Here is a 72,089-nt window from a genome sequence, read left to right as displayed (position 1 = left end):
AAGTTTCCCTGGAGCGGGTGTCTGACATGAAATCCTCTGGGGGTTGGGTAGCCCATTTGGGGTTAATTAATTTTAGCAACTGTACTACTTTTGGCTCCCCTCCGGCCATTACAGTAGTGGTAAAAAGGGACCCATCCGCCCCATCTACCGCTTTCCAGAGGTTGTATACTCGGGTGCAAAAATCATAGAATTTTTCCTTCGGGGCTTGTTTTGTTTGGACCAGATCTTGCAGAGCTGTGACCCCTTTGTAAAGGGTGCTCCAATGTTGTCCTAGGGTTTTCCAGAAATCTGGCCAGCCCCCTTTTCCCTGGACATGGGCATTAAACAGGTCTTTTACCTTTGGGGGGTCGGGGCAGTCGGGGTCTAAAATATGTATTATACTCTCAAGATCAATCGGGTCCAGATTTGACCCGGCGCACTGGCGCAACAGGAAAGTGGCAGCTTCCCTAGGATGTTTTCTGGGGGATGGACAGAGTTCTTTGAGTTTTGTCAGTGTGCCTAGGGGCAGGGGTAGGTGAATTTCTGTGTTACCTATGGTCATAAGGGGGGCCTTAATATCGGGGGTGTCCTCATCATCCTCGTCAGTAACTACGGGGGTGGCCATAGGTGAGATAATGGGTCCTGGCGCTGGTATGGGTATGGGTAGTGGTTTCTCAGTAGCCAACTTGATTTTGACCTTACTCCTGGTGACCACCCCCATCTTAGAGAGTTTTTCCATGGCCCGATTGTCTTCGGGACTCAGGACTACAGCCTCTCCCTCAGTGGGATCACTGCTTTGGGAGGTTCCCGGGCTCTGGTCCGGGTCTCCCTCTGTTTCTCGTTTTGTTTGTTCTAGGGCGGCTCGGGCTTCCCTCAAAATTCTATGTCCCCGTTCTATTTTAGCTCTGGCTGCCTCTACTTCAAGGGCAAACCGTTCCTTCTCTTCCCTAAAGTCTTTTTGCTCAGGGGTCTCCCTCGCCCTCTCGTCAGCTTCCACTTGGTCCTGGTACTCCTGACCCTCCCTGTCTCTTTTGGCTTGGGATTCCCTGTCCCAGAGTTGTCTTTGGTGCGGGGTGGAGGCGTTGTACAGTGCAGCGGATATGGCAGCCATGTCTACCCCAAGGCTGGGGTAGATGGCCAAGGCCTGGGCAACCTCGCCCTCGTCAGTTTTGACAAGGACATAAGGAGGGGGTATTTCTGGGGCATTCAGGGGTGTAGTTATAGGGGCCGAGGGTATTGGTTTTCCTTCTGTGAGGGCATGATTTTTGGCATGTTTTTTTTTATAAATTTTTAGAGGGGCTTCCCATATCTTGCAAGATTTTTTCATGTAATCTACATCCCACTTCCCGGGGGGGTATGAGTGCTTATGTAACTGACAAATCTTTTTTACTACATGCCAATCTTCTGTGTTGCAGGGGCCCGCGGGACCTATATCATGGATCCCTAATTGCTGGCACCTTTCCCTAACCTGACTCCAAAATGGTTCTACATAGGGACCGGGCACTATAGTCTGCACATACTCATAGGGAGTAGGTTGTTCATAAGGGGTCCCGTCTTTGCCTACAATATTCCCCATTATGGGGGGGTGTTATGAGATGCTTGGTAAGGGGGCAGAGGTGATAGCAGCCAGTGGCACGAATCACCTGTTGTTGAACTTCTTCCAGGGAATGTAAAGCAAGGAGGTGGGATTCACTGACTGGGCTATGCAGGTTTATTCTGACTAGCGTGACAACGGGAGATGTTTCGTCCTGGGGGTACACGGGGCGTTCTCCTAGTCTAGTGGAATATCCCCCTGGGCGAGTGGCTATCAATATCAGGATATCAATTTGTTTAAGAAACAATAAACCAACAGTACAGTGAGGGCAAGGGTTAACAATTTCACAGCAATCTGGATCACAAGGTAAAGACATTGAAAGAACAGCAAAATACAAAAAAACTATTGAAAAGGCAAGTTTGAAATACTTACGTAACCTGGAAAGAAAAACATGAACAACTAAATCACATACAATCGTTTTACATGACCAGATAAAATGAAAAATATGAACAACTAAATCACATGCAATCGTTTTACATGACTAGATAAACTGTGCACTGTGTTTGATTTGATCAAATTACCCTTCGGGCGTCCCTTGAACATCCGACCTTATTTGGGGAGGGCGCAATCTATTGCTTCCCTTCCCTGTAATGTTCCTCTTTAATCTATTTTACTAAATAGTTTTAAGTCAGGCCAACCTAGCCGGACTCTCTTTTAATCTATTTTACTTAATAGTTTTAAGTCAGGCCAACCTAGCCGGACTCTCTTTTTTTAGGTACGAGCCCTCTACTTCTCCCGATGGGCCAGCCTAGCCCACCGCGGAGGCACAGCAGCAATACAGGTCCCGCACGTGGCGGTCACCGCGGCAGTATGAGTGACACCAAAAGATCCTCACCAATAAGGTAAATAAATCAGTAGTCACTCACCTGCCGAATCGATGACCCCACTTCTGGTACCAGCTGTAAAGGTAGGTCCTTGCTCTGTTAGGTGCTCGATTTCCCTCTTCCTATCTTTCCTAGGCCGTGGTCTGGATGTACTTGGGAGTCCCATTCACCGGTGAGATAACCAAAACTCATACACGAGATGTATGCGAATAATGATTACAATTTAATGTTTTGAATACAACAGGTTATATGCTGAAACAGTTGGGGTGGCGCCCTGTGGAGTAGCCAATCAGGGATCCGCTCGTAGGTATACACCAAACTTTTCCTAGTAACAGGTTTATTGACAGAACAAGCAAAATAAGCAGAAATTGTCTTCACGGCAAAGCACGTCATTAACCTTCACGAGATAAGAATAAGTCTACGATATTCAACAATATTGTGCTAATAGTCTGTGGTCCAGACGTTCTAGGTCAGAGACAATATAAGATAGTTGCATATCTTGGCTTTCTCTGTACAAACTCTCGCGGCCAAGGGCATTCAAGGAAAACAGCATGTTTTCCAAATAGCAAGCATTTATGTCAAAAGTAATTAGAATTCTAGCTTGGTCATACAAAGTTTTAAAATGGATGACAGTATAACAAAATGGAGACTTGTTAATCCTTATAATTACCAGCTGACCTCATTAGCACACACCTTGCATCATTCACCCTCCTCCCTACCCACCCCCTCCCTGGTGTGTGTTTTTTCTAATGAAATGCAATCAGGGATCACCCTTCTCACTAAATAAACAGGCATTGATTTTTTTTTTTTTCCTTAATTTTAATCTTGCATAGATCATTCTTTTGGCATTTTAAAGTATGCAGGGAATGAGAGATGAGATATTAGCTGAGCTGTTGATGTGGAGGAGAGATGTATTGAAAACAGGAGAAGTGTGTCCTGGGTTCTGTAAAGTTCACCATACACTATATTACCTGATTGTACAATCTCCTTTAGATCTGCCATCAGCAATGTAGTGCAAGGGTCTGTCTGATTGGATACAGTGAATGGATAGTTAGGAGGGTACTCCTAATCCATAGTTCTGGTAAATATAAACAAAATTGTACAGAGATTTTACGATCAGATTGCATAGTGTATGGTCACCTTTATACAAGTACATAGGAAGAAGTGGACAAAAACACTCAACTGTCAAGCCCACATCTCTGCATAGAGGGAAATTACATTTTTTGTGGGGGGGTTGTTTTGGAGCATTTTCACTTATCACGCATAGCGCAGCCATCCACCTGAATGGGCTACCCTACACACAAAAATCTCTCCAAAGAAGCTTCAGAACTTTTTTTAGAGCAGAGGTTTTTACTGTGATTTTTGGTGCAGCGCATTTCTGAAATACCAGGAAATGCACAGATGTGAATGGAGTCTGGTGTTAAAGCACCAATTTCACTTTCAGGCCCCATTCACAACTAGTATAGCGGCAGCGCACGTTTTGGGGTTCGTTTTTCCTGTGACACATATAGGGCAGCCTGTTGAATTCAACGGGCTGCTCTACATGTGGCTCATTTTGGCATGTGGTGGGTTGCGTGTATTTCGCAGCACTTGCCACTCGTTTTCTCCACATGGCCGGTTCAGCATCAATCTATCAATTTGGGTACAACCAGCCTGTCAGATTTTGCATGCGATTATTGCTAGTGGCTGGTACAGCTGCTAGCAATAATCAGGGTCTTCTTCCGGGAGGAGAATACAATGGGTTGGCAGGAGGGATTCCCGTATCAACACTGTCTGTTGATGGGGGAATCAAGCAAATTTATTTCCTGAAACCGTAGATGCGGTAAAGAAATTTTCACCATGTATGGCCGGCTTTAGTTGCTTTGTGAAAACAAGGCAGGTCCCAGAAGGGAGTGCATTCGAGCTGTCAGAGGCTGAAAACTACCATGTCAATTTTCATGTATTGCATTTAACCACTTAAGGACCGCCGCATGGAGATGTATGTCGGCACAATGGCACCGACAGGCACAAGCACATACCGGTACGTGCTTGCCTTCCAGTGGGTGGGGGGTCCGATCTGACCCCCTCCCGCTGGCTGCCGTGGTCCGTTTCGCTTCAGGAGGGATCCGGGATGAGGTGATGGCCGTTGGTTTCTGGCCATCCCCTCTCGATCGCTCCTGGCGAATGAGAAGCTTCCCCCGCCTATGTAGTGTAAACACAGGCAGGGAGGAAGTGATGTCATTCTCCTCGGGGCGGTCTTTTTGACCGGACTGCGAGGAGAACACATAGTAAGTGCACCAATCACTACACTGACACGTAGGTACACAAATCACCCCCCCCCCCCCCTCCTAGTCACAGTGTCACTGACTGCAGTGATCATTTATTTACTGATCACTGCATTTAGTGTCAGTTGTGACAGTAAAAACTGTCAGGGCAGTTAGTGTTAGGTCCAGGGTAGCCCCCTACCCCCCCAATAAAGGTTTAACCCCCTGATTGCCCCTAGAGTTAACCCTTTCACCCCCTTTTGCCAGTGTCACTAAGCGGTCGTTTTTCTGATCGCTGCATTAGTGCCGCTAGGTAGCTAGTTTTTTTTTTAGGTTCACCGCCAGGTTTTTATAGCATTAGGTACCCCCATATACTACCCAATAAAGGTTTTAACCCCCTGATTGCCCCTAGAGTTAACCCTTTCACCAGCGATCACCGTATAAGTATCACTGGTAATGCTGGATAGCCAGTTTTTTATTTCGTTATTTAGGTTCCCCGTCAGGTTTTTATATAGCGTCCGTGACCCCCATATACTACCTAATAAAGGTTTTAACCCCCTGATTGCCCCTAGTTAACCCTTTGACCCCCTTTTGCCAGTGTCACTAAGCGATCGTTTTTCTGATCGCTGCATTAGTGTCACTGGTGCCGCTAGGTAGCAAGTTATTTTTTATTTTCACCGCCAGGTTTTTATAGCATTAGGTACCCCCATATACTACCTAATAAAGATTTTAACCCCCTGATTGCCCCTAGAGTTAACCCTTTCACCAGCGATCACCGTATAAGTGTCACTGGTGACGCTGGTTAGCCAGTTAGTTATTTAGGTTCCCCGTCAGGTTTTTATATAGCGTCAGGGACCCCCATATACTACCTAATAAAGGTTTTAACCCCCTGATTGCCCCTAGTTAACCCTTTCACCAGTGATCACCGTATAAGTGTTACGGGTGACTCTGGTTAGTTCGTTTGCTTTTTATAGCATCAGGGCACCCACCATTTATTACCCAATAAAGGTTTAACCCCCTGATCACCCGGCGGGTGATATCAATTAGGTTTTAGGGTCAGGGTCTGCGTCACCCCAGGCAGCGCTAGGTTAGTGCCAGTGCCACCCACACGCAAAGCATACACCTCCCGTAGGCGTATAGTATCTGAACAGATCAATATCTGATCAGATCTATACTAGCGTCCACAGCAGTTTAGGGTTCCAAAAAAAACGCATTGTTAGCGGGATCAGCCCAGATACCTGCTAGCACCTGCGTTTTGCCCCTCCGCCCAGCCCACCCAAGTGCAGTATCGATCAATCACTGTCACTTACAAAACACTAAACACATAACTGCAGTGTTTGCAGAGTCAGGCCTGATCCCTGCGATCGCTAACAGTTTTTTTTGGTAGCGTTTTATATTTAAATCCTGAAGGTGGTGCTTGATTTTCAGGGTCCCGTACGCGGCTAGGCTCCCAAAAAGTCCCCCACATGTGGTATCCCCGTACTCAGGAGAAGCAGCAGAATTTATTTTGGGGTGTAATTTCACGTATGCCCATAGCATGTGTGAGCAATATATCATTTAGTGACAACTTTGTGCAAAAAAAAAAGTTTGTAATATTCCCGCAACTTGTGGCAAAATATAAAATATTCCATGGACTCAACATGCCTCTCAGTAAATAGCTTGGGGTGTCTACTTTCCAAAATGGGGTCATTTGGGGGGGGGGGGGATTGTGCTATTTTGGCATTTTATGGCCTTCGAAACGGATAGGTAGTGAGGAGTGAAATCAAAAATTTGCACCCTTAGTAACCCTGAAGGCAGTGATTGGTTTTCGGGGTCCCGTACGCGGCTAGGCTCCCAAAAAGTCCCATATATGTGGTATCCCCATACTCAGGAGAAGCAGCAGAATATATTTTGGGGTGCAATTCCACATATAACTATGGCATGTGTGAGCAATATCATTTAGAGACAACTTTTTGTAAACTTTTTTTTTGTGTCATTATTCAATCACTTGGGACAAAAAAAAAAAATATTCAATGGGCTCAACATGCCACTCAGCAATTTTCTTGGGGTGTCTACTTTCCAAAATGGGGTCATGGGGGGGGGTTGTACTGCCCTGTCATTTAAGCACCTCAAGAAATGCGATAGGCAGTCATAAATTAAAAGCTGTGTAAATTCCAGAAAATGTACTCTAGTTTGTAGACGCTATAACTTTTGCGCAAACCAATAAATATACGCTTATTGACATTTTTTTTTACTAAAGACATATGGCTGAATACATTTTGGCCTAAATGTATGACTAAAATTTAGTTTATTCAATTTTTCTTATAACAAAAAGTAGAAAATATCTTTTTTTTTCAAAATTTTCAGTCTTTCCTTTTATATCATAAAAAATAAAAATTGCAGAGGCAATCAAATACCATCAAAAGAAAACTCTATTTGTGGGAAGAAAAGGACGCAAATTTCGTTTGGGTACAACATTGCATGACTGCGCAATTATCAGTTAAAGCAGTGCAGTGCGAAATTGTAAAAAGACATCTGGTCCTTAGGCTGACAATTGGTCCAGGGCTTAAGGGGTTAATGTGACTCAGAAGTGACAGGCCCCCATTGTGGGGATGTTTTAGTAGTACTGCTAATTATCTTTTCGGTTTTGTAGTCTACCCTAAAGTATTATATATTGTTTTTGTTCAGGACAAATAGGGCTTTAATTTGGTAGTGAATTTTGATACATTTACTGTATTTTTATTTACTTAGTATTTATTAAGAATAAATAGTAAAAACATTGTGTACCCTCAAAAAAATGTGGCCCAAAATATAATCCAAAAAGTCCATTAATTAAAATGATATCACATTAATGCAACTTTTATGTAGCATAACAGAATAGCAAAGCTCAAAGTAAATTTATGTATTTTACATTAAAAGAGCTTTTTCCCTTTTTTTTGCTTTGAATCTTTTTATTAAAGAAAGCCAGGATAGAAAGTTTTTGAAAAAAAGATGTAGCTCCCCCTAAGTTTAGGTAGGTGCTTAATGGTGTTCGATAGTGTAGGATATAGAGACAGGTAAATTTAGCCAGGGTCCTATTCTTTTCTAGGCCTGGTTGTTTATTTGGGGATGGGAGTGTCAGAGTAGAGGAGGGTGTGGCCGCCTACACTTGGGCTCAGGGATACCTTCTCTGCTTGAGAGTAGATTTGCTGGACTGAGGCCTGAGTGGCAGGAAACCCATGTGAAAGAATTGACCAATGGTTAATTTTTATGGTCAATGGGAGGTCTCATAAAAAGGGGGGGGGGGGTCACATGCTCCAGGAGTCCAGTCCTGGAAGGAGTCCAAGGTCCAGAGGTTCAGGATGCGCCGGACAACGTGAAGGAGGAAGTAGGAACTATGTGGATGGAGAAAACTGGGAATCGACTTTCGTGATTAGAACATGGACTGTTGATTGGGAGAGAGCAAAGGGAGTGCAAGCCAGTAGGACAATCCGTAACGTAATACTGTGTATCCAAGGACCACATTATCAAGCATGAAAAGGTGAGAAGAGAGGATTGAAAGAGGATACCACATCCTGAAATTCTATAACAAACAAAAAGAGAGAGGGGGGGGGGGGGGGGCGCCCAAAGTGGGTTGGAGGCTACCAACCCTGGGATTTTTAACGGTATCAGATCAGCAAGAAATGCAATCAACTAGTAATTGCTAAAAAAAAAAAAAATATTTAACCAACATCCATCAATAGTATACAAAGGCTTCATTATACAATCATAAAATCAATAGTGAGGCCGGATCAGGTATAGAACATCTCCAGAATTACCCCACTCTGATACATAAAATCATAGATGCCAAGCTGCGATTATTCAACATGTTTCGCTCATAGCTCGAGCTTCATCAGGAATTGGCGCAGCAGCAGATCATGACTAATAAAGTAAGAAAAACAACATATGTTAAATTCATAAACAGTATATCCAAAATAACAATCTACATTTCAAAAACAAATAAATGTACATGGGGAGAGATTATAGAAATAATATACATAGGTGAGTATTGAGTATATCCAGTCACAGATTCCATATTCCAAAAGGAATTGCTAACAATCAGCATTTCTGAAACAACAACAGAGATTTGTAAATATATCATTTAATTTTCCTTACCAATTGCGTCAGAGTCCCACAGGTTTATTGGTATGTTTGCCGTTATTGGTGAAAGAGTAAAAAGTAGAAAAGGAAGGTGCAATCAATGCACCAGCTGGCCAATGAATGCACAGACTGGAAAGTGACGCGTCAACCAGAAATCTAGTCTGTAGAGAAAAATACTATATTTTGTATACTGAGGCATAATGAATTAATCCTAGTGATGTTTGTAGTGAAGAAAATTTCATGTATATAAAGAAATCTCAACATCATATTACCTGGGTAGTTGAATCAATCTTAGTGCAGACTGGTTTTAAATGGCCAGTATAGAAAAAAGAAAACCAATAATGTTGCCAGATGAGTGACTTAGGTAAAGGCTGTAATAAACAGATAGGGTAAACTCTGTTAGATGAGAAAAGTGAGCTCAATCTATTGAGTTAAATGAATACAGCGGGGGAAAGAAGGTAGTGAGAAATCCATCTTAAGTAGTCAAAGACAGACACAGTATATAAGTAGAGCATGCATACCTGTCGTCATGTGTGCAGAGACACCGGTTACAGGAGAGCCTGTCCAACAGGCAACTGACTGGAGGATGAGATTATAAATTCTCTCCAGCCCGGTGGCGTCTGACGTCACCGCCAGGCTGTGGGCGGATTCAGAAAGGGAAGTATCTCACTTATTGTCAAATCAAGCATCATGGATGTAGTGCGCATGCGCGGACGACGCTAGTCACGTCAGCGGCCGCGCCACGGCCATCTTTGATTTTGTCAATGCCCATACTGTCAGTAATAAGCAAAGGAAATGCCTAGAGACCAATCCACAAAGTGTCACATGATAGCAAACGGCGTCAGCAACATCAGCAGGACATCCTCTTTAGATCAAACATGGATGTAAACATAGGGATAATTAGAAATGAAACGAAAACAACGTTAGGGCACATAGACTATAGTTTGATATAAGGGTAATGATTGGAATGTAAATAGGGTAAAATGAATGGTCCAAGGCGTCGACAACACCAACGGGATCCCATCCATGAACTAAATTCAATTAAGTCCCTGGAGGGATGGTAAAAAGAAACATTGCATGGTATGGGGATATTTGTTGGAATAAGTGTTGTGCAAACAAAAGTGAGCTTGTATTCCGAATGAAAAGGGGACACACTGGTTGTGTACCTGATTGATTAGCAGGGAAGACTAGTGATGTCCCCCGGGCACCCATACAGACCAGTTAATTAATCAATTCATGCAAAAAAGGCCAAACATAAGTAGAATGATAAGGCATGTACGAAATATATATCAAATTTTACCGATCGGGGAGACTCTGACACTCATGACGAGGAAAGAAAAAAAAAAAAGGGAACAAACACATAACCAGATTATTTAATTACACCAATTTAGAGAAATGGCTTAATACTGAATGCCTCATTCAGGCCCGGCAATTCAGTTGCATTGAGGTCAAAAATCCAGCGAGCCTCTCGCTGTAGTAAGATTTGATTAAAGTCACCCCCTCTGTCCCCTGGGGCTATATGTTCCAATGCAAAAAAGTGCATCAAGCTGTCATCAAAGTTGTGGAAAAGTCCAAAGTGACGACTAATAGGGGTTTCCATCTTCTTGGACCGGACCAGGGACACATGGTCCCTGATGCGGTGAAAAAATGGGTGTTTGGTTTTCCCCACATAGAAGGCGTCACACTAACAGATCATAATGTAGACAATTCCTACCGATTTGCAGTTTACCGAGAATTTGGGTTTATAGACGCGCTTGTTCGGTAGTAAAACTGAGTTAGAAGAAAGAATGTGTCTGCAAAAATTGCACTTATGACATGGTCTTGATCCTCTCTGTTGTTTGATAGTTAACTGGGTTTGAGAGGTGTAATGGCTTCTGACTAAGGTGTCCTTAAGAGAACGTGATCTTCTGAAGGTGATCTCAGGGTATTCTTTAATATGTTTAGATACCTTTGGATCTCCTCTGAGGAGGTACCAGTATCTACTTAAAATGTTACGTACTTGAGAGTACTGACCGCAAAAGCGTGTGATTAACCTTACGCCCTCATTGGTCTTAGGGGGTCTCTGACTGTGTATCAGGGTAGATCTATTCTGTTTCTTCACCCTTAGGTAGGATTTTTTTTCTTTTACAAAGGTTTTTATTGCAAATGAAGTATAACAAAAGTGTACAAAAAAAAAAATTACTGGTTACAGTAGACATCAGACAGCATCATTGATATAAAAAATAACAAAACAACAAAAAAGACCCGACATCAAAACGTTGGCTATAGTAAGCTGTGTACATAACGCTCATGAAGAGGAAATTAAAATCCTAAACGATTCTGAAGGACTTAATCATCGACAAAAAATAGTCACTGTGGACAAAGCGTATGAAAACAAAAAGAAACAAAAAAAAAAAGAAAAAAGAAGTACACATCGTAAAATAAGATAATTAAGAAGTGCAATATAGCCCGTCGGGTTTGGATAGTTCAGTCTACCATAACCATCAGAATTAACTTGGCTCCGTCTCGGCCAAAGTCTTCTAGAGAAAAAAAAAAGACTAAGGCAGAAAAGAAGAGGTAAATGAAAGTAGGAAACAGAAAGAGAACAGAAAGAGTAAAAAGAAAAGAACAGAGGAGGGGAGGAGGAGTCCATTCCACTAAAGGGAGCGGGGGTGCACACGGAGACCCTAGATAGACAAAAGTTGGTTGTTGAATCTGGAAGGTTGGACAGAGGATATCCAGGGCCCCCAGGTTCTGAGAAACTGGTCATGGGTATCGAAAGCCAAGGAGGTAAGTTTTTCATTTATCATGATGTCGCTCATACGGTTTTTAACTGCCTCGAAGCTGAGTGTAGGCGTTTTCCAAGACTTAGCAATGATCAATTTTGTTGCATTAAAAAGGTGTTGGGCTAGTTGACGCTCTGGGCGGAGAAGTTCCGGGATAGGTTTACATAACAGAGCTGCATAAGGGTCTCTTCTCAGGTTGGTATGGAACATATTTCGTAACAGGGCGTATACCCGAACCCACAATCTGCAGGCTCTAGGGCAGGTCCACCAAATGTGGGCCATGGACCCTGGTACCGGGCAGCCCCTAAAACAATTAGGGGAATGTGAAGGAATGAATCTTGCCACCCTCTCAGGCGTGTAGTACCACCTATAAAAGACCTTATATGCATTTTCTAATATGAGAACATTCCTGGAACTTTTCATGAGATTTGTGGTCATAATCTGGCAATCTGCCGGGTCCAACCGCGTCCCTAATTCTTTTTCCCATTGGAGATGATATTTGGTTGTTGGGGGTTTGCTGGTAGAAATAATAGAGGAATATATCAATGATATTGTCCCCGGGGAATGAGGAGTAGCCCTACAGACCTTTTCGAAGGGAGTTAGAGAATACGGGGTTGGCTGAGCCCGAAGGAGCTGTTGTATGAAATGTTTGAATTGTAGGTAACTGTAATGTTCCCGTAGGGGAATGTCGTGAGAAGAGCGAAGCATAGCAAACGTAACTACTCTCATGGGAGTGAGCAAAGAATGGACATCCGTGAATCCATTAGTAGCCCACCAAGAAAACTGACCAGGATTGTCTCTACTAGGGGGGAATAATGGGCAATAGGAGAGGCGTAGCAAAGGCAGGTGAGGGGATATGAGACCAGCCGAATATTTTATCGAGTCCCAGATGTGAAGCAAGTGGGCCATACACGGCCCTGCGCCTTTCGGCCGCTGCGAGGGAGGGAGCCATGGCACTGAGGAAATGGGAATAGGGTGCGCATCCACCAAATCAATAGTGGCCCAGAGCGGCATTTGATAGTTGTCATGAAAACGAGTGATTTGGGCAAGATTGGCCGCCATATAGTACGCTCGGAGATTGGGGACCGAGAGACCCCCTTCAGACCGCCTCGCGTACATTATCTGCTTATTAATTCGGGGGCGAGAAGCAGCCCAAATAAATTTCAAAAGTTTACGCTGATGGATTCGCAATATATGGGGGGGAACTGGAACGGGCAAAACTCTAAAAAAATATAACAACTTTGGGAGATAAGTCGTACGGATTGCAGTGATTCTACCGAACCAGGAGATCGGGTAATGAGACCAAGAAGATAACAGGGTGTCTAGCTTACGAAAGAGGGGGGGGGGAAATTAGCCTGGTACAAACCATCATATTTGGGGGTGATACGAATTCCCAGGTAGGGTAGTGAGGGAGGCCATTGAAAGGGGAAACTTTCTTTTATGGTTGACAATTCTGATGGGGAAAGGTTTACTGACATAGCTTTAGACTTTGAGGGGTTAACACGTAAACCGGACAGGGACGCAAATGTCTCCAGGAGAGAAAACAAATTGGGAAGCGAAATTCTAGGTGACGTCATGGTCAATAATATATCATCCGCAAAAAGCGAAATTTTATGCGGAAAACCTGCCACTTCCACGCCTTTGATATCTGGATGTGAACGGATCGACTCCGCCAGCGGTTCCATGGCCAATACAAATAAAAGAGGCGAAAGCAGGCAGCCCTGACGGGTGCCCCGTCGTATAGGAAACACATGGGATTCAAACCCATAGTATCTAACTTTAGCTTGGGGGACATCGTACAGGGCCGCCAACCAACGCAGGAATGAGGCTCCGAAACCGTAACGGCGGAGAATGGTCATAAGACATGGCCAAGACAACGTATCGAAAGCCTTGTTCACATCCAGCGACAAAAGCATGGTTTCGAGGGATCGACTATGGGCAATATGCTGTAATTGGATAATTCTACGAATGGCATCTCCAGCCTGCCTCATCGGAACGAATCCTACTTGGTCCTTTTTAATGAGCCGAGGGAGAAACGAATTTAAACGGTTGGCCAAAATTTTCGTAAGGATTTTCATATCAATATTAATTAAAGATATAGGACGGAAATTCGCCCAGGAAGTATGGTCGCGGTCAGGCTTCGGCAGCATCACTATATTAGCTGTCAGGAGGTCAGATGAAAGGCTCTGCCCTTGCTTGACGGAGTTATACATGGCCGCCAAGGGAGCTGCAACTACATCCACCATTTTTCGATAATATAGTGCCGTGAAGCCATCCGGGCCTGGCCGCTTCCCGACCCTGAGGTCCTTAATACTTTCTCTGACCTCAGTCTCCTGGATATCACGGTCCATAAGAGTCATCTGGGCCTCTGTTAAAGTGGGCAGGGCTATTCGCTGGAGAAACTCCGTCCTATCCTGTTCTGTCTTAGAATCTTGGGCCGAGTATAGGGAGGAGAGTCTATACCGAAATTCGTCCAGTATGTGTGCCGGGTTACTGGTGAGCTTATTATGTCTGGTACGCAGAGTTATAGGGGACAGTTTAGGGTTAAACGTTCGCAACCTCCTAGCCAGGGCCGCAGTGGGTTTATTCGACCTAATATACCAGCGTTGGCGAGACCAGCGCAAAGTGCGTTCTGCTTGTTCGGTAAGACTTAAGTCTAGTTCCATGCGGGCCTGGTCTAGGAGCTTACGATTAGCAAGAGAAGGAGTTTGCTTAAAAAGCGCAGAAATGGAGTCCAAACGGGACTCCAACTTTCGCTGCACCTCCTGCCTCTCCCTCTTGCGTTTAGACGCTATTTGAATGATACGACCCCTGAGTACCGCTTTATATGCCTCCCATAGCGTCACTGGGGAGGAAACTGAAGTTAAATTAAAACGGAAATATTCAGATGACGCCTCTAATAAGGTATCGTGGATGTCTCGTATAGATAACAATGAGTCATTCATAACCCAAGGGGAGGGTTGAGAATTACGCATTAAGGACCGACAAACCACTAGAATGGGATCATGGTCTGTCCAGGGAGCTGCCAAAATAGAAACAGATTCCACTAGGGGGAGGTGTTTTCTATGCATGATAACATGGTCTATTCGGGAATGCAAATGATGCGGGTGGGAATAATGTGTGTAATCTTTGGTTGTCGGGTGTAACTCACGCCAGAGGTCGACCAAATCATGGGTGCGTAACGAACAGGAAAACATTTTAGCTGCGGGGGAAATGGCCTTCTTATCGGATGGATACTTGTCTAATATGGGATTAAGGGCCACATTGGAGTCCCCCGCCAGCAATAGGGTCCCCCTCTGATGCGACGCTAAGAGGGAGCAGATATGTGACAAGAAGGGACCTGGATTAGAATTGGGAGCATAGTAGGTCAAGATAGTAACTTCCGTATCTTGAATGCTGCCCAAAAGCAAAAGATATCTGCCTGCAGGATCCGCTATCTGTTTGTCGCACTGAAAGAGGACCGTCTTGCGAAAGGCAATTAAAACTCCCCTCTGTTTGGTCGGACCATTGGCCTGAAACACCTGTGGATATTGGGAGTCGAAATAGTTTGTGTGTGAAGCAGAGGAAAAATGGGTTTCTTGGAGACACGCGATATCAACGCGTTGCCTTCTGAGATATTTAAACGCTTTTACTCTCTTGGGTGGTGAATTCATACCTTGGACGTTCAGTGACAGCCAACGCAGGGTCATAACGAGTAAGCAGAGAACCGCTTATCAGAGGCTCCGCGTGCATCCCCTATGGACTCAGGAATAAGAAGAAGAAGGGTTAGAGTAGAATAGGAAGTATTAGCATAAGAAGAGATATTAAGAGAGCCAGAAAAAGTAAGCACAGAAGAATCAAAAAAAGCTCGGAAGAGAAATAATAAGAACCACAACTGTGCATGTAAGCGTAGGCCTAGTGGTCTACCAAAAAGTCGGAAGTTGAGAGGGACCATAATCCCACGCAAATACCGACTCTAGGGGGGCGCAGTAGTCCACCTGGCCCACTCGGTCTATCTTTAAAAAAAAATTATAATAAGACAAACATTGAACTTGAGCACTAACTTGCATAACTATTGACTGTAAGTAGAACAGAATACTTATGGTAATGTCAGACACGGAGTGCTGGTACTAAAACAACACCAGCGGGTCGAGACAAGCTCGATAACTAGTAAGTCACACAAAGTAAAACCCCCTAAACTGCAGGGGCACATGAGCTTAAAATTAACAAAACAGTACAATTGACTGAAGGACCCCCCCCCAGCCACCCCTCCAGAAATCACGGAGGGGAGCCGGGGGAGGCCCGCCACAGACATCTAGAAAAGTCCAAAAATCAAAAATAAAAAAGGAAAAAATCACACACGTACACATATATATATGCACATGTCGATACCGATATCAGGTCCCCTCAGAACAGCTACTAGAGCTCGGGACAGGACCGGTACCTCACCCACTCCAGGTAAAGTGGGGCGAAACAAAAAAAAAAAAAAAACACAAAAAAAAAAAAAAAAACTAGAAAAAACCCCGTGCAGACCGTTCACAAGGATAATAACCCGCACTCGGACGGGGGGAATGTCAGCCTGTGGGGACATCTTGGTAGCGCTGGGCTTGCAGCGATCGCAGGGCCTGAGAGCCATGCAGGGAGGCTTGAGATGACTTTCGGGAAGGCTGTGTTTGCCGGACATGGGTGGATGGAGCAGCTGGGTCCCCTTGAGATGGTGGAAGGTCTAGCTGTAACTCTTGAAAGTGACGTCTCAGGTCAGAGGCAGAGGAGGCTTGGACTTGATGTCCCCTATAAGTGAAGGACAATCTAAAGGGGAACCCCCACCTGTATTTTATGCCCAGGTTCTGCAAGATCAATAGGTAGGGTTTTAAAAGTCGTCTTTTAGCAATCGTTACAGGAGATAGATCCGTGAACAGCTGTAGGGGATAATTTTGGAAAGTGAGGTCTTGGCGATCCCTCGCTGCCTGTAGGAGTCTTTCCTTAGTGCGATAATAATGCAGCTTTATAATAACATCTCTGGGGGGGCCTTCCGAGGGCTTTGGAGCCAGGGATCTGTGTATACGATCAAACTCTAATCGCTCCAGGGGGATTTCAGGGGCAAGTTCTTGAAAAAAGGCCGTAGCTGTACCCTGGATATCTGTAACAGCCTCAGGGATACCGCGGATTCTCAGATTGTCCCTGCGGGCCCTGTTCTCAGAATCCTCTAACTTGTCCTTCAATCCCTCCAGCTCCACGTGCAACTTTTCAAGTTCATCCTCATGGCCCTCTAGCACTGTGGTGGATAAGTCCATCCTTTGCTCTAGTTGGTTTGTGCGGTGGCCTAGCTCCTTAAGGCCTCGCATGAGATCAGAGGAAAGCTTGCGTGAGGCTGCTGAGATCTCATCCCTGACTATAGAACGGAATCTGGCTAGCATATCCTCAGAAGCAGGTTGTGCAGGGCTTACCAGATCCGAGGGAAACTGCTGCAGACTGTCAGGGGGAGAGGCTGCCCCCATCCCGGAGAGCCTCGTGGTGTCGTCTGGCTCCGGAGGCTCAGGCGCCATCTTGCCTGTCCCTGCTGCTTGCTGCATCTTGCGCTGTTTGGGAGACCTCCGCTTTCCCCCGTGCGACCGATGCATTCCCGCGGGTCCCCGCCGGCGTCCGCAATCTGGGGCTGCCGGTCCGGCGTGTCTGAGTAGCCTGTGTGCTCTGAGGACCGAGTATTTAGCGGCCGGTGGCGCGGAGCGCGGAGACTAAGCGGCCATCTTCCGCGATCGCGCGCATGCGCCCTCAGGTAGGATTTTTTTAAACATTTATTGCTATAACCACGGAACCGCAAGCGTGTTTGTAGTTTTTTAGCCTCAAGCTCAAAATCCATATTGTTGCTGCAATTTCTCCTAAGGCGGAGATATTGCCCATAGGGAATGCTAGCAATTAAGAGTGGAGGGTGCGAGCTAGAGGCATGCAATACCAGAAATTTGGATATCAAGAAAGGTCAAAGAAGTTCGACTTTTTTCCATGGTAAATTTCAAATTAAATGTGTTAACACTTAATATATCAATGAAGGCATGCAGTTTCTCCTCAGTCCCAGTCCAAATGAAAAAAATATAATCGATATACCTCTTCCACACCGGGATGAGGTCAAAAAATTAAGACAAATCATCATGATGAAAAATGTGACGCTCCCATCCCCCCAGGTAAAGGTTGGCATATGAGGGGGCACATTTGGTCCCCATAGCCAGAGGAAATGGGAGCGCCCAAACATAAAGATGTTGTTAGTCAGAATGAAAGGAAGTAATTGTAAAATGAATTGATTATAACCAACTTGAGCTTCATCTGCCTCGGAAGGAAGCCCTCCACAACTCGAACACCGAAATTATGGCGTATGGAGTTGTAGAGGGCTTCCACATCGAGGGTAACAAGCCAGGCATTTTCAGGAATGCAAGTTCCATGAAGCGCACGCAAGAGGTCTCTAGTGTCTTGTAGGTAAGAGGTAAGGCCCTCAACATGAGGGCGAAGGAAATCATCCACCAGGGCACTTGCCTGTTCAGTGAGGCAACCTTTGCCAGATACTATTGGGCGGCCGGGGGGATCAAACGCATGTTTGTGGATTTTTAGCAGCGCATAAAGGGTGGGAGTTTTGGGATTTTAAACATTGAGATACTGCCAAGTTTGTTTATTGATTAGTCCCCGATGGTAGGCAGAATTAATGAATGAATTAATTCTGGGCGTGGCTATGGGGACCAAATGTGCCCCCTCATATGCCAAACTTTACCTGGGGGGATGGGAGCATCACATTTTTCATCATGATGATTTGTCTTAATTTTTTGACCTCATCCCGGTGTGGAAGAGGTATATAAATTATATTTTTGATATATTGGATGTTAACACATTTAATTTGAAATTCATCATGGAAAACAGTCGAACTTCTTTGACCTTTCTTGATATCCAAATTTCTGTTAACCCTGATGGGGAAATTGGAACCACCTTATTTAGAAAACCTTTAGCTGCTCACACGGTATTGCATGCCTCTAGCTTGCACCCTCCACTCTTAATTGCTAGCATTCCCTATGGGCAATATCTCCGCCTTAGGAGAAATTGCAGCAACAATATGGATTTTGAGCTTGAGGCTAAAAAACTACAAACACGCTTGCGGTACCATGGTTATAGCAATAAATGTTTAAAAAAATCCTACCTAAGGGCGAAGAAACAGAATAGATCTACCCTGATACACAGTCAGAGACCCCCTAAGACCAATGAGGGCATAAGGTTAATCACACGCTTTTGTGGTCAGTACTCTCAAGTACGTAACATTTTAAGTGGATACCGGTACCTCCTCAGAGGAGATCCAAAAGTATCTAAACATATTAAAGAATACCCTGAGATCCCCTTCAGAAGATCACGTTCTCTTAAGGACACCTTAGTCAGAAGCCATTACACCTCTCAAACCCAGTTAACTATCAAACAACAGAGAGGATCAAGATCATGTCATAAGTGCAATTTTTGCAGACATATTCTTTCTTCTAACTCAGTTTTACTACCGAACAAGCGCGTCTATAAACCCAAATTCTCGGTAAACTGCCAATCGGTAGGAATTGTCTACATTATGATCTGTCAGTGTGACGCCTTCTATGTGGGGAAAACCAAACGCCCATTTTCTCACCGCATCAGGGTCCCTGGTCCGGTCCAAGAAGATGGAAACCCCTATTAGTCGTCACTTCGGACTTTTCCACAACTTTGATGACAGCTTGATGCACTTTTTTGCATTGGAACATATAGCCCCAGGGGACAGAGGGGGTGACTTTAATCAAATCTTACTACAGCGAGAGGCTCGCTGGATTTTTGACCTCAATGCAACTGAATTGCCGGGCCTGAATGAGGCGTTCAGTATTAAGCCATTTCTCTAAATTTGTGTAATTAAATAATCTGGTTATGTGTTTGTTCCCTTTTTTTCTTTTTTTTTTCTTTCCTCGTCATAAGTGCCAGAGTCTCCCCGATCGGTAACATTTGATATATATTTCGTACATGTCTTATCATTCTACTTATGTTTGGCCTTTTTTGCATGAATTGATTAATTAACTGATCTGTATGGGCGCCCGGGTGACATCACTAGTCTTCCCTGCTAATCAATCAGGTACACAACCAGTGTGTCCCCTTTTCATTCGGAATACAAGCTCACTTTTGTTTGCACAACACTTATTCCAACAAATATCCCCATACCATGCAATATTTCTTTTTACCATCCCTCCAGGGACTTAATTGAATTTAGTTCATGGATGGGATCCCGTTGGTGTTGTCGACGCCTTGGACCATTCATTTTACCCTATTTACATTCCAATCATTACCCTTATACCAAACTATAGTCTATGTGCCCTAACGTTGTTTTCGTTTCATTTCTAATTATCCCTATGTTTACATCCATGTTTGATCTAAAGAGGATGTCCTGCTGATGTTGTTGACGCCGTTTGCTGTCATGTGACACTTTGTGAATTGGTCTCTAGGCATTTCCTTTGCATATTACTGACAGTATGGGCATTGACAAAATCAAAGATGGCCGCGGCGCGGCCGCTGACGTGACTAGTGTCGTCCGCGCATGCGCACTACATCCATGATGCTTGATTTGACAATAAGTGAGATACTTCCCTTTCTGAATCCGCCCACAGCCCGGCGGTGATGTCAGACGCCGCCGGGCTGGAGAGAATTTATAATCTCACCCTCCAGTCAGTTGCCTGTTGGCAATTGACGGAGGCTGAACTGCTGCACAGGCTCTCCTGTAACCGGTGTCTCTGCACACATGACGACAGGTATGCATGCTCTACTTATATACTGTGTCTGTCTTTGACTACTTAAGATGGATTTCTCACTACCTTCTTTCCCCCGCTGTATTCATTTAACTCAATAGATTGAGCTCACTTTTCTCAGCTAACAGAGTTTACCCTATCTGTTTATTACAGCCTTTACCTAAGTCACTCATCTGGCAACATTATTGGTTTTCTTTTTTCTATACTGGCCATTTAAAACCAGTCTGCACTAAGATTGATTCAACTACCCAGGTGATATGATGTTGAGATTTCTTTATATACATGAAATTTTCTTCACTACAAACATCACTAGGATTAATTCATTATGCCTCAGTATACAAAATATAGTATTTTTCTCTACAGACTAGAGTTCTGGTTGATGTGTCACTTTCCAATCTGTGCATTCATTGGCCAGCTGGTGCATTGATTGCACCTTCCTTTTCTACTTTTTACTCTTTCACCAATAACGGCAAACATACCTATAAACCTGTGGGACTCTGATGCAATTGGTAAGGAAAATTAAATGATATATTTACAAATCTCTGTTGTTGTTTCAGAAATGCTGATTGTTAGCAATTCCTTTTGGAATATGGAATCTGTGACTGGATATACTCAATACTCACCTATGTATATTATTTCTATAATCTCTCCCCATGTACATTTATTTGTTTTTGAAATGTAGATTGTTATTTTGGATATACTGTTTATGAATTTAACATATGTTGTTTTTCTTACTTTATTAGTCATGATCTGCTGCTGCGCCAATTCCTGATGAAGCTCGAGCTATGAGCGAAACATGTTGAATAATCGCAGCTTAGCATCTATGATTTTATGTATCAGAGTGGGGTAATTCTGGAGATGTTCTATACCTGATCTGGCCTCACTATTGATTTTATGATTGTATAATGTAGCCTTTGTATACTATTGATGGATGTTGGTTAAATATTTTTTTTTTTTTTTTAGCAATTACTAGTTGATTGCATATCTTGCTGATCTGATACCGTTAAAAATCCCAGGGTTGGTAGCCTCCAACCCACTCCCCCCCCCCCCCCCTCTCTTTTTGTTTCACATTATCAAGCACTTTTCCAGGACTGAGGGAGGTTTGATAACACAAATCATGGAAATGGGCAGTGTGGCCTGTGATTTCAGAGTCAACATCCACAGCATTATGCAGATGCTTGTCTGTCCATATTGGAAGTGCTAAAGCCTGAGATAGGAATTGGAACCAAGAAAGAATCGCTAGAAGGGTTTTAACTAACAAATGCTACGGCAACAAATCAGTACACTTTTTGGATTCAAAGCTGGGGTAAGATGGGGCATCTCATTCAACAGCCCACCGATTTATGCCCAGAATAAAGTCTTATAAAATCCAGAGTTGATTTAGTGTCCTGATATTGCATAGGGCAGTGATGGCGAACCTTGGCACTCCTGATGTTTTGAAACTACATTTCCCATGATGCTCCACTACACTGCAGAATGTATGAGCATCATGGGAAATGTAGTTCCAAAACATCTGGGGTGCCAAGGTTTGCCATCACTGGCATAGGGGATCGAAAGCAGGGCCATTTGACAAAAGGTAATGAACAAACTTGGCAGCCCCCAAGGGGTTGGTGCGCTACAGAAACATAACGGCTGAGCCCCTACCAAAGTACAGCAATGGAGTGGTGTCAGCATCAGCAAAACCATAATGGGTGAGATAACGGGCACATACCCATCCAAACAGCACATATACACCAAAACTTTCTGAGTGTCCATAAAGCCCATCAGAGCCTGCTGGCTGGGTTTCACATATTCGGAATAAAACCGGGTCTAGCTCCAACCATTAGAAAATCAAACAAACAAAAAATGGAAGAATTATAAAGTAAAAGAAAAAAGGACCTAGCTAGAAAACAGGAAAGTAGGTCCTAAAAGGGGAGAGAGAAGAAAAGAGAGAGACAGTACAGGGAGGAGGAAACCCAGAGAGTGAGCCTGCAAAGGCATCAAGATCGAGGGAGTCCTGAGCAGGATAGGAAGAATCCATAAAGTTCTATTTTGACATTGCTATTCCATGGTTCCCATACCTTCCTGAACCACAGTATGGAATCATTAAGCTGGCTTGCAAGATGCTCATTGAGCATAATCCAGGAAACCTTGCACCTGAACATAGTGAACAATGTGAACTGAGGGGTTCTTCTAGGATGGAGCTATGTTAAGTTTGGCAGCTAGAAACATAAAATGAATTAACCTTTTTTTTTGATTAAGATATATTGTCAATCTGTTCATTCAGGCAATATGGGGTAATTGTGGAACAGGCGTTTCCGTAACCTTCTGTATTAAAACAAAAATCCTGTTCCAGAAACCCTGGATTCTGGAGGCATACCCATCAAATATAAAAAATGGTGCCAAAAGAGTGACAGCCCCGAAAGCAGAAAGGCGAGGAGGTGAAGAATAGCTTCGCAAGAAGTGCTGGAACCATATACCATCTGGTGAGGACCTTAACACTCACCTCCACCAAGGAGACATTCAATAATCCTTTGTATGCAGAATGGAGGATTTTCTAGTGGTCCAGGTCTTTCTCAAAAGCTAAATCTAAGTCCCACACTTGCATATAAATTAGTTGTATTGTGGAATCAAGCAAGATTGGTATGTATATAAATGTGGTAATTTGAACAATTTCCAGTAACAAACACTGTCTCACAATCCCTGCTAAGTATTAAAAAGAAGGAAAGAGGAAAGAAATAAACTCTTTCAAGTATAATGGGATATTGATAGAGACAATAATTCAATAAGAAAATACATAAATATAAGAATAACATAATAACAGCGGTAAAAACAGCCATAGTACAAATTTTCGATTATAGACCATAAGATGATACTTGAAAATTGATATCAGATGCGTAGATATGTATGAAGAACCAACATGTCTCGCAAGATACTTTGTCAGGGTATTGCATATAGCATATCAATGATTTCATCTAATTACATAAGACATAAGTCATTAGTATTGTATCAAACATACATAAACCATTTTTTACATATTGAGTGTTAACAACCTCACTTTTAATTAATTTTAACGGTTTCATGCTCACCTGGTCTTCTAGGAGGTCAGACACCCCATTACACCTCTACCTATTAGTACCCCATTTTGCAATACAAATTTGCGGCTAATTCCCGATGGGTGTCAGCTCCAAATGGGATAGCCAGTGGGGAGATTGGATCATGCCTTTTGCCACTTTGTGTAACCAGAGTAATCTAAAAAGTGAATTAGAGAAATAGTGATAATAGTAGAGAAATAAAATAGGGTTGTAGTCCACAAAGATGGATATATATATATATATATATATTAGTAATAAGATAAATTTAGAAATGATAGTCAAAGCGACCAAGCGCTTGTCACAAATTCTCTATAAAATAAGTCTATGCAAAAAGGATTTAAAACATAATCATAAGAATTTGTTTGGCAAGGCTATATATGGAAGATCATGCATTTAGATAGTATGAGAGGGACCAGTAGATGAAGGGAATAAGCTTGCACAAAGACATATAAAACATTATAGTCAGTAGGGATGAGCCGAACACCCCCGGTTCGGTTCGCACCCAAACCTTCCAACGGACTGAAAATTCGTACGAACTTTAGAACCCTATTAAAGTCTATGGGACTCGAACGTTCAAAATCAAAAGTGCTAATTTTAAAGGTTATTATTCAAGATATGCAACAGACAACACCAGCAATAAGGGTATCTTCAGGTGTATACTGTGCTGGAGGCACACAACATCCACTTTAAAGTGGTTGTAAACCCTTACAAACCACTTTGATCTACAGGTAAGCCTAGATTAAGGCTTACCTGTAGGTCCAAGCAATATCTCCTAAACCTATATGGTTTAGGAGATATTTGCCCGAAAACGGGCACCGCTGTCTACGGCGCATGCGCCGTAGACAGCGGCGCGTGGCATTCTCAGCGACGGAGCTGCCGCGCGTGTCGGCTCCCATGTGCATGCGTGGGAGTGACGTCATCGCGGCTTCGCCAAATGACAGCAGCGGGGCTGCGAGACCCCACCAACAAGATGGATGCGGCGGACTACAGGGTACAGCGGCGACTTCGCTGGCTCCTGTGTCAGGTAAGTGACACATAATGGGCTACTATGCGATGCAGTGCCATCTGTTATCAGTGTCACGTGTCCTCAATGCCACGTATTAGTGCCATCTGTCATCAGTGCCACGTGTCATCAGTGCTGCGTATCAGTGCCATCTGTCATAGGTGCCACGTCAGTGTCACTGTCCTGGTGCTCCAGGGCCTTCAAAAGTGTAATAGGTAGTCAACAAGTTAGATGTGTAATTTATGCTCCTAGAACATGTAACGGCGCTCCCTGCATGTTTGGCCTCTCTATGTGGCCAGGCTGTGGAAAAGTCCCACACATGTGGTATCGTAATACTCAGGAGGAGTAGCAGAATTTATTTTCGGGCATTATTTGTGGTATACACATGCCATGTGAGAGAAATAACCTATTAAAATGACAATTTTGTGAAAAAAAAAAAAAAAATCTTCATTTTGCAAAGAATTGTGGAAAAAACACCAAAAACCTGACCATGCCTCTTACTAAATGCCTTAGAATGTCTACTTTCCAAAAAGGGGTCATTTGGGGGGTATTTGTACTTTCCTGGCTTGTTCAGGTCGCAAGAAATTAGATCGGCCACCAGTATATCAGATGTGATAAATTTTGTATGATTCGACCACAGCTTGTAGACTCTCTATCTTTCACAAAGACCAAATAATATCCACTAATTTGGGTTATTTTTACCAAAGATATGTAGCAGTATAAATTGTGGCCAAAATTCATGAAAAAAAAATAATTTGTTTTTTTTCAAAATTTTTGGTCTTTTTTCATTTATAGCGCAAAAAATAAAAAACCCAGAGGTGATCAAATACCACCAAAAGAAAGCTCTATTTGTGAGGAAAAAAAAGGACAAAAAATTCATTTGGGTACAGTGTTACATGACTGAGTAATTGTCATTCAAAGTGTGAGAGCACCGAAAGCTGAAAATTGGTCTGGTCACGAGGGGTGTTTAAGTGCCCAGTTGTCAAGTGGTTAAAGACAAAGAACAAAAACAAAAATGGGGATTAAACAAGAGTTTTTCTTGATAATAGCAATTATCACAGAAAACAGTAACAAATTCATTATAGAGGACCATACCCAAGGACAGATAGACATGTAGATATACTGAACATAGCCAGCAGGTCTTTACAGGACCAACTATTACCATTACAGCCATGGTGTAGACACAATGTAACATATTTTAGAGAAAGGGTTTGAATGATGGGGTGAGTGGCTCTCTGCTCAAAAATCTATCTTGCCTCTTTCTGGAGGATTTTCTTATCAAAATCCCCTTCCCTTTCCATCTCTGGGATGACTTCCAATGCTGAGAAAGAGATATATGAGAGATTATAACTATGGTTGAGCCCCACATGCTTACATATGGGGGTATTTAATAGCCACTGTCATAGTAGTATAGATGGTCCTGTATTTGTTTAGCAAAGGACCGCTTGGTTTTCCCAAAATAAAATGCACCCCACCTGCACATCACCAAATAGACTATGTGTCAGAAACCATGAATCAGACCGATGGCAGAAGTACAGTTAAAACACACTGGTTTATTAATAAAAAATAAAAAAGGTAAATAGAGTTTAGATCGAGTAGTCAGCCAGGCCAGAGTTCAATAACCAAATCGGGTAATCAACCAGGCCAGAAGTCAGGGATCCAAGTAGAGGAAAAGGAAGCAGGATAAGGAGCCAGAAGGGATGTCAGTAAGCCAGTCTTTAAACAGGAATGATGTGATGTGACCAAGGTGAAGGCAGAGATGAAGTGAGCTGGACAGGTCAGACGAGCAAGATCAGGAACAGCTGGGTAACTGTGGAGATAGATGAGAGCTGACAATTAGCCGACAGCTGAGCAGCCAGCCCAGAGAAGGAAGGGCTAAGCAAGCCCAGACAGTACCCCCTCCCCAATGACCCCTCTCCCTCGGAGGAGCACCAGGCTTGAGGGGAAAATGTCTATGGAAATCGTGGAGGAGGGCAGAGGCATGTACGTCCGAGGATGAAACCCAGGAGCGTTCCTCCGGACCATACCCCTTCCAATGCACCAGGTACTGTATGTGCCCACGGAACCTACGGCGGTCAACAATGGATTGTACCTCATACTCCTCGTGGTTCTCAACTTGTATAGGGTGAGGACATGGCACTGAGGTGGTAAATCGGTTGCAGACCAACAGGTTCAATAAGGAGACATGAAACCCATTTGAGATGCACATACTAGGAGGAAGGTCCAACATGTTAGCCACTGGGTTAATCCTGAGAAGGATACGGAAAGGCCCAATAAACCGAGGTGCAAACTTCAGTGGGGGAACACAAAGTTGGAGGTTGCGAGATGACAGCCAGACCCTGTCCCCAACCTGGTAGGAAGCTGCAGGCAGGCGTCTGTGGTCAGCATGGAGTCTGTACCTATCATTAGAATGACACAAAGCCTCCTGGACTTGTACCCAAGTTGAACGAAGACCACAGAGATGCTCCTCTAATGCAGGAATACTCTGCAGAACAAACGAGTCAGGCAACATGGAAGGTTGGAAACCATAATTCGCCATAAATAGGTCTGACCAGTTGTTATGGTGGTCAGAAATATAGCAATGTAGGAATTGCTCCAAGGACTGATTGGCTCGCTCTGCGGCCCCATTAGACTGTGGGTGATACACAGAAGAGAAAGCAAGCTGAATTCCCAACTGTGCACAAAAGGCTCGCCAGAACTGGGAGACAAACTGACTGCCCCTGTCCGAGACAATCACGTTGGGTAGCCCATGTAAGCGAAAGATCTCCCAAGCAAAAATGGAAGCCATAGAAGTAGGCAACTTTTTAAATGTCATACAATGACACATTTGAGAACCGGTCAACCACATAAGGATTGTTGCCTTGGGAGTTGGGCAACTCAACAATGAAATCCATAGACAGGTGAGTCCAGGACCTCTCTCCATTGGGTATGGATTGTAGGAGGCCCACTGGAAGGTGTCGTGGAGTCTTACTCTGAGCACACACGGAACAGGCTGCTACGAAGGCAGTTACATCAACTCGTAGACTAAGCCACCAGAATTGTTGGGAAATGGCTCAAATGAGTTAATTCCTCCCAGGATGGCCAGCTGCCTTGGGAGAATGGTAAGTCTGGAGCAGGGCAGTACGGAGACTCTCTGGGACAAAGCAGCGGTCACAAGGTTTCTCAGGAGCATGGATCTGAGCAGCAAGAATTTTGTCACCCAAAGGAGAAGTAAGACTGGTGCAAACCGTAACAAGGATTAGATCAGGAGGAATCACAGGAACCGGAACGGACTCCAACTTGGAAGTGGAGGAAAATTGTTGTGAAAAGGCATCAGCCCTTACATTCTTAGTACCGGGTAAGAATGAGACAATGTAATTAAAACTTGACAAGAAAAGAGCCTATCACACCCTTCTAGGAGAGAGGCACTTAGCCTCAGACAAGAATGTGAGATTCTTATGGTCAGTTATATTGAGAATCGGCACAGTGGTACCTTCAAGGAGATGTTTCCATTCTTTCAGGGCTAAAATGATCGCTAACGGCTCTCTGTCACCAATCTCATAATTGCACTCAGCAGGTGATAATTTCTTGGAAAAGTAGCCACATGGATTCATAGTGCTCTCAGAGTTAGAACGTTGAGACAGAAGAGCGCCAACTCCAGTCTCAGAAGCATCAACTTGTAGGATAAAAGGCAACATAGGATCAGGATGTGCCAACACACGAGCAGAAACAAAGGCAGCCTTGAGAGTCTCAAAGGCCTTAATGGACTCCGGAGACCAACTCTGTGGGTTACCGTCCTTTCTGGTCATATCAGTCAGAGGCTTGACCAGAGACGAGAAGTTACGAATAAACTTCTGATAATAGTTGGCAAAGCCAGGAAACGCTGCAGAGGACGTAAACCCACGTGTCGAGGCCACTGTAGGACTGCCGAAAGTTTCTCTGGGTCCATCGAAAAAACCAGCAGTGGAAATTACATAGCCCAGGAATATAACCTGTTCACGATGGAACTCCCACTTCTCCAGTTTACAATAGAGATTGTTCTCTCTTAGTTTCTGAAGCACACGACAGACATCAGTGTGGTGGCTCTCCAGGGACTTGGAAAATATGAGGATATCATCAAGATAAACCACTACACATAACTACAACAAATCTTGGAGGACATCGTTAATAAATTCCTGGAAAACTGCTGGGGTGTTACAAAGACCAAAAGGCATTACCAGGTACTCATAATGGTCTGTTCTGGCATTAAACGCAGTTGTCCACTAGTCACCCTTCTTAATCCACACCAGATTGTATGCCCCTCTCAAATCAAGCTTTGTGAAAACCGTTGCTCCCTTGAGGCGGTCAAATAACTCTGTAATCAACAGAATCGGGTAGGCATTCTTAATCGTGACACGGTTGAGACCCCTATAATCAATACAAGGTCTCAGTTCACCGCTCTTCTCCTTCACAAAGAAGAAACCAGCACCAGCAGGAGACGAGGATTTGCGGATGAAATCTCAAAGTGTATCTACCACATTCCTCCATGACCTTATCTTCCAAGACTGACAAAGGGTAAACCCGACCATGAGGCGGTATGGAACCAGGTTGAAGGTCAATTACGCAATCATAAGACCGGTGTGGAGTCAAACTACCGGCTTGACCTTTGTCAAAAACATCGCTAAAATCGTGGTATTCCTCCGGCAGGGAGGAGAGTGAAGAGGTGCACAGAACCTTGGACACCTTCAGGACGCATGTCTCACTGCATTGTGGTGACCAGGAGAGTACCTCAGCACAGAGCCAATCAAAAGAGGGGTTGTGCCTCTGTAATCAAGGATAACCAATAACCAGCGGAAACCTGGGTGAGGAAATAACTTGGAATTGGATTATCTCATGGTGAAGAGCCCCTACGGCCATGGACAACGGAACCGTCACATGGGCAGGCTGAAGAGTAGGGATGGCCTTGCGGTTTTCCCCGGTGGTCGTTTCGCAGCGAATTTTGCACGTTCGCCATTCGCCAAACTGGCGGACTTCTGGCGCTGTTTGTGCGGCGGACATATGTATTTACATCATGAATGAACTTTGACCCATGATAACACATCCATCATGGGGTACAGGACAGCCAATTAAGACATTTCAGCACATGGACAATTGGACATTCCCCCTACCTTATAAATAGACCTGATCTGGCGGCCATTTTACATTCTGTCTTTTGTCAGTGTAGGGAGAGGTTGCTGTGTGGAGCAGGGACAGACTGTAGTGACACAAATAACTAGCTATTAGGTCCACAAAAGTCCTTTTAAGGACTGGTTATAGGTGTACAGTATATAGGGTTCTGGTGCACTGCTGCTGACTGCTGTGCTGCTGATTGCTAAGTGCACTGCTGACCGATTCTGCAGCTGTCTTTTGTCAGTGTAGGGACTGGACGCTGTGTGAAGCAGGGACAGTCAGTTTAATCACTAGCTATTGCTATTAGGTCTACAAAGGTCCTTTTAGGGCTGGTATAGGTGTACAGTATATAGGGCTGTACACGTATAATATACTTTCTTTCAAATATAGAAAGCCTATTATACTTGACTGCTGAGCTGAGTGCTGACCGATTTTGCAGAGGGACAGTCTGCAAATCACTAGCTACTAGGTCCACAAGTTGCTGGTATCAGTGCTGGTGTCAGTGCTCTCTATCTCAGTGCTGGTGTCAGTGCTCAGTCTCTATCGTGGTGCTGGTTTCAGACAGTGAGGGAGATGGCAGCGGAGAAGCCAATCAGCAGGCAGTGCCAGCACCATGGCTGATGATCAGCACTGGACTGGCACCTCCGGACCACCGCAGTGGAGCCCTGCATAGGTGGGGGTATGGGCCGGGCAGAGGGAGGGGCTCAAGCATAGCTTGGCACACTGGGACACTGGCACAGGACTGCGCTGCCCTGACTGTGGCACTGATCATCTCCTGCACCCCCTTCATAGCCTGCCCTGACCTTGCCTCTCCTCAGTGGCCTTCATGTGCTCCTGAATTGTCTAAATTTCACAGATAAAAAAAGAATGCTTGTCGTTGTCGATCCCAGATTCACTTAATACTTTTTGTTATGTCAGTGTCCATGCTGTGGGACTATGTGTGCACAGCTAGTAAGTATTTTGTGGATGAAAATATGACCTGTAGGTTTTTTAAGGTTCGCCTGCCATTAAAGTCAATGGGGTCCACCGCAAACTTTGCGGTTTGCAAACTTTTGGCCGCATTTGCAGTTCGTGTTTGTGAAACGTCCCATCGGAAGTTCATCCATCACTACTGAAGAGGTCTCCCATCAAGAGCCTCAATGGCAAGTGGAGTTTCACGCAGCTGCAGCGGAATCGAATGCTGTGATACAAAGGCAGTATCAATGAACAGGCCTGCAGCCCCAGAGTGGATTAGAGCCTGTATCTCGATGGACGACTCAGCCCAAGAAAGGGTGACCGAAGCCAGGTGCTTATCCTTCTGGATAACTGGGGATGAAACAACGCCACCTAAGGTCTGTCTATGACAGGGCCTCAAGGCTCGGGCTCGGGCGTTCCCTGGATGGGTAAAATAAGACTTCAAAAAGTGTCCTGCCTAGTCACAATAAAGGCACAAACTCTCCCTTGTCCTAAAGACTCTCTCATCCGCAGAGAGACGCGTGAAGCCCAAGTGCGTTGGTTCATCTTCACTGTGACTCAGTACCACGAGGCATGGGTGGGACTGCAAAGCTAGGAGGCAAACGTACAGGAGGCATCCGCAAGCGCTCTTTCAAAGAAAGTCTTTCTCTGAGTCTGGGGTCAATGAGGATAGCAAATGAGATCAAGCTCTCCAGCTTAGTGGGTATATCTCGGGCTGCTATCTCATCCTTGATGGAATCCAAGAGACCTTGAGATAAAGCAGTCACGAGGACCTCATTGTTCCAAGCAACCTCTGCTGCCAGAGTACGGAATTCAATGGCGTAGTTGGCAACAGTTCTCGTACTCTGATGGAAATGAGGCACTTGGCAGCAGAAGCGGAGCATGGGAGAACGTCAAATACCCTTTTAAAAGAGGATACAAAGTGAGGGTAACTCAAGAAAACAGGTTTTTGCGTCTCCCATAGAGGGTTTGCCCAGGCCAAGGCTCTCTCAGAAAGTAAAGATATCATGAAACCTACTTTGCTTCTGTCCATGGGAAATGCCTGGGGCAGCATCTCAAAGTAAATCTCTAGAAACCCTCTGCATTGAACTGGATTGCCCCCAAATCGCTGGGGAAGCGGAGCGGAACCAGACATACCTCTTATAGAGGTACTCAAGGCGGGTGCCTGCACAGAGATTGGTGCAGCAGCAGGGATGGCCTGCAACTCGGGTTGTACCAGAGCAGCCACATTCGCAAATGGCTCCAGGTGAACCGTGCAAATCAGGAGCGTTTGTAATGCTATTGCAAACTGATCTATGTGATGATCTTGCTCACCCAATCTGGAAAAAATATTACCGACAAGTGGATTGTATCTCCTGAATTCATGGCCTTCGCCTACTATCAGAAACCATGAACCAGACCAGGACAGAAGTACAATTAAATCACACTTGTTTATTAATAAAAAATAAAAATTTAAATAGAGTAAGCGTAGCCAAAGTATATCCAGAGTCCAGTAACCGGATCGAGTAGTCAGCCAGGCCAGAGTTCAGTAACCAAATCGAGTAGTCAGCCAGGCCAGAAGTCAGGGATCCAAGTAGAGGAACAGCAAGCAGGATAAGGAGCCAGAATGTCAGCAAGCCAGTCTTTAAATAGAAATACAGGAGATGGTTTCTTGTGATGTAACCAAGGCGAAGGCAGAGATGAAGTGAGCTGGACAGCTTTAACCACTTTCAGACCGGACCATTTTGCTGGTAAATGACCAGAGGTCTTTTTACACTTTGGCACTGCGCTGCTTTAACTGGTAATTGCGCGGTCATGCAATGTTGTACCCAAACAAAATTTGCGTCCTTTTCTTCCCACAAATAGAGCTTTCTTTTGATGGTATTTGATTGCCTCTGCGATTTTTATTTTTTGCGATATAAACGTAAAAAGACCGCAAATTTTGAAAAAAAATGATATTTTCTACTTTTTGTTATTAGAAAAATCCAATAAACTCAATTTTAGTCATACATTTAGGACAAAATGTATTCAGCCACATGTCTTTGGTTAAAAAAAAAGTCAATAATTGTATATTTATTGGTTTGCGCAAAAGTTGTCACATCTACAAACTAAGGTACGTTTTCTGGAATTTACGCAGCTTTTAGTTTACGACTGCCTATCTCATTTCTTGAGGTGCTAAAATGACAGGGCAGTACAAAACCCCCCCAAATGACCCCATTTTGGAAAGTAGACCCCCTAAGGAAATTGATAAGAGGCATGTTGAGCCCATTGAATATTTTATTTTTTTGCCTCAAGCGATTGAATAATGACAAAAAAAAAATTTTTTTTTTTTTTTTTTTCACAAAGTTGTCACTAAATGATATATTGCTCACACATGCTATGGGCATATGTGAAATGACACCCCAAAATAAATTCTGCTGCTTCTCCTGAGTACGGGGATACCACATATGTGGGACTTTTTGGGAGCCTAGCCGCGTACGGGGCCCCGAAAACCAAGCACCGCCTTCAGGCTTTCTAAGGGCGTAATTTTTTGAGTTCACTTCTCACTACCTATTACAGTTTTGAAGGCCATAAAATGCCAAGATGGCACAAAACCCCCACAAATGACCCCATTTTAGAAAGTAGACACCCCAAGCTATTTGCTGAGAGGCATGTTGAGTCCATGGAATATTTTATATTTTGCCACAAGTTGCGGGAAAATTACAAACTTTTTTTTTTTTCACAAAGTTGTCACTAAATGATATATTGCTCACGCATGCCATGGGCATATGTGAAATGACACCCCAAAATAAATTCTGCTGCTTCTCCTGAGTACGGGGATACCACATATGTGGGACTTTTTGGGAGCCTAGCCGCGTACGGGGCCCCAAAAACCAAGCACCGCCTTCAGGCTTTCTAAGGGCGTTACAGTTTTGAAGGCCATAAAATGCCAAGATGGCACAAACCCCCCCCCCCCCAAATGACCCCATTTTAGAAAGTAGACACCCCTAAATTTAGGGGTACACTAGTGAGACTAGGTAATAAATGGCGGGTGCCCTGAAACTATAAAAAAATAACTAACCAACCAGCGTCACCTGTAACAGTTATATGGTGATCACTGGTGAAAGGGTTAACTAGGGGGCAATCAGGGGGCTTTATGCGGTAGTATATGGGGGTCCCTGGCGCTATAAAAAGCTGCGGCGAACCTAAATACCTACCTGCCTAACTAGCGTCACCTGTGACACTAATACAGCGATCAGAAAAACGATCGCTTATTAGGCTGGGTTCACACTGGAGCGATGCGGGAACGCCACGAATGCGCGGCGGGTTCCCGCATCGCATGCCTCCCGGCGGCAGTTCACACTGCCCTATGCGAACTGCTGGGAGTGTCAGTGAAATGTTAATGACACCCCCAGATCAGTTCGCATATCGCAGTGCGATCTGCAAACTTGGATCGCATGGTGTGAACACCCATGCGATCCGATTCTGCTGCGGACCAAAAAAAGGGTCCCGTGCGAGTTTGCGGCGGGTGCGACACGAATTCAGCCATACTATCTGTATAGCTGAACTCGAATCGCACAGAGATCGGATGTGATTTGCACTGCAGTGCGGTGCGAATCACATCCGTTCTCATAAACCGCTGCAATGTGAACCCAGCCTTAGTGACACTGGCGACGGGGGGTGATCACGGGGTTAAACCTTTATTGGGGGGGTTAGGGGGGTACCTTAGAACTAAAGGGGGCTAACCCTAACTGCCCTAACAGTTATTAGTCACAAATGACACCTGCCGGGTGATCAGGGGGTTAAACCTTTATTAGGTAATAAATGGCGGGTGCCCTGAAACTATAAAAAAATAACTAACCAACCAGCGTCACCTGTAACAGTTATATGGTGATCACTGGTGAAAGGGTTAACTAGGGGGCAATCAGGGGGCTTTATGCGGTAGTATATGGGGGTCCCTAGCGCTATAAAAAGCTGCGGCGAACCTAAATACCTACCTGCCTAACTAGCGTCACCTGTGACACTAATACGGCGATCAGAAAAATGATCGCTTATTAGGCTGGGTTCACACTGGAGCGATGCGGAAACGCCGCGAATCCGCGGCGGGTTCCCGCATCGCATGCCTCCCGGCGGCAGTTCACACTGCCCTATGCGAACTGCTGGGAGTGTCAGTGAAATGTTACTGACACCCCCAGATCAGTTCGCATATCGCAGTGCGATCTGCAAACTCGGATCGCATGGTGTGAACACCCATGCGATCCGATTCTGCTGCGGGCCAAAAAAAGGGTCCCGTGCGAATTTGCGGCGGGTGTGGCGGGTGCGGCGGGTGCGGCGAATGGCTGAACTCGAATCGCACAGAGATCGGATGTGATTTGCACTGCAGTGCGGTGCGAATCACATTCGTTCTCATAAACCGCTGCAATGTGAACCCAGCCTTAGTGACACTGGCGACGGGGGGTGATCACGGGGTTAAACCTTTATTGGGGGGGTTAGGGGGGTACATTAGAACTAAAGGGGGCTAACCCTAACTGCCCTAACAGTTATTACAGTCACAAATGACACCAATGCAAAAAAAAAAAAAAAAAAAAAAAAAAAAAATGACATTGGTGTCACTGTGACTGGGGGGCAGGGGTAATTGGGGGGGTAAAGGGGGGGTGTGAGTGTGCCTGGCATGTTCTACTGTGTGTGGGATGTGTTGGTGCAACTCACTGATCCGCTCTCCTCCGTGTCGGAACGAAAAATACCGACACGGAGGAGAGAATACATCACTTCCTCTCCTGTGTTTACATTACAGGAGAGGAAGTGATGTCACCGGGGATTTCCATTCGTCGGGAGCGATCGCGAGGGGGTGGCCATGAATGAATGGCCGTCCCCTCGTCCGGGATCGCTCCCGAACGAAAACCGACCGCCGCAGGCACCGGGCGGGGGCCCGATCGGGCCCCCGACCCGCGGGAGGCAAAGGACGTACATATATGTGCTTATGCCTGCCCGTGCCATTCTGATGACGTACATCGGCGTGAGGCGGTCGGCAAGTGGTTAAGTAGGCAGGTCAGACGAGCAGGATCAGGAACAGCTGGGTAACTGTGGAGACAGATGAGAGCTGGCAATTAGCCAACAGCTGAGCAGCCAGCCCAGAGAAGGAAGGGCTAAGCCAGCCCTGACACTATGCCAAAAGTACGACAGTCAGCATAGCCCTTTAAAGAGGAAGTAAACTCTCCCACTCTGATGCTTCTTTTCATTTAGTCCATTATAATAAGTCATTATCAGACTATAGCCACTGTAATCCAGCCCAAATTGCATATTACTTACTGTTAAAAGAAAATTTAAAAAACTTGTTTCCAGGGGTTAGGCAGCGCCATCTTAAGTATTGTTTTCTGAGTCCACAGTGGAGTGTATTTCCGCCCTTTACATTGAGCACTCCATGTACTGTTAAACAAGCCTCCTTCTCAATCCAATGTTTCTATGGCAACCCTGCTTCCCTGTTCATGGCATACTTGTTTATTTCATAGTATTTACTTGTGCCAATGTCTGTTTCCCTTTGTCAGACTTATCAGCTTCAGCTGATAAGACTGCAGTAATGGCTGCAGTTTAGACTGTATGTCATGTCACATGGTCACATGGTGTGTAGGAGGAAGCTCTGAGTGATTAGCAGAGTTCAGAGCTGTGCCATAGGAAGTCCTGATAACAGATAGATAAGCACATAGAGAGTGTGCCTTAAATCAGGGGAGATCTGGGCATGCTCAGTGACTTAATTCTACAGAACAACAAGGATTACAACAATACTAAGCAAGTAAGGAGATATCTACAAGCAGTGTTCATTTGGGTTTTTTATGCTGATTTACATGGGACAAAGTTGTGGGGGAGGGTTTACAACCCCTCTAACTTATGAAAACCTCCTCTTGGAAGTTGACATCCCACACCTTCCCTGATCCAGGGACATTGATCACATTGGCCACATTTAAACGTCCTCCTTCCCCCTGTCTGGGAGCGGCCGGGGAAAGGTGGTAGCAGCCGGGGAAAGGTGACTGTGGACCAGGCTGTCCCTAATGGATCGGGATCTCCTATATACAATTTGCGGGGTACCCGCCACATATTTTGAAATAATAGGGTCATCAGATAAAAAATGCCAGTTACTGCTAATCAATCTACGAAATACATCCTGATGATTTGTAAAGGTAGCGATAAATTTGGTTGAAGGATGAGTTTTATGGGATCTGGACTTAAATATGAGTGATTCCCATGTATTTAGTTTGGCCCTTTTATAGGCTTTCTTAAGAACTTTCTTGCTGTATCCTCTGATTTGCAGTCTCAAATATAAAGCCTTAGCCTCAAGCTCAAAATCCCCCTCTCTGGCACAGTTGCGATGCAACCTCAGATATTGGCTGTATGGTAGTGCACCAGGGAGCGAGGATGTGAGCTTGAGTAATGTAATAACATATTGCCAGTAGGGATGAGCTTCGTGTTCGAGTCGAACGTACGTTCGACTCGAACATTGGCTGTTCGTCCGTTCGGCGAAATCCGAACACTTTGGTCCGTTCGTGTCAAATTCGCGTGGCGCTCACGGCCCACAATGCACTGCGATGGCGCAGTGCATTGCTGGCTCATGATTGGCCAAGCATGCACTGTGACCCCGCATGCTTGGCCAATCGCAGCGCCAGCAGCGAGGAGAGCCATGATTGGCCACAGGCAGGATGCCTGTGGCCAATCATAGCTCAGGCTGTGTAGTGCATGCCCCACACTATATAAGGCCGCCATTGCGGTGGCCTCGTGTAGTGTGTTGGCGTCTGAAGCAGTGGGTGTTCTGTGTACCTTCAACACAGTACACACCGATTTGTTTTCGGCCGATTTTCTATCTTGCTGTTGTGTAGTGGTTATTGTCTGCGTGCCCTGACCGCAGTATACACCGCTATATTCACCTCACCTATATAGCTAGTGATCTATCTTTAATAATAGAGCTTGCAGTCAGTAGTGTTAGGAGACAGTGCGTGCTGTCTGCGTGCTCTGTACCCAGTACATACCGCTATATCCACCTACATAGCTCTTCTCTATTTGAGCCCACTTGCCATCTGCAGGAGTTATTGGAAGTTGTGTGTGCCTCCAGCACAGCACAGTATACATCTGTATATACCCCTTTATCTCTGGTGTTCTATAAAAAAGGCATCTGCAGGAGTTAGTGGGTGTTGTGTGCCTCCAGCACAATATAAACTACCCAACTGCTGTTTTACCCAACTCCCTTCAGGCCATTACCATGTCTGGAAGGCCAGCAAGGAGAGGCAGACAGGCGCGAGCCGATAAAAGAGGGCAAGCAGGCTCTGTGTCTAGAGACAACAGTGCTGGTCGTGGACGCGGTGCATTGTCATCAGCACGTGGCCATGGGACATGCTTGTCCTTCTTTTCGGCAGCTGGACATGTTGAACCGCAACCTGCCAACGACTTGGTAGAGTGGATGACCAAGCCCTCTTCATCCTCCTCATCCTCTCTCACCCAGTCTCAGGGTAGTAGCAAAGCAGCTGCCAACGCATCGTCTTCCCTCCTCTCAATGTCATCATCAGTGACTCCTTCCCTAGACCCACCACATCCTCCTGAGGAGTCTCCTGAACTCTTTGAGCACAGTGTTGGGTACATGCTCCAGGAGGATGCCCAGTGTTTTGTGGGCTCTGATGATGACACTCAGCTAGAGGAAGGCAGTAGCGTGAGCGCAGACAGAGGGGATGCTCAAGAAGGACAGCAATCTGGCAGTCATGTTCCACAAGCTGCAGCATACTGCCAGGTTTGCTACAGCGATGAAGAGGGAGGGGATGATGAGGGCACTGACTCCACGTGGGTGCCTGGAAGGAGGGAGGAGGAGGAGGCATATCCAACGAGGCAGGATGCCCTCTGGGTGCCAGCTTAGGGGCAGCACACCGACTGAATCACACCGCAGAGCTCCGCCTGTGCAGAGCGCTGCCTCTGCGCGTTATTCTAAAAGTTCTTTGGTGTGGGCCTTTTTTGAGACGAGTGCATCAGATCGTACCGCTGCTATTTGCAACATATGTCTCAAGCGTATCTCACGTGGCCAAAACATCAGTCGCTTGGGCACCACATGCTTGACCAGACATATGTTGACCTGCCATGCAGCTCGTTGGCAAGCGTACCTCAAAGACCCACACCAAAGAACAAAGCGGACCTCTCCTTGCTCCTCATCAGCTGGCATCTCCAACCCCACTAGACCTTCAGTCCTCTCTGAAACCTGCTCTGAGAGGAATGAAGGTGTAGAATTAGGTGTGTCACAGCCAAGTGCTTCCGGGAACTCTGCTAGCGGTACACCCATGTCCGATTATAGCAGGCAAATGTCCCTGCCCCAGCTGCTGGACCGGCCAGCAGCTGGGCCAGCCATCCACATGCCCAGCGGTTGAATGCTAGCTTGGCTAAATTGCTAGCACTTCAACTGCTGCCTTTTCAGTTGGTAGACTCGGCCCCCTTCCGTGAGTTTGTACAATGTGCGGTTCCTCAGTGGCAGGTCCCCAAACGCCACTTTTTCTCACGGAAGGCGATTCCGGCTCTCTACCGGCATGTGGAAGGCAATGTCCTTGCCTCGCTGGACAGGGCGGTAAGCGGTAAGGTGCATATTACCGCTGACTCATGGTCCAGCAGGCATGGACAGGGACGTTACCTGTCTTTCACGGCCCATTGGGTCACTCTTCTGGCTGCTGGGAAGGATGCAGGACAAGGTGCAGTAGTGTTGGAGGTTGTTCCGCTACCACGCCTCCAAAATGCTACTATTGGATGTGACACACATCTCTCCTCCACCCCCTCCTCTTCTTCTTCCTCCATGGCCTCTTCCAGTGCTCTGTCCTCAGAACCAGCGGTGCTCCGTAGGCGTTCCAGGGGCTACGCAAGTACGCAGGCAAAACTATGCCATGCCGTGCTTGTGCTGGTTTGTTTGGGGGACAGGAGCCACACTGGGGCGGATGTTTGGTCAGCTCTGCAGGGGCAGGCCGAGAGGTGGTTGACGCCACGCCAGCTTAAGCCAGGAATGGTGGTTTGCGACAATGGCACCAACCTCCTCTCCGCCCTCCGACAGGGACAACTGACCCATGTGCCCTGTGTAGCTCACGTCCTTAACCTGGTGGTGCAGCGGTTCTTGAGCAGGTACCCCAGTTTACAGGATGTCCTGAAGCAGGCCAGGAAAGTCTGTGTGCATTTCCGCCGATCATTTAATGCCTGTGCTTGGCTGGCTGAGCTCCAAAAGGAGTTGAACCTGCCCAAGAACCGCCTTATATGTGACATGCCCACCAGATGGAACTCAACATTGGCCATGCTGCAGCGGCTGCACACTGAGCAGAGGGCCATCAATGAGTACCTGTGCGACTACGGCACCAGGACAGGGTCAGGGGAGCTCGGTTTTTTTCTCACCACGCCAGTGGGGCATGATCAGGGATGCATGCACTGTCCTGTCACCGTTTGAGGAGGCCACAAGGATGGTGAGCAGTGACAGTGCATGCATCAGTGACACTGTACCTCTTGTCCACCTCTTGGAGCTTACGCTGCGTGGAATAATGGACAGGGCACTTGAGGCAGAACAGAGGCAGGAAGAGGAGGACTTCCTTGCCTCTCAAGGCCCCCTTTATCCAGACAGTGTTCCTGCTGTGCCACCCATCACACAGGAAGAGGAGGAGGAAGAGGAGGAGGATGATTGTGTCAGCATGGAGGTGGAGGCTGGCACTCAGCAGCAGCAGTCTTGTAGGGATGATTTACAGTCCCAATAAACACGTGGACTTGTACGTGGCTGGGAGGAGGTAGCTGTGGATCATGTTGCCCTTAGTGACCCAGAGGACTCCAGGCCGAATTCCTCAGCTAACCTACTCTGTATGGCCTCCCTGATCCTGCAAAGCCTGCGGAAGGATCCTCGTATTCTTCGGATCAAGGAGAGGGACCATTACTGGCTGGCCACTCTCCTTGATCCACGGTACAAGGGTAAGGTTGCCGACCTTATCTTGCCATCGCAGAGGGAGCAGAGGATGAGACATCTCCGGGAGGCCTTGCAGAAAGGTCTGTGCAACGCGTTCCCAGAGACTGGGAGGTTACAAACTCCTGGTCCTGGACAACGTGTTGCTGAGGCATTGGTCAGAAGGAGCGGTGGAGAAGGTGGCCGTCTGATGCTTTCAGACAATTTTTTAGTCCGCAGCCCCAAGGTATGATCGGTTCCAGCACCCATCGCCAGCGTCTGATTTACATGGTGCAGGAATACCTAGGGGCAAGGTCAGACTTGGACACCTTTCCCACCGAAAATCCTCTGGCTTACTGGGTCTTGAGGATGGATCACTGGCCAGAGCTTGCACAGTATGCAATTGAGCTACTGGCCTGTCCTGCATCCAGCGTTCTTTCGGAACGCACCTTCAGTGCTGCTGGTGGCTTTGTTACCCATCACAGGGTGCGCCTGTCCACCGAATCAGTTGATCGACTGACCTTCATCAAGATGAATCAGTCTTGGATCACCCACAGCTACCAAGCACCTGAAGCTGATGTAACAGAATAATTTTTTTTCAAATACCACATCCCTTCAAGACTGCCTATGCTGATGCTGAGTGACTGTCCTGTTGTTATGTTGATTGTCTATCCTCTTCCCCCTCCGCTGATATGTTGGAAGAACATTTCTGGTTGATGCCATCAGCCCAATTTTTCTGCCCCTGTTTAACAGGGGCGTTTAAGTACAATTTTTGATGCAATGCTTTGCAGCAGGGCTAATTCCTGCAATAAAACTAGAGTATATGGCAGAGGTTGCAGTGTGGTGGCACCAGCAGCAGTGCCTAAGGCCAAATGTTTCTGCCCCTGTTTAACAGGGACATGTAATTACAATTCTTGATATAATATTTCACAGGAGGGCCCCTTCCTGTGCCCACCCAGAGTAACGGTGAGGATTTATAGTGTTGTGGCACCAGCACCACAACCACCAAAGGTCAATTTTTCTACCACTGTTCAACAATGGTATGTAATTACAATTCTTGATATAATCGTTCACAGCAGGGCGCTCCAGCGCCCACCAAGAGTCACTTTGAGGGCTTACAATGTTGTGGCAAAACCAACACCTTGTTCCGCCATTTCTGCAGAGCATATAGGGCAGGCCCCTACTTTCAAACATCCAACTTACAAACATCTCCTACTTGCAAACGGAAGGAGACAACAGCAAGTGAGATGAAAAAAGATGGACGACAAAACAAATTATACAGGGGTGATAACCCTTCCCTATGTTTTCCAAAAAGCTTAAAAATAGTTTTTTTGACTGGAGCTACAATTTAAAAATGTACCAGTTGAAAATTACAAACAGATTCAACTTAACACAACAAACCTACACAGTCCCTGTCTTGTTTGCACCGCCTGTATACTGCTGTTCTGAGTATATAGGGCCTGGGGGCCACACGCATTTCCTTTTTTTAATATGGGTACAGGGTTCCCCTTAATATGCGTACAAGACCCAAATAGGCTGGTAATGGGCAGGGAGGGCTACCCATGCCATTTTTCTGAATGATTTTCAACCATATTGCAGGAACCAGATATAACATTAAAACCGCAAGCAGTTTTAAATGGTGTTATTTCATTAAATGTCATTTTGTGCAGGGACTGTTCTAAACACGGGAAACACGTGGCACTTCACAGGCATACTACAGACACCCCCCCCAGGCACCATATTTACAGGAATATTTCACTTTTTTTTTTCACTTTAATCGTCATTAACCACTTCCCACCCGGCCAATGCACATATACGGCCGGGTGGGAGCCGTCTACTCCTGATAGGACGTTCAGGAACGTCCATCAGGAGGATGCGCCCGTGTCACCCGGACATGGCGCATCTCAGATCGGCAGGAGGGCTCTGTGATTGGCCCTCCTGATCACATGACGGCCGTGTCCAATCACGGCCGTCATGTGATGTAAACAAACAGCCGGTTGCTAGGCAATCGGCTCCTCCTCTCCTCACACAGAAGTCATCGCTGAGGAGAGGAGAGCAGATTGCTGCAGCCGGCTGATGATCAGTGAGTATGAGCTGTTTTTTACAGCTTTTTACTCAATGATCTTCAGTCTAGTGTAAACACACAACACACCACACAGTGTAAACACAGTCCCCACATATGTCCCCATAACACACATGTCCCCAAAACATACATGTCCCCAAAAAATAAAAACACATGTCCCTAATAATAAAAACATGTCCCCCACATATGTCCCACTAAAATCACTTGTCCCAATGATTATGTGCACACATATGTACGTGATCACCTGCACACATATGTACATGATCATTTGCGTACATATGTCCGTGATCACACAAACCAATTATTATACACTTAACTGAATTTTTTTTACCAAAAACAAATTAGATTTTATTGGATTTCTTTTAAAATAGTAAAAAGAAAATAGTTTTTTTTCCAAATTTCCGCTTTTTTGCGCTTATATCGCAAAAAATTAAAAACGGAGTCGTGAATAAATACCACCAAAATAAAGCTCTATTTGTGCGAACAAAATGATAAAAATTTCATTTGGGTACAGTGTAGCATGACCGCGCAATTGTCACTGAAAGCGCTAGAGCGATGAAAGCAGAAAATTGGGCTGGGAAGGAAGGGGGCGAAAGTGCCCTGTATTGTAGTGGTTAAAATCAATGCTTCCACCAAAACTGCCATTTTTAAAAACATTTTAGGCATTGACCCATGTCCCCTGGGGCAGGAGCCAGGTCCCCAAACCCTTTTTAGGACAGTATCTTGCATATTAGCCATTAAAATTAGCACTTTTCATTTCGAACGTTCGAGTCCCATAGACTTCAATGTGGTTCTAACGTTCGTAACGAACGTGGGGTACGTTCGAAAGTTCTGGTACGAACCGAACCGGGGGTTGTTCGGCTCATCCCTAATTGCCAGATGTCTAATTTATTTTTATTTTTTTTTTACTTTTTCCCAAATTATTTTTATTTGAGTTTTACAGAGTACAGGTACAGCATCAAACATTACATTCTTTAGCATAAGCCGTACATGAAAACTAAACAGACAAAGCAGGCTAATTCCAGGTGACCTACACATGTGCACATAAAAAAGAAAAACTTCACACTTTTGTTGAACAGAACCATATCTGGCGACCTTATACCCCCCGGTGTTGGAACAGTTAAACCTTAGTCTATTGGACATAGTGGGGTAAGGGGGGGGGGGGCGGAGGAGCTATGCGTTTGGACTTTTAGATATATATCTCTCTAGCCTCCGGAAAGAGAAATTGCGGTCGTAAAAGAGTGTCATGTACTTTTGTGTTATGAGCTGGAAGGCAATTGGGGAAGTGCAATTCTCCAGGAAACCCGAGGTTCCCTCTATAGGTATCAATGATAACTAAAAAATGTTGCCTGGCTAGGAAAAACGTCTCAGGATAGTGTGATTGTCTGTCAAACTGAAGGGAAGGAAGGTGATTCTGAGGCAAGTGGAAGGAAGGGTAATGGGTGGGTGTGTTAGGTATCCCTTGTCTGCTCCGGCTCCCGAAGATGTCTCATTTCTATAGAGGCTGCTATAAATTGTACCATCTGGGTCAAGAAAGAGGTGTAAATACAAAAATTTAATACTCTTAGTTTCTGATTGGATTGTAAATGTTAAGTTGAACTCATTGTGAGATAAAAATAGCATGAATTCAGACAGTTCCCTAGGTGAGATGAGCAGAACGTCATCGATATACCTCCACCAAAGCAAAATGTGGCGGAGGTATATTGATGCACTGTCATCGGAGAACAAGGCTCTCTCCCATCCCCCCAGGTACAGGTTGGCATATGATGGGGCACACAAAGTCCCCATCGCTACCCCCTGTACCTGGAGGTAGGTGGAGCCATTGAACATGAAGATGTTGGTTGTGAGAATATGCTCCAGCAACGTGGATACAAACTGACAATGCTTCCAATTGTTAGTGTCTTGTTCTTTTAGAAATTTTTAGATAAATTCTATACCTTTTTATGGGGAATGCTGGAGTATAGCGCCTCAATGTCTATAGCTGCCATAATGGCCCCAGATGTTATAGTTAGTCCCTCCAATAACTATTCATAGTTCTAAGGTGTCCTTTTAGGTATGAGAGTAGAGACATGACATAAGGGCATAGCTTACTATCTACATATTTGCTGGCCGTCTCAGTGTGGCATCCTATTCCTGACACTATCGGGCGTTCGGGAGGATTAACCATACTCTTATGAACCTTCGGTAATGAATAAAATGTTGGTGTAACCGGCCATTAAGGCTGCTTTCACACTGGGGCGGGAGCAGCGTCGGCGGTAAAGCGCCGATATTTTTAGCGGCACTTTACCGTCGTTTTAGCGGCGGTGTGCGGGCGCTAGCGGGGTGGTTTTAACCCCCGCTAGCGGCCGAAAAGGGGTTAAACCCGCCCGCAAAGCGCCGCTGCAGCGGCGCTTTGCCGGCGGTATTGCCGCGGTGTCCCATTGATTTCAATGGGTACGAGCGGTATAGGAGCGGTGAATACACCGCTCCTTCACCGCTGCAAAGATGCGGCTAGCAGGACTTTTTTCACCGTCCTGCCAGCGCATCGCTCCAGTGTGAAAGCCCTCCGGCTTTCACACTGGAGTTAAAGGGGCCGGTTTTTTTCAGGCGTTACACAGGCGCTATTTCTAGCGCTGTAACGCCTGAATACCGCCCCAGTGTGAAAGCAGCCTTAATCTAAAGATATTCTAGCAAATCTTTAACAAAAAGAGTCTCTTGATATGCCTGATGGATTATAGAAAGATATTGGGATCTAACTTCGTTCAATGTTTTCATGTGGGACCAGTTGATACCATTCCTGATTTTTTTTTTTTTGGGATTTTTGTAGACATAGCGGTGTACTGGGTTTTATCTAACGCCCCTACATTTCCACCTTTATCAGATGGTTTCACTATGATGTTATCATTGTGCATAATATTATTAAGTGCTATCTGCTGTGCTTGTGACAAATTGTCCTTGGCATATCGTGGAAATGTAAGATCCTACATTTGTTTCATAGTTTGTTTTAAGAACGCCCAAACAGCTGGGCATATCTGTAAATTCGGAAACTTCTGTGATTTGGCTTTGAACTTAGATGGTTCTGGGGTTATCTCGATATCTGGCTCTTCCTCATCTGAGGTAGATTCATTTAGGTCTGCAGCGCTCTCATTTTCAACCAAAAGCTGGATGAGTATTTTGAGGGGCCTGAAGTCCTGAACTTTGAAGCCTTTATAGATGTCTTCCTCACCTCCTGCTACCTTACCCCTATTGCTACCAAAGATATAATTGTACGTAAGATTTCTTGTAAAAAGATGCAGATCTTTTATGAGGGTAAATTTGTCAATCATTTGTGATGCACAAAAACTTAAGCTGAGTTTTAGTGCCTCAATTTCAATTGGGGATAGATCGTACGAGGAGACGTTAATAATATCTAGCCCTGATTGGGTGTTATCTGTTTGACCTCGAACGGGTCTATCTTGCCAATCCGTGTGTACATTACAGGTGTGGCCGTGGGATTGAGAGCAGGACCTAAAGGGACTAAACTCTGGTTGGTATTTCTGGGTTGGCTGGTTTTAGGGTCGCACCAAGATCTCGTGGGGGTATTTGTTCACTCTTTTTTCATCTGAAAACATAAGTAAGGAGGCGGTTGCATCCATTGGGGGGGTCATCATATACTGCGTCCGCTAATTCTACATGTGAATTTGTGGACATATGTTTTTTTGGAGAGACAATACATTTTTTGTTTGTACCCCCCTGGGACTGATAATCACTGTTGTTACCACCTTTAGGTGCGCATACTTTTCCCGTCGGTCCTCGTGGGGCTTTGTTGGATGGTTTCTGGGAAGAGACAAAGGATGATGAAACAGAGACATCAGAGTCAGATTTATATGGTGTTTTGTCAGAGTAAAGATTTTGTCTATAGGATTTGCCCCTTTTATTAGAGAACTCTTTCTGCCATTTATATGCATATCCGCCTGAGAATGCCAGTTGGTCTTTGTAAAGTTTTTGCTCCTTTCTTAGTACATCATTTTTGTTATACTTTTCTAGGTGCTGTAGTAGATCTTGTTCCTTCTTTTTAAACTCCATATTTGTGGAGTATTGATTCCCACTGGCTCTTAGTGTCTCAATCTCCCTGTCTAGTGCTATCAGGTCCCTACTGTTTTTCTCTCAACATTAGCATCATATGTGCTGAACATTGATTGATATTCTGTTCTCATTCTTGTTTAAAGGGGACATCCGTCACCTCGAAGGATGGGAAAATCTGTATTCTAAGTCCCTGCAGACTTACTTTTTCTTTTTAAATAGCGATCAAAAAATCGGATCCATAAGTTAAAGGGCTATGCTGACTGTCGTACTATCGGCATTGTCCATTTGGCAATGTGCAGGTGTGGTGCATTTTATATTGGGAAAACCAATTTTGGTTTTGCTAAACGAATACAGGACAATCTATACTACTTAGATGCCGGGCTATTAACCACTTAAGCCCCAGACCATTTGTCTGGCCAAAGACCAGACCACTTTTTGCGATTCGGCACTGCGTCCCTTTAACTGACAATTGCGTGGCCGTGCGGCATGGCTCCCAACCAAAATTTACGTCCTTTTTTTCCCACAAATGGAGCTTTCTTTTGGTGGTATTTGATCACCTCTGCAGTTTTTATTTTTTGCGCTATAAACAAAAAAAGAGCGACAATTTTGAAAAAACACATTCTTTTTAACTTTTTGCTATAATAAATATCCCCAAAAAATATATAAAAAAAATGTTTCCCTCAGTTTAGGGCAATATGTATTCTTCTACTTATTTTTGGTAAAAGAAAATGCAATAAGCGTATATTGATAGGTTTGCGCAAAAGTTATAGCGTTTACAAAATAGGGTATAGTTTTATGGCATTTTTATTCATTTTTTTTTTTTTACTAGTAATGGTGGCAATAAGTGCTTTTTATTGTGACTGCGGCATTATGGCGGACATGTCGGACAATTTTGACACATTTTTGGGACCATTGGCATTAATACAGCGATCAGTGCGATTAAAATTGCTGTAAAAATGTCACTGGCAGTGAAGGGGTTAACACTAGGGGGCAGTGAAGGGGTTAATATGTATCCTAGGGAGTGTTCTAACTGAAGGGGGATGAGACTGTGCAGGAAAACTAACAGATTGCCGTTCATTCTCTATATGAACAGACGATCTGTTAGTTCACTGCTCAGAGAACTGGAAACTGTGTGTTTATACACACAGCTCACAGTTCTCCGTTTGCCCCGAATGATCGCGAGAGCCCGGCGATGATCGAGACTGCCGGGCACTCACATTGGCTTGGGGAGCAAGCGGGGGGCCCTAGTGGCCGTTTATGCTACGACATAGCATAACGGCGATTTGCGCAGCCGAGCCATGCTGCCGCAGTACGGTTAAATACTCCCATATGTAAGCATGTGGGGCTCAACCATAGTTATAATCCCTTGTATTAAATACGGCCCTATCATTCAAACTCTTTCTCTAAAATATGTTACATTGTGTCTACACCATGGCTGTAATGGTAATAGTTGGTCCTGTAAACACCAGCTTGGTCAAGTTTGGCCTTATATCCAGCATCACCAATATCTGTATGCCTTTTGGTGTTATTCATGCCTATATGTAAGGTTGTTTTCCTAATACAGTCATGATCACTTTAAGTTGGTATACATTTTAAAAGAAATGCATTATAATATGGACAAAACAAATGTTTTTATATGTGAGATTGTTTACTTTACAATTTTTTGTAAAATGGTTACATTTGGTCTTCTTTGGGGGTTGTGCACTTCATTCCCTTCTACAGTGCGCTGACAGGATTCTTTGCAGCTTTCAGCCATTAGTGGGGATTTTTGTGCGTCCCTGGGAATGAGGTGGGAAGATCTTTGTCCCTCCTCACTTCCCGTCCACGCTGTCCAGCGTGTGACTGTTGGCACTGATGCATCATCTCAATCAGTTGAGATTGCTGCTCATGTGCGCTTCCAGGGACGCCCGGACCAGAAGTGATGTCAGGGGTCAGCCGTGACCCTTTATTTCTGGTGGGATCGCAGATATAAACAATGGCGGTGCCGGTATCATACGATACAAGCATCTTGATGTCCGAGGTGCGGTGTACCATCATACACTGCAGCCGCTGACCTCCCACAAAAGGATCCATTATAACTCTTGTTACTAGGTAAGGACAGTCATTGAGAGGGATATAAGCAAGCCATATTCTCTATCTTTAGGCTTTTAGTATTGACACACGCTTCCAGCCTTGGTCGGCTATGATTGGTGGATGATGGTGCATTTGCACCCCACCATTGCTATGCCGGTTTATTATTATAGTAGCTACATACTGACTATAATGTTTTTATATGTCTTTGTGCAAGCTTATTCCCTTCATCTACCATATATAGCCTTGCCAAACAAATTCTTATGATTATGTTTTAAATCCTTTTTGCATAGGCTTATTTTATAGAGAATTTGTGACAAGTGCTTGGGCGCTTTGTCTATCATTTCTTAATTTATATTATTACTATATATATGAGTCCATCTTTGTGGACTACAACCCTATTTTATTTCTCTACTATAATCACTATTTGTCTAATTTGCTTTTTAGATTACTCTGGCTACACAAAGTGGCAATAAGCATGATCCAATCTCCCCACTGGCTATCCCATTTGGAGCTGACACCCATCAGGAATTAGCCGCAAATTTGTATTGCATGATGGGCAGACTAATAGGTAGAGGTGTAATGGGGTGTCTGACCTTCTAGAAGACCAGGTGAGCACGAAACTGTTAAAATTTATTAAAAGTGAGGTTGTTATACTAATGACGCACTTATATCTTATGTAATTAGATTAAATCATTGATATGTGCAGTACCCTGACGAAGCATCTTACGAAACATGTTGGTTCTTCATACATATCTACACATCTGATTTCAATTGTCAAATATAATCTTATGGTCTATAATCGAAAATTTGTACTATAGTTGTTTTTACCGCTGTTATTATGAATACATTTATATTTTCTTGAATTATCGTCTCTGGTGTTCACCTTATTAACAGACATAGTCTCTATCAAAATCCCATTATACTTGAAAGAGTTTCTCTTTCCTTCTTTTCAAGATTGGTATATAATAGAGACCCCCCCCCTCCCCAACCACCATCCTGCATACACCATCTCTCATAAGGGGTCACTTTAGGGTCCTTAAAGCAGAGCTCCACCCAAAAATGTTTTCTTCCTCCCCCCTCTGCTGCCACATTTGGAACATTTCATGGGGAGGGTATACCTGTCAAAACCAGGTACCCGCTCCCACTTCCCTTAGTAAATATGGCCGGCGCCTACACCCGGAGCTGATGGGCGGATTAGCTTAGGGTGCCAACATTGAGGGATCCCTGGACAGGTAAGTGTTTATACATTTAAAGTCAGCTGCTACAGTATTTGTAGCTGCAGACTTTTAATTTTTTTCCCTCAGGCTTGAACTCCTCTAAGTATCGCAGGCCTTAACGACCAAAAGAAAAGAGATTTGGAAAAATGGTCACACTCAGTGGCATCACTAGGAGGTGGCTACTGGGGCTATAGCCTTGAATCTGGAGGCCCATAGCACTGAGTCTCTAGGGCAGGCATGCGCTCCTGCGGTCGCACCATTTAGGAGCCTTCCTTCCAACCACCTGGCCCCCACCACTGTCATTTTCAAGGCAGCGTGGGGAACGGGCGGCAGGGGATAGCAGTGAGACAGCTGGGAGGCACAGCGGCACTGAATGAAGGGCAGGGGGCGGGGAGGGAGCTGGATGAATTTAACTTTTCCTATCAACTTGCAGGTGATAGAATGCTAGGAAACTAGCAACCAATCACCTGCTTGTTAATAGGAAAAGTTAACCTCAGAAGCCCCCGCCACTCCCCTTCCCTTCATCCAGTGCTGCTGTGCCTCCCGGCTGCTCTCCACTCTGTGTAAGATAGGCAAAAAAGACATGGCTATGGATGGAAAGGCAGGGTTGACATGAAGACAGCAGTGCTGTGTGTGTGTGTGTGTGTGTGTGTGTGTGTGTGTGTGTGTGTGTGTGGGGGGGGGGGGGGTGGTGATGATTTGAAGGTGGTGGCAGAGCACATTATTGTGATAGGAGGAGGATGTGAAAGGGGAGCGGTGCTATGGGGAAGAGGGGAGCAATACTGTTTTTTACTAAATTTAATATGTTTAATTTGTTTTTATATTGGCTGCTATATGAGATCTGGCCATGAACCGTTGCTCCTGAGGGAGTAATAGGGATCCAGGATACACATATTGAGACTCTGTGATCAGATAATCTTGTGAATCTTATACTGATCTAATGTGGGTCTGAGCACTATTTAGTGGTCATATATTTCTGGTAAGCCTCCAACTGCTGCACAAGGATGGTGTACTTTTTCTATCTGGGAAAATCTGACCCTGTGTACAGGGCCACAGTGGCAGCCCGTCCATAGGGGGTGCCTGGGCGCCGCCATCCCCTGCTGTAGTTGCAAAAAAAAAATTAATAAAAAAAAAAAAAATTTGAAACGGCCCCTTCAAGAAAAAACTAAATGTCCTTGAACTAAGTGCACCAGACGCAGTGCACTATGGAGAGGAGAAAAACAAACTAGAGAGCTGCACCAGCTAAAATTAAATATTAAAAATACCAATAAATATAAATACAATTGAAACTAAAAAAAATCATAAATAGTTAATCTATTCAGTCTTTACATGTACATCGACATTAGTAGATCACCAATTCCTGAAAATGGCTTTTCTATAAAAATCTCTAATTTGTGCAGATTGAGAAAGAGGCAAAAAAATTACAAAGTCCAATTCAATATCTCGCTTAAATCACCACGGTGACTCCACACATGTAAAATGAAGTGAAAGAAATGCCTGCCCCTCGAGATGATATTGCTCTTACCACATGCCAAAGTATAAGTAGCATTTAACTCTGTCACATAAGCAGCCTGAAGCATATACCGAAGGAGCTTATAACGTACTGGTATCAGACCTCATGCTGTAATCGTTATATATGTACTTCACAGGATGTTTCCCAATAATAGAAACAAACTTGTATCAATCGCATAAAAACAAAGCCGGCCGGCAATATTCGGGAGCCCATCCTCCCCTCGTGTAGCGTGATGGCGTCACTGCGTGTCTTCCCAGATGCGTTTCGTCATAGAGGACATTGTCAAAGGGGAACGCATGAGATTGCAGACGTGACGCTTCATTGACGGGGTTTACAGATGCTTTGTGGCACAATCAATCGTGCTGACCAGCATCCGCCTGGCTGCTTTCTTTGTCCTCAGGATGAGAACAAAGTCACTTCCGGCGGGCTACAAAAAGATGGCCGCCGTGAAGACTAATCCCTTTGTGTTCAGTGGAGAGGGGAGAAACCAGGAAGTAATAGACTGGCCGCCGCTGCTCAGTTGGTAAGATTATTCCTATCATCTTGTTGCGAAGATGAATTCAAAACTGCTGACAAAGTGGAGTGTATAGTATTTCTGTTAAGAGAAGCCAAGGGGGCTTTACTCAGCAGAGCCTAGTAATAGTTGTTCAATTTTATCAGATAACAGCTGCGATCTCATCAGCACTGAAAAATTTAATGAACTGTGACTCGGAATCAGGATCTCTACTTTTATCCAAGACAAAAATCATCAAATGGCAGTCGAGGATTTTATATTATTGTAGGTCATTCATTATTGGCCAGAAAAGAAGCTGAATTGCTATGAACAGAGCTGATTTTCCTGTTCCACCTCCGGGTTAACCTTGAGGGGGAGCTTGATAGGCTACCAATATGTTAAGGGGGTTATCCTATTACAAGCTAAAAGCTATATTGAAAGGTAACAATTCTCAAACGCTTGTTATGCTGCCTCTATTTTTCCCTTTATATTCATTTTTTTATAATCTTTAATTAACAAAACATTTTTTTAATAATTTTGCTCATCCAACATTTATAAATCCCTTTTCTATTTCACTATACTATCGGATTACATTCTATTTCCACTCAGATATTATTTACATTTCAATATCCATATGTAACCCTTCTAATTGTCTTTCACCCTCATCCTACCACCCTATCACACTCATTCATTCACACACCAAAAAAAAAAAAAAAGGGAAAAGCCCCCTTCCCCCTCCACCTTAAACCAAACCCCTTCTCCTCTATATTTCTCTCTCCTCTATCTTGACTTAGGTTATCATCCTATCTTACTGATGATAATGATGATCTTGCTTCATACTCTTCCCATTTTTGCCAAGTTATCATTATCTGCCTTTTCAGATCTTTTTCAATCACAATTCTTTCTTCCAGGAAACGCATCTCGTCCATCTCTATTATCCATTCTTCTATTGTGGGTACTATCTAATTTTTCAATTTTCTTGATATAACTGTTCTTGCTGCTGTTAAGAAGTGTTTTAATATACCTTTCTTTATTTTTTTTAATTGACTCCGGAATCATAGACAGTACAGAAACCAATACATCTGGTTGTAAATTGCTCCCCGTCATGTCTCGATATATTTTATATATTTTTTTCCAGAACTTCTGAATCTCTGGGCAGAAATACCAAATATGTGACATTGTAACTACAGTATCTCCCCTTGACACCTCCAACAGGTGTTTTTATTCTCTGGATTAATTCTATGCATATCCTTTGGACACCTGTACCATCTCACCAATAATTTATAATTTCTTTCTTGATGCTTACTAGAGATTGACATCTTATGTGTTAATGTAATTGCTTTGTCCCACTTGGCTCTGAGGATATCTATCCCTAATTCATGTTCCCATTTTTTAATATAACTTTAATATTCTTTACAGGTATTAAATATTTATATACATTAGATTTAGGTTATGTATTGGTTTCTGTATGAAAAATTCTAGCTCATAACCAGTGGCATGTAGTTGCCATCATCCCTTCTAATGAATACAAATTCATAGTTACACAGTCGGTAAGGTTGAATAACGACATCAGTCCATCCAGTTCAACCTGAGTGAGTGTCAATTGTCCCTATCCCTGTACATTGCACACTCACATTGGTCCCTACCCTCAAGGGGCCCACAATCCAAGGTCCCCATTCATATACTAGGGCCAATTTTGGACAGAAGCCAATTAACCCACCTGCATGTCTTTGGAGTGTGGGATGAAACTGGGGTACCCAGAGGAAACCCAAGCAGGCACAGGGAGAACATGCAAACTCCAGGCAGGTAGTGATGTGATTGGGATTTGAACCAGCGACCCTTTTTACTGCTAGGCAAGAGTGCTAACCCCTACACCGCTGTGCCGCCCTTAATTTGAAAAAACATCGATTGAGTGGAATTATAAAGGCAACAATATAAAGAAGAAGAAAATTATAAAAAAGATAAATTTATTCACATAATCACAAAATATACATAACACAGAAGAAAAAGCCAGATAACAGAACAGCACTACACATTATACATAATAATAAAAACCAATTCAAGGGTGAGAGAGTGACACTGTCTGCTTATGCGTTCCAAGACCTCCAGAAACTAGTGGCAATGGAATAACCGGATCATCCAACGTATTTCGATAATTCAACCACCACCAAAAGTAGAGAGCCAGAGCTGCACGTGACTATGACTGTGCAGCCATGAATCTCATATAGGGCTAATAACCACCAGCAAGAATATTCTGGTATTTCCCTCCATTGAAAAGGGGGGGCTTCCAGAAGATAGGGCTCCCTGCAAGTGGTAAATCTCCACCAGGGGGCCTCCCCTTTGCCGGACAGAGATGCTGAGCACAGGGGGGAAATACCTACATAACCCTCCTCCAATACGGAGGGGTGAGAAGGGGGAGATAAACTCTCCTCAAGCCTCCAAAAAAACTTCCCAGAGGGAAAGATGCTGATGTCTAGAATCAGTGAACCATACAAAATTAGTCCGCAGACAGACAATTCAATAAAGAATAAAACGGCAAAAAAAAACATACTGGGCTAACCTCTAATGTAATCAAAAAGACCCCCCCGGATTCATGAACAGGAAATTCCCAGTGGCCCAAGTCAAATGAATGATCCAGACCATGCTTCAATAAAGTTTCCCATAAAGGATCTATACATAATAGATTCAACTGATATAACATAGTAATAGAATTAATTATCATAATCCAAGTGGTAACTAACCGACTGAAGCCCTCTAACAATAGCCTAAAACTCTCTGCCTCATTGAGGCCAGGAGGGGTTGTGGCTCTCAAGTGTCTAATCCAGCGAATTTCACGCTGGAGCAGACACTTGTTCCAATCCCCCCCCCTTATGGGTATATGTAACCTGTCAAGTACTGTAAAGTTCACCCAAGGAAGTCTATAGTTGTGTTGTTGAGAAATATGTCTACCTAAAGGTACATATAGGTTGCATATGCGCATTCTGTGCATGTGCTTACTCTTTTTCCAAACTCTTGTTTAGTTTTGCCTACCTAGAAGGCACCACACTGGCACTGCATAAGGTAGACCACCCCCTCGGTTTTACAAGAAGCATAATGCTTCAGGGTGAATGTCTCTCTATTATGCAGTGCCAGTGTGGTCCTCCTACCTATCACACCACATTGGGAGCATGACCCACACGGGTATGTGCCCCAGGTTTTACAAGGGTCTTTTCTCTTATTGCCCTTGTATTCACTCAGGGTAAGTATGTTCCCAAGTGAACATTCTTTCTTGTAGGTAATTTGTGGTCTAGGGCCAACAAGAGTTTTTAAGATAGAACCTTCTGTAAGGATTGACCAATATTTTTATTGATAATTTTTCTAATATGCTCATGTTCATTTGAGAATCTGAGTATAATTCTATTGGTATTATCACGCCTTTTTGTTTTGGATTTAAAAAAAGTTCTTTCTGTTGAGGCTTTTAACTCGATTAAAAGCTTTTTTGAGTGAAGATTTAGTATAACCCCTGTTTAGTAATCTCCTTGTAAGGTCGTCTGATTCCTTTTGAAAATCCTCATCAGATGTACAATTTCTTCTTATTCTTAAAAATTGACTAAATGGGATGGATTTCTTGAGGGGTTCTGGATGGAAGCTATCTGCACAAAGTAATTTATTTCCTGCAGTCTCCTTTCTATATAATGTGCTTCTTAGTCTTCCATTGGGCTCTTTTTGGATACTAACAGCCAAAAAATTCACTTACTTCAGATTATAGGTCATGGTAAAAAAGAGATTGAAAGTATTTTGATTCATTAGTTGTAGGCATTCCTTCAACATGAGTTCAGGGCCATCCCAGATAATTAGAACATCTTCGATGTATTGCTGCCACATCAATATGTGGCGTGTATACATCGATGACTGCTCCCCAGACAAAAAATCTTTCTCCCACTCCCCCAGGTATAGGGTGACATATGAGGGTGCACAGCACGTCCCCATAGCCACCCCCTGCACCTGGAGGTAGTGGGAGCCCCCAAAGAGAAAGACATTATGTTTCAATATGTATTCCAGCATCTGTATGACAAATTGACAGATTGAACTTCCAGTCCGTAATGGTCCTTTGCCTAAGAACTCTATCAATGGCTGCAATTCCTAAATCGTGTGGGATACTTTTGTAAAGTGAGTCCACATCGATGGTAACTAAAAATGCAGATTGTGGAATCACTAATTCCTCTAGTATTTGTAAAAGATGGATTGTATCTTTCACATACGAAGGAAGGTCCATTACATGGGGTCTGAGGTATTGGTCAATAATTTGACTTATACCCTCCAAAATGCATCCATTCCCTGAAATTATAGGTCTTCCGGGGGATTGTGGGATTCTTATGGACCTTAGGCAGGGCATACATAGTTGGTAATCGAGGATGTCTGGTTCTAACAAAATCCCAGGTGTCCTTGGTGATAACATCCTCATTGTAGGCTTCATAAATTAGTGTATAGAATTCAGTGTTGAATCTATCAACTAATGATGCAAAGATTTTCCAATAGCATTGAGCATTTTTAAGTATTTTTAAGCACGTTTTCATAGTTGACATTGTCCATAAGGACAATGTTTCCTCCCTTGTCCGATGTTTTAATTGTGATTTCTAAATTATTTTTAAGGGATTTAAGAGCATGTTTCCGATCTGGGTTTAGATTCTGGGGAACCCTTTCTTTTCCTAGGGTTTCAATCTCCTTAGTGACCTGTCTAATGAATATTGCCAAGGTGGGATTTTGATTAAGGGGTGGAAAATTTGTGTGACCTTCTTTTGAATTTTTTAATAGGATCTCCCTTAGCCTCCCCCACAGGTTCCTCAAAATCCAGGTACTCCTCCCATGTTTCATCCAATGATGCATTCTCTTGTTATAACAGATTTAAATCACAATGTACCTGAAAATCGGCAGCTTTCAAGTTTGATGCCAATTCTGGCTCCTTGTTGCCTTGTTTGGTATATAAACTCTTAAAAAAGAGCTTTCTAGCAAAAAGGTTTAAATCTTTGATGGTCTCAAAATTATCATTACTTGCATTGGGACAGAAAGGCCCTCATGTACCTCACGTTCTACCTGGGTTAACAAGTGGCGAGGATAGATCAATAACATTCAATCTCTCTCCTGCATTACCTTGGTCGTGGGCAACTCCATTTCCAGTTGTGTCACAGGTGGTTGGGACAGTGGTGGTATCTTGCTTCTGTCTAAAAAAATCATCAAGTTGGGTATGTGGGGTTTTAGGTATTGCCCCTTGATCTTTAGAATTAGTTGTGTTGTTTTTACCTCTATTCGAAGAAGCCTCTTTCGAAGAAATACCTCTTCCACTGCCCCTTCCACTCTTTGTTGGCTCCATATGGAAATCAAGTGTGGTTTTCTTACTTGTTTGTTGGACCTCCCCTTCCATCTCATACTGTTTGGGGGACAGTCCCTTTCTTTTACCGAAGAGTTGACCTGTGTGGGAGGAAGCTGAGGAGGAGGAGTTAGATGGAGTATCAGAGGAATAATCATTCACCTTGCTTGTACCATCTTGATTCAAGTTCTTTTGGTTTTGAATTTTCTATCTTTTTTATCACTATTCCATTTGTATGCCCGACCCTCACTGAAGGCATTTTTATCTCGCCAATATTTCTTTTCTTTTTTAATTAGGGTTTGTTTCCCAAATGTTATGAGATGTTCTCTAAGCTTATTTTCTAAATGTGTATAATTTTCATGCTCTTTCAGCGGGAATAGTTTGGCATACAATAGATTAATTTCTGTGTCTATAGCCTCTAATTGTTGTCTATTCATTTTGTAATAATAACATAAGATTTTTAGAACACTCATTAAGTTTGGCTTCCCAATTGGTTTTAAGCTCTTTAGAAATATTCTCTAATATTGGAAAAATCTGACTTCTCAAACCTATAGGGATGATGTTTTCTCTGATATATCTCTGTAAGGCCAACTTGTGCCAATGTGCCAGAGTAAGGCCAACTTTCTTCCAAGGGTTTTTCTAAGATTAAAGTAAAAAGATGACAAATCTAAATGCAATCTGTTCCTTTTCTATATAGCTAGATTGGATCTGGGTCCTAAGTTCATCCCATCCCCTCCCCTGTAGATCTTTCAGCCCCTTATCCCCCTGCGATAGGGTAAGATCATTTGGGGTTCTGTTTTTTTTTTTTTTTTTTTTTTTTTTTTTTTTTTTTATACCTTGATACATATTATTTGTGTTAACAGATGAAGGTTTTTCTTGATACAAGTGTCACAAATGTAATGAATTTTGGCCAATTTATTATAGAGAATGATACAATGTTTCATCCCTGAAGAAGATTATATTGTCAAAATATCGAAACGCATTGGATGATACGTTTATTCCATTTCCACTAGTTTCTGGAGGTCTTGGAACGCATAAGCAGACAGTATCACTCTCTCACCCTTGAATTGTTCTTAAATATTATGTATAATATATAGTGCTGTTCTGTTATCTGGCTTTTTCTTCTGTGTTATGTATATTTTGTGATTATGTGAATACATTTATATGTTTTATAATTGTTTCTTCTTTATATTGTTGCCTTTATAATCCCACTCAATAGAGGTTTTTTCAAATTTGTATGTATTGGTTTCTGTTCTTGCAAAAATAATAGTTTCAATGGAGTCGGTGTTCTATCCAGTGCCCCCCTTCTTTTAAGGGCAGTTATAAATTTATGAAGTTGCTTGTATTGCATCCACTTCTTTTCATGCTCCCTTCTCAGGGCTTCAAACCGGGGAAGTTTCCCATCCTCCATTACCTGTATAATCCTTATGTCCTCGCTTCTCTGCCATTTCAGAAAGGTCATGGCTTCTTTTGCTGGTAGAAATTCAGGGTTGCAGAAGAGGGGTGTCATTGGGCCCACATAGGTGGATCCTATTCCCCTCTTCACCAAACCGTCCCATATCTTCAATATTGAGGACACCAGAGACGGTATCTCTTCTTTAGGAGGTCTATTTTCTTTTTTTATCCATGGCAGTGATTTCAATTTAATGCCCACAATCTCCTCCTCCAGTTTTACCCATTGCTTACCTTCCATGTTGTGGAACCAGTCCACAATCCTGGCCACGAACACTGTCCTAAGGTAAATCGATGCCCCATCCCTTTTTAACCTAGTTAGAACTTCCCTTCCAATCCTAGCTGGTTTACACGTCCATATGAAGCTCCCGATAGTTGATGTTTGGGAGAAAAATCGGAACTGTTTGAAAAACATACAGTATTTTCGGGAGTATGCCCATTTTTATGATATTTATACGGCCTATCCATGAAAAACGCCCCCTATCATACTGTTGAAGCATCTTTATTATTTTGTGCATTATTAGAAGGTAATTATATTCCTGGATTTTCTCTAGTTCTCTAGGTATATGTATACCCAGATACTTCATTGCATTGCATTGCATTGCCATTTAAAAGAATTTTTTTTTTTAAGCTATTCAACAGTATTAATAGGGAGTGTAATATTCAAGGCTTCAGATTTATTATAATTAGCCTTAAAATTATTTAATTCAGCATATATTGTTTAACCACCTCAATACAGGACACTTAAACCCCCCTTCCTTCCCAGACCAATTTTCAGCTTTCAGTGCTCTCTCACTTTGAATGACAATTACTCAGTCATGCTACACTGTAACAAAATGAATTTTTTATCATTTTGTTCACACAAATAGAGCTTTCTTTTGGTGGTATTTATTCACCACTTCATTTATTTTTGGTAATATAAGCGAAAAAAGAGCGAATTTTTTGAAAAAAAAAACAAAATTTTCTGATTTCTCTTTTAAAAGAAACCAAAAAAATAGAATTTTGGCAAAAATTTAGGCCAAAATGTATTCTACTACATGTCTTTGGTAAAAAAAAATCCTGATAAGTGTATGATCATTAGTTTGTGTGAAAGTTATAGAGCCTACAAGCCATGCTATGCATAATTGAAAATGTATCAATCCTAATGCACTGATGGCCTATCTCAGTTCTTGAGGCCCTAAAATGTCAGGACAGTACAATAACCCCCCAAATTACCCCTTTTTGGAAAGAAGACAGTCTGCGGTAATTGGTAAGAGGCGTAGTGAATTTTTTGAAGTTGCAATTTTTTCCCCACAATGCTTTGCAAAATTAAGAAATATATATATATAATTTTTTTTTTTCTTGACTAAATTATCATATTTACAAGTTATTTCTCACACATGGTGCAGGCATAATTGCAATTACACCCCAAAATGCATTCTGCTATTCGTCCTGAGTATGGAGATACCCCATGTGTCAGACTTTTCCACAGCCTGGCCACATACAGAGGCCCAACATCCATGTAGCACCATCAGGCGTTCTAAAGGCATAAATTAACACATTTCAACACATGAAACACATTTCATTTCCTGAGTACCTATTACATTTTTGAAGGCCCTGGAGCACCAGGACAATAGAATTAACCACAAAGTGACCACATTTTGGAAAGAAAACAACCTAATGTATATTCTATGAGGCATAATGAGTCTTTTGAACATATAATTTCTTTCCACAAGTTTTTGGAAAACGTGGAAAGAAAATGAAAACCTATTTTTTTTTCACAAAGTTGTCAATTTAGAAGATCTTTCTAACACATAACATGTACATAGCCAAAATGACACCCCAAAATACATTCTGCTACTCGTCCTGAGTATGGCGATACCCCATGTGTCAGACTTTTCCACAGCCTGGCCGCATACAGAAGCCCAACATACAAGTACCACCTTCAGGCTTCTAACATATAGCATGTACACACCAATAATTACACACCAAAATACATTCTGCTGAGCAAAGGGTAAAACAAAGGCTCACCTGTGGTTTTAGCAGGCAGGGACACCGTTCCAGAGCAGTCAAAGCATTTTCTAGACAGCCAAAGGAAATGTCCAGGAATTGTCCAGGCAGCAGACAGATATGGAAAATTATGAACATGGTTCAGTACAGTCCAAGGTTTAGCAGGCAGTTCAGGCATAGGCATGTCCAGTTCAGGTGGCAGGCACAGGCATGGCCAGTTCAGGTGGCAGGCAAAGGCAGGGCCAGTTCAGATGGCAGCAGGCGGCACTTTGTACATTGGGCCTTGGTCAGGTAAGACCCGAGGACAGGGGTAGAGGCTTCTTCCCACCCAAATCTCTACGAAGCCTCCGAGTCTCCAGACCCTAATCCAAGAAAACGAAAAACATGGAGAAAAAGGTTTTCTCCACTCGGAAAACTTTTTCTGGAGCCCCTCACATGTGAGACCCCTGTGCTGTACAGTGGCAGGGCAAATGATCAGTTCAGGAGGCAGGCAAAAAGCATGGTCATTTAACAGGCCGAGGTCAATTCACGTTGAAGGCAGAATTATGTTTGGCAGAGGCATAATCATTTAACAGTCTGGGTCATACACAGAAATGGCAGAAAGTGCAAACTGGAAAGAAATCATCTTCACTTTACTAATAGTTTACTGAAGTATGATAGCTTCGATAGCAAGTTCCAATGCAGAGGCCTGGCTGGGAGGGACAGTCTGGACAGTAGTATCGGGTGTCACGGCGAATTCCTCTACTTGTACACACACGGCATTTTTTTTGGGGGTTTGCGACCTGTTTGGGTAGGAGGGAGGATGTCGGGAAAGTGCCTTTCATGGAGTCTGGCTACTGCATCAGACCGAATTAGTTGAGTGGGTTGGCCATGGGGATAGACAAGGGCTGTGATGACATCTTCTTGAAATCTTAGATAGGTCAGGGAACTTTGGGTGCTCTTAGAAAAAATAATATACGAATTGAACATGGCCAGTTGCATCAAATAAACGGCGACTTTCTTGTACCAAAACAGTGATCTCCTGGTGGCCAAGTAGGGCTGCATCATCTGGTCATTCATATCCACCCCCCCCATGTATAAGTTATACTCGTGGATACATTTTGGCTTCTGGATGGGGCCTTTTCTTCTTTGCAGTTCCACCAAGGTGTCATTGTGTATTGTGGAAAGGATGTTGACATCTCTTTTTCTTTTTATCTCTCCACTTCACCGCTAGTACCTCGTCAGTCCGCATACTGGCCATTTCACCCGGTTTCAATTTCTTGGTGACCAATATCTGTGGGAAGCCTTTGCGGTTGGTCCGTGCTGTCCCACAGGCCACAGTCTGCTTTAGGTACAGATGGCGGAAAAGTGGGAGACTTGTGTAGAAATTGTCTACATACAGGTGGTAACCTTTCCCAAGCAATGGTTGGATCAGCTGCCAGACAATTTTGCCACTTGTTCCCATGTAGGTAGGGCATCCAGGGGGGTTTAGCTGTCGGTCTTTTCCCTCATAAATTATGAAGTCATATGTGTAACCCGTGGCCCTGTCACACGCCTTATAAAATTTTACCCCACGTCTGGCTCTTTTACTGGGTATGTATTGTTGTATTCCAAGTCGCCCAGTGAAGTGTAATAGGGATTCATCCACACAAATATTTTTATCAGGGGTAAACATCTGTTTGAAACTGGCGGAAAAAAAATTGATTAGGGGCCGAATTTTGAATAATTTATCATAACTGGGATGATTTCGAGGGAGGCATTGGGCATTGTTATTGAAATGTAAAAATCTCATGATCATCTCATAACGGTTTCTGGGCATAATTGATGAATAGACCGGCATGTGGTTGGGTAGACCAGTAGGAATGGACTTCATTTTTTTTTTTGTTAGCCCCATGTTGAGGGTTAGGCCAAGGAAAATTTTAAATTCTTCCACGGTGAGGGGTTTCCAAAAAAAAGGACGGGCATAGGAAGAACTGGGATTGTTGGCTATATGTTGGCTGGCATATAGATTACATTGCTCCACAATGTCGGTTAGGAGATCATTGGTAAAAAATAAATGAAAATAATAAAGTGGGGTTACATTTTCCGTCTGTATCTGAGGGCCTGGCTGGGATGTAAAAAGGGGAATAACAGGTTCTACTGACGTATCGGGCAGCCATGTTGGATACAGCAGAACATCTGGAAGGCTAGTATGGGCACTGCCTCGTTGATGGGATGCTCCGTTGCTAGTATCTGGCCTATCTTCAAGGAAGGTTGCAGAACTGCTGGTGGATGCCTGCCTATCCCGGAGTGCTGCGCTGCTGGTGGATGCCTGCATATCATCCTGGAGTGGTGCGCTGCTGTTTGATGTCTGCGCCTGCTCATTTCTCCCGTTTCTCCTTGTTAGGATTCTATCTTCCTCGGTTTCCATCTCGGAGCCACTGCTTTCCACTGGCTCATAATCGATATCCGAGTCTGACGGAGAGAGTTCCCCGCTACTCTCGTCCGACATACTCTGGAGCATCTGGAAAGCCTCCTCTGCGCTGTACGACCTTTTAGTCATGTTGACAGGCAGATGTCAGATGGCGGGCGGAAGATGTCAGATGGCGGGCGGAATATGGCGGGCGTCAGATGGGCCTGATGGCGGGCGTCAGATGGGCCTGGTGATGGCGGGCGTCAGATGGGCCTGGTGATGGCGGGCGTCAGATGGGCCTGGTGATGGCGGGCGTCAGATGGGCCTGGTGATGGCGGGCGTCAGATGGGCCTGGTGATGGCGGGCGTCAGATGGGCCTGGTGATGGCGGGCGTCAGATGGGCCTGGTGATGGCGGGCGTCAGATGGGCCTGGTGATGGCGGGCGTCAGATGGGCCTGGTGATGGCCGGGTCAGATGCGCCTGGTGATGGCCGGGTCAGATGCGCCTGGTGAAAACGAACCCTGAAAAAAAAAATATTTACTTACCTTTTATTTCTGATGTTTCAGCTGACTTCCGGGTTGTCCTCCCGTGGGAGTAGGCGTGGCTATCGTCCTCGCAATGGTCCCTGGGAAATTTGTAAGCTATTTCCCATGAATCCATGGGGGACAATGAAATTGCGAAATCTCGCGAGATTTCGTTAGGACGCCGGTCACGTGACGAGGGCGTGTACGAATTTGCCATTTTTAAAGTGGGCAGGCAGCTGTATCTGCCATTACCACTATTGCACACTGAGCATGTGCAAGATGGAGCGGAGCATGCTGGGAGCCAGACGTCATCATATACCAGGAAGTAAATGCCTGTGGGCTTCAGACGCCCACAGTTAAAATGGAAACCGCCAGAGCAGGTTTTTATAAGTCATCCTGAGGAAAAGATTTGTCGCGCCGGGGGTCAAATAAACGCCGGACGTGGATGCCAATCGAAGGTAGCACTCGCCCACCTGTGACACAGGTAAGAAAAAAAAAAAAAAAGAGCGGAATCCCGCTTTAAGGTCTTCAAGGTGTTATCCCTTGCTTCTTGGCCTTCTATAAATCCCACTTGATCAAGATGGATAGCTCTCGGTAACTTCGGAGTAAGTCTATTAGCTATTATTTTTTAATATATTAGAAGGTCAACATTTGTCAGCGATATTGGTCGATAATTTCCACGAAGTGTGTGGTCTTTGTCTGGTTTAGGTATAAGTGAGATATATGCCTGCATACTTTGTGGAACTTTGTTGAGTTAGCAATACTGAGGTAAAGGTCCATTTCATAATTGGAACTATTAGATCTTAAAATATTTTATAAAACCGTGGATTAAAACTGTCCGGACTGGACTTTTACCTATTTTTAATAAGTCAATTTCTTTCAGAATTTCGGTCTCTGAAAACTCATTTTCTAATTGTTCTATCTCTATTGATGTTAAAGTTGGCATAGCAGTATCTTTTATATATTGCTTTATTTTATGTTGATAAATTTTGGAGTCCTGTTCTGCTACTTGATTAGATATATTATACAATCCTGAATAGAATGTATGAAATGTTTCCAAAATACTTTCTGGGTCATATACCATGTTCCCTGTTTCTGTCTTGATTTTCACAATGGCTGTATTTATTTGCTGGCGTAAGGCTCTAACTAATAATTTACTGGGTTTGTTTCCATATTGATAATATAATGTACGATTTCTATCCCTTATCTTTAATGATTGTTCATTTAATAATGTACATAATTCTAATCTTTTATCTGTTAATTCCATTAATATTCTTTGTATTGGATTCTTTTTATGTTTTTCTAATTCTATGATTTCCTGTTGAAGCAATATTATTCTATTTCCTTTTTACTTTCTTGAGCCTAGCTTCGTGTTTTATAAATAAACCTCTCTCTATACATTTTAATTTTTCCCATTGAATAGGTAATGACATACTGTCGTTTTATATGATCTTGTGTAAAATTCAATATTGCTGACCTTATTTCCGAGATACACTCTTCATCATATAGTAAATTGTCATTTAATTTCCATGTACCTCTTGGTGTAATACAGTTTGCCATGTCTATCTCCAAAAAGAGAGGGCCATGGTCCGACCAAAGAAAACTGCCTATTTTTGAAGAGGAGACTATAGCCATTCCCAATGAATTTATCAAAAAATAATCCAATCTATGATATGTATCATAAACTTTTGAGTGAAATGTATAATCCTTCTCTGTTGGATGCATTACTCTCCATATATCCACTAATTGGTGTCTCTCAAGAACTTGTTTAAATCTTTTTTTTTTTTTTGGTACCCTGATGGTGCTGTAGTGTCCCTCTCTCGATCAAAAACAAAATTAAAGTCACCTCCAACTACTGTCACCCCCCTCTGCTCTTTCCATAAGTTCCCTTATTAATCGGTTGCCCACTTTAATCTGATTCACGTTTGGTAGATATATATTAATGAATGTTTACTTCTTGCCATATATATTTAACTTTAATAATATTGCCCTCCCATCTCGGTTTATCCATTTTCTATAACCTGGTGGGGCATTAACTTATGTATTGCTATAGAGACCCCTCTAGATTTTGAGTAAGCGTAGGTATCGTGAAACCATGTTGGGTAATACCCATTTTGTGTTTTTGGTATATGATCTGAATGAAAATGCGTCTCCTGGAAGAAGATAATACCCACACCCTGTTTATGGAGAGAGTGTAGGATTTGTGATCTTTTTTATTGCGTTATTTAATCCTCTAACACTAAAGGAGCAAATCTTGACAGTACCCATAGATGAGTAGAGAGAAAGGGGAAAAAAACAAAAAATAAGGAAATCTTTATCAAATTAAACCCAAATCCCATCCCTCTTAATACTTCCAACCAATCAACCCACTCATCCACCCTTTCTCAACCACTCTAGTTCTAATTGACTCCTTTGAGTGTAACCTTACTATGTAAGTTCCCTATGTAGAGGAGTAAGGATGAGCCGAACACCCCCCTGTTCGGTTCGCACCAGAACCTGCGAACAGACCTAAACTTCATGTGAACTTTAGAACCCTATTAAAGTCTATGGGACTCGAACGTTCAAAATCTAAAGTGCTAATTTTAAAGGCTAATATGCAAGTTACTGTCCTAAAAAGTGTTTGGGGACCTGGGTCCTGTCCCAGGGGACATGGATCAATGCAAAAAAAGTTTTAAAAACGGCAGGTTTTTTTTAACGGAAACCTGCGTTACATCAGAGGGGGGCGGGGGTCACCCATACATCATTGGGGAACCCCGGCTTCCCTCATTAGCATCAGAGGGGGCGGGGACAGGTGATGTGTGGCCCCGCCCTCCTAATATAAGACACGTCAGGCATCGGCACCCCGCAGTGTCTCCAAGAGTGGAGACAGAAGATGGATACATGGATGGACTGCGCTGGATCAGATCAGCCATCGCTGGACCCCAGAGAGATGATCATCCGTCGCTTGATAGCAAGAGTGGATTACCACCGCTGGAATCTTTTTTATTTTTTTATTTTTAAGAAAGGAATTTTTCAAAAGTGTGTTTGTCTTCAAAGTTTTCATAGTTAGTAAGGTTGAATAAAGACACCAGTCCATCCAGTTCAACCTGAGTGAGTGTCTACCCCTATCCCTGTACATTGCACTCACATTGGTCCCTACCCTCAAGGAGCCCACAATCTAAGGTCCATTCATATACTAAGGCCAATTTTGGACAGAAGCCAATTAACCTACCTGCATGTCTTTGGAGTGTGGGAGGAAACTGGAGTACCCAGAGGAAACCCACGCAGGCACAGGGAGAACATGCAAACTCCAGGCAGGTAGTGTCATGGTTGGGATTCGAACCAGCAACCCTTTTTAGTGTTAGGTGAGAGTGCTAACCACTACACCACTGTGCCGCCCATCTTATTTAACTATTTTTTACACTTTCTTTGTGAAATGGTAGGGGTACTTTTGTACTCCCTTACCATTTCAAACAGGGGGGGCAGGATCTGGGGGTCCCCTTGTTAAAGGGGCTTCCAGATTCTGATAAGCCCCCCGCCCACAGACCCCCACAACCACCGGCCAGGGTTGTGGGGATGAGACACTTGTTCCCATCAACATGGGGACATGGTGCTTTGAGAGGTCACAGACCACCAAAGCATCCTCCCAATGTTGAGGGCATGTGGCCTGGTACGGTTCAGGAGGGGGGCGCTCTCTCTTCCCCCTTTTTTGCTGGGGCCTGCCAGGTTGCGTGCATTTATGGGCACAGAGAGACTGCATTCACGGCACAGTAAAGCTGCATTTAATGGGCAAAGTGAGGCTGCAATGGTGGACAAAGTGAGGCTGCAATGGTGGGCACAGTGAGGCTGCAATGGTGGGCACAGTGAGGCCACATTCATGGGCACAGTGAGACTGCATTTGATAAGCACAGTGAAGCTGCATTGATGGGCACAGTGAGGCTGCATTTAATGGGTACTGGTGAGGCTGAATTGAGTTCTTGTATCATGTCTGCAGTCTCCGACCATCTCTGGTATTATGTCTGCAGTTTATGACCATCTCCTGTTATCATGTATGTAGTCTCTGAGGGAGTCTGTAGAGGAGTCAAGAGTGGGAGCGCCGCCAGCATGGGGGTCATGGGAGAAGTCAGACTTGTGTGGACTGTGGAGAGGAGACTATAGATTAAAACCAGAGCCACCAAGCTGCAGCCAACTGACTGAGCCCTGCACGGTACACCTGAGAGGTCGTAAGTGACAGCACCACCAGGCCAGTCTGAAGGGGGGTCACTGATGTAAGGGGGGGAGTGAATATGACAATGGCACTGATATAAAGGGTTTCCCCCTTATATCGAGAGAGAGAGAGAGAGAGAGAGAGAGAGAGAGAGAGAGATGCTTTTTGTAGCCAGCCAAGAGTCTTTCAATTCTTGTTTGAGGTATCTTTGCCCATTCTTCCTTACAAAAGTGTTCCAGTTCTTTGAGATTTCTGGGCTGTCTGTCACGCACTGCTCTTTTAAGGTCTATCCATAGATTTTCAATAATGTTAAGGTCAGGAGATTGTGAAGGCCATGGCAAAACCTTCAGTTTACACCTCTTGATGTAATCCCCCGTGGATTTTGAGGTGTGTTTAGGATCATTATCCATTTGTAGAAGCCATCATCTCTTTAACTTCAGCTTTTTCACAGATGGCATAAAGTTACCATCCAAAATTTGCTGAAATTTTATTGAATCCATTTTTCCTTCTACTCGTGAAATGTTCCCTGTGCCACTGGCTGCAATACAACCCCAAAGCATGATTGATCCACCCCCATACTTAACAGTTGGACAGAGGTTCTTTTCATTAAATTCTGTGCCCTTTCTTCTCCAACCGTACCTTTGCTCATTCCGGCCAAAAAGTTATATTTTAACCTCATCGGTCCACAGAACTTGTTTCCAAAATGCCTCAGGCTTGTCTATATGTTCATTTGCAAAGTTCAAACGCTGATTTTTGTGGTGAGGACGTAGAAGAGGTTTTCTTCTGATGACTCTTCCATGAAGACCATATTTGTATAAGTATCTCTTTATAGTGGAATAGTGTACCACAACTCCAGTGTCTGCCAGATCTTTCTGGAGGGATCGTGAATTCAAACGTGGGTTTTGAATTGCTTTTCTCACAATCCTGCGAGCTGTTCTGTCTGATATTTTTCTTGGTCTTCCAGATCTTGCTTTAACTTCGACTGTTCTTGATGACAGCCATTTCTTAAATACATTCCAAACAGAGGATATTGACATCTGAAAATGCTTTGCTATCTTCTTATAACCTTCTCCAGCTTTGTGACCGTCAATTATTTTCAGTTTCAGGTTTCTAGACAACTGCTTAGAAGAACCCATGGTGCTGATTGTTGGGGCAAGGTCAGATGAGTCTGGCCATTTAAAACCTTTGAGATTGACATCACCTGATCTTCCCAGACGATGATTGAGAACAATCCATGACACTGGCAGGTCTCAGCTTTGCAAAGGGGGCAGTGCATGCTATAAATTCTACAGGGTGCCCAAACTTTTGCAGACGCCATTTTTTTGTTTTACTGTAATTTTGAAAGTGTAAATGATGGAAATAAAATCTAACTTTTTTGACATATTATAAGAATATCTAATCTGTAATTTGATGCCATTTAGAAATTTTTCCATCTTTCCTTGGCTTCGTTATGCAGATTAATACACATTTTTACCTGAGGTGCCCAAACTTTCGATCCCCACTGTATATTCTAAACAAGTGGTCCTCCTGTGTTACAATATTATTCATATTTTTACCATGTCAATCTGTTTTCACACCATGTGTATTTTCATTTCCCAAATTTTAAATTTAGTTTACCATACCTCAAAAGGGGAAAGAAAAAAAAAAGGGAACCCCATCCCACCTCAATCTTCCCTTATTATACCCCGTGGACCCATTGGTGTGGTATAATATAAGTTATTAATTCACTAATTACATATTTTAGTACATACCTTGTGTTACATTAATAGTAAGCTTATACCTAATTAGATGATAAAACCCCCTAGAGCAATGTGTATATAATATTCATAAGAAGAAAAAAAAGGGGGGGCACCCTCCTTCTCTCTTCCTCATGTACCTCTCCTCATCCCTATCTCCCTTCCCTTCATCCCTTCAATCCCTTCCTGTATTGCCCTCCAGGAAGATCCCGACAAACTTGTGCCTACTTTGGCAACTCCATCGGGGGCAATTTAAGGTGACCTAAAAAATCAGAAAGATCCCCAATGTCCCAAAACACAATGTTTTGTCCCCTCTGAAAGACTAATATCTGAAAGGGGAATCCCCATTTATAGAAAATCCCCTTCTCTCTTAGCACTTCCAATAATGGCTGAACCGCTCTCCTCTTGCTCAATGTATATTTAGACAAGTCTTGAAAAAAACATAAGCTGGGCGCCATCGAACTCAATGCTCTTCTGGGTTCGTGCTGCTGCTATAATATTCTCTTTTGATATGAAAAAAATTAATTCTACATATTATATCTCTCGGTTTCGTCTGATCCCGGTCTCTGGGGCCTTGTGCTCTATGTGCACTATCAATTTCTATCTCTGTCGAATCCGGGCACCTTAGCAATGTGTTAAATATACCCTGGAGAGTCCGTTTCAGATTTTCCATGTTTATTGTCTCTGGTAGACCTCTTATTCTTATATTTATTACGTCTGCTTCTATTTTCAAGTTCATCTGTTACATCAGTTACACATTTTAAATAACGGTCATGTTCCTGAGTTTTTTTTCCAATATTAACCACTTAAGCCTAGACCAATTTGCAGCCAAAGGACCAAGCCCCTTTTTGCGATTCGGCACTGCGTTGCTTTAACTGACAATTGCGCAGTGGTGCGACGTGGCTCCCAAACAAAATCGGCGTCCTTTTTTTCCCACAAATAGGGATTTCTTTTGGTGGTATTTGATCACCTCTGCAGTTTTTATTTTTTGTGCTATAAACCAAAATAGAGCGACAATTTGGAAAAAAAATGCAATATAATAAATATCCCCAAAAAATATCTAAAAACTTTTTTTTTTTCCTCAGTTTAGGCCAATACGTATTCTTCTACATATTTTTGGTAAAAACAACAACACAATTAGCGATTATTGATTGGTTTGCACAAGAGTTATAGCGTTTACAAAATAGGGGATAGTTTTATAGCATTTTTATTAATATTTTTTTTTACTAGTAATAGCGGCGATCAGCGATTTTTATTGTGACTGCAACATTATGGCGCACACATCAGACATTTTTGACACATTTTTGGGACCATTGTCATTTATACAGCAATCAGTTCTATTTAAATGCACTGATTCCTGTGTAAATTACACTGGCAGTGAAGGAGTTAACCACTAGGGGGCAGTGTAGTGTTATGTATGACGTTATGTGTTTTTTTTTTATTGTAGGGGGGCAAAACCTGGCATGTGACATCACTGATCGTCCTTCCCTATAAAAGGGAAGAGACGATCGGTGACAGCCACACAGGGAAGCACGGGGAGAGGTTTGTTTACACAGACCTCTCCTCGTTCTTCAACTCTGTGACCCGATCGTGGGACACCAGTGGCGATCGGGTCCGCTGGTCCCACGGCCACGGTCACGGAGCACAGGATGGGCACTTAAAAAGCAACGTACAGATACGTGCTTGTGCCCAGCCGTGCCATTCTGCCGACGTACATCGGTGTGAGGTTCTACCGTATCTTCTACAGGATGTTGCATATTCCCCAGGGAATTAATGCTTATTGTAGGTTCGAGATCACGACTCGGAGATACAAAAGTCAATTCGGCCTGTATCCCAGCATCTTGTTGGGACGGTGATTGTGGAGGTTTAAAAAATCCTTTAATATCTGCCTTTTGTGCAGATTGGGCTTCAGGGGGATTTTTGGTTGTACCCCCTGTAGAACCCCTTTTTAGTTTTTTGCCTCTGGGTATTTTTTGGTGGCATATTATTGGAAAGTATCACCCCAGAATCACTCCTATATTTTCTCCACCCTACTTATCCCTTCTACTACATATCCAACTTGAAATGACTTTCCCAAGAGTCTTTATAGTTGCCCTTTTAATATTACTCTTACATGAAAAAAAAGTGAATGGAAAGGAAAAAAAGGGGGGGGGGAGATATTCAGCCCCCGCACTGCTCACCAGTCTTGGCCTTTGCAAAATGTTCTCACTTTATGATTTAGTTGGTAATCACTCTTCTTAAATTTTACTGACCTGTTCATCCTCGTAGACCACTGCTTTTCATGTAGCTCGATGCAATTTGGAGTGTGCCTCAGAATGCCTCGGTGGTTCTTGGAGTACCACGGAATACCTCAGAATGCCTTCGGCGGAGTTCGGCAGGACTCAACGGGAATCAGCTCAATCCGTGCCCTAACGGAGCAGCATGGAGAGCCTTGCTGTCAGCCTCGGAATGCCTCGGTGGTTCCCGGAATCACTCTGGGTAGCCTAGGCTTTTTGGGTCATTAGCTTAGCATCGGTGGGCCTTCGGCGGAGCTCGGCAGGTCTCGGTGGGAATTGGCGTAATCCGTGCCCTAACGGAACAGCATGGAGAGCCTCTCTATCAACCACCAGCCCAATACGAGCTTTCCTGGTTGAGCTCACAAAATTTCTCTAAGTACTCTCGGCTTGTCCAGGACTCCTGGAAGCTTGTCGTCAGACAGTGCACATTGTCAGGTCACCTTGAGGCGAGGTGACAGATGCACACCGTAGGAATC

The 72,089-nt window shown here is 43.9% G+C and overlaps 1 long non-coding RNA gene across 1 annotated transcript; it reads left to right on the top strand.

Annotated features, from left to right (window-relative positions):
• Window positions 1-20,128: 20,128 nt before the first annotated feature.
• On the top strand, window positions 20,129-68,926 carry LOC143930471 (uncharacterized). The gene is made up of 3 exons (XR_013262777.1): window positions 20,129-20,268; window positions 48,954-49,117; window positions 68,702-68,926. It is a non-coding gene; the product is annotated as an uncharacterized LOC143930471 (long non-coding RNA).
• Window positions 68,927-72,089: the final 3,163 nt, after the last annotated feature.

Source organism: Lithobates pipiens, unplaced genomic scaffold (genome assembly GCF_037356315.1).
Source record: "Lithobates pipiens isolate NorthernLeopardFrog02 unplaced genomic scaffold, aLitPip1_a1.2 Scaffold_25, whole genome shotgun sequence".
NCBI classification, from domain to species: domain Eukaryota; kingdom Metazoa; phylum Chordata; class Amphibia; order Anura; family Ranidae; genus Lithobates; species Lithobates pipiens.
Note: the sequence above shows the minus strand (reverse complement) of the source record. Positions and strands in the feature narration are given on the sequence as shown.